This window comes from Triticum urartu, chromosome 2A, assembly GCF_056163025.1.
Source record: "Triticum urartu cultivar PI428250 chromosome 2A, HENAU_Tu73, whole genome shotgun sequence".
In the NCBI taxonomy this organism is placed as follows: Eukaryota; Viridiplantae; Streptophyta; class Magnoliopsida; order Poales; family Poaceae; genus Triticum; species Triticum urartu.
The window spans coordinates 323,284,119-323,356,207 of record NC_141874.1 but is presented as its reverse complement, the minus strand read 5'-3'; the positions used below and the strand labels follow the sequence as shown (position 1 = coordinate 323,356,207).

The 72,089-nt window shown below is 45.7% G+C and overlaps 1 protein-coding gene across 1 annotated transcript; it reads right to left on the bottom strand.

Moving 5' to 3' along the window:
• Nucleotides 1–45,575: 45,575 nt before the first annotated feature.
• Nucleotides 45,576–46,388, bottom strand: LOC147984979 (uncharacterized). Its single transcript, XM_087541348.1, has one exon. The coding sequence runs from the start codon at nucleotides 46,386–46,388 to the stop codon at nucleotides 45,576–45,578; it is 813 nt and encodes a 270-aa protein (XP_087397474.1).
• Between the last annotated feature and the right edge of the window lie 25,701 nt (nucleotides 46,389–72,089).

The following is a 72,089-nucleotide window of genomic DNA, read 5'->3' as shown; positions in this document are numbered from 1 at the left end:
GAGGCTTGTTATATACTGCAGTGCAAATGGCTCACTGGGATCCAGAGAACAGCTGTTCTATCAAGGTATAGGCCGCTTTAAGCTTCATCTCCATGTCAGCGCCTAGGTGAGCAATGCGGGTCCCTGTCATGGTTAAACATCAGTAAACCGATCATTGATAAGATATTATGAGTTAGACAAACTGCATGAGAGGGTACTTACCAAACACAGCAGAAGTCATGGCGTCAATCTGCCGCTTTAAGCCAGTCAGTTCTTCAACCACCGGCTTCAGGTCTGCCTCTGCGTTCTCGGCCTTTTTTGTCAAACCGCCCTTTTCTGTCTCCCAGTCTGTACGCTCTTTGTTGAAGGTCTCTTTCAGCCTTTCCATGGCTGCTAGGGCATTTGTTAACTCCTCCTTGGCCTTGGAAGCCTCTGTTTGCTGAAATTTGACATTCTCTTGAAGGTCCACGGTTTGAGCATCCTTTTTACTCAGCTCAGCCTACAAAGTTGAGGTATATCATCAAAACAGGTTATGAAGTACCAAGCATATAATGAGTTATGCACTTTGTACTTGGGGGCTAATGCCTATTTGCTCTATCATCAACATATTTTTCAGAAGTCTCAAGTACAATGCAAGCATTATCCTTAACACTTGGGGGCTAATGTACATCTGTGCAAAGTTGGCGCATTGATTCAAGACCCGGTTTACCTGGCAAAGATAAACCGGCCCTTGAACGATGACTTGACATATGGAGGATCGGCATGCAAGGATTAAGATATTACAAAGTCCCGGATTATGATTAACATCATAAACCAGTCATTGGGGGCTACTTGGGATGATACTTGTACTTTGGATTTAAGAAAGGAAAAGTGATGACAATACCTCATAGTGTTCCTTCATCAAGTTCACCAAACCGGCTTCATAATCACGGTTTGAGTGTAGACGGTTTAGAAAACCGAAGTGGAGTTCTTGAGCACTGAGATGGGCGTAGCTTGACAAGTTAGTGCTCCATTTGCCTTTTTCCATGGCAGCACGCTCTTCCTTGGCACTATGTTTCGCCAATATAACAGGATGGCCAGGAGAGCTGTGGCTCATACCGGTAATGATAACATCACCTTCTATGTCTCTAGCAGTCTTTGCTGGAGTTGATGGAGTGTCAGTAGCTCTCATCGGACTAGAAGACCTATCATCAGCCCGGATTGGATCTACCGGTTCATCATCAGGCACAGCAGTGTCAACTTCTGGTTGGTCATCAATATTGTGATCTTGAGGGGGTGGTTGATCAAAAGTAGCTTCAGGATTCGGACCCTCCGGTTCAACCGTTTGTTTCGGTTCAACTGTTTGCTCTGGTTCAAGAACCACCTGGTCTTCGGGCGGATTGTTCACCCAAGCCTTTTTGCTGGGTCTGGCTTTAGCTCTAAAACAGAAAAAGATGTGAAAGTTAAGTATAGTATATAAAGTATGGAAACATCGATAGAAGGGGTTGAAGTACTTACCCAGCTATAGTTTTGAGAGGAGGAACTTTGGTCGCTGTTGACTCGCTAGAGGATGAGGGAGGTGTCACTTGATAATTTGAATCGGACGGATTAAGAGGTTGTCGGAAATAACCTGCCTTGGGATAAGAATTGTCAGAAGTGGGTGAGACCTCAGATCGGCGCTTTCAAACCGGGGTGTCAGGTAAAGCGGTCGAAGTGACCTTTTGGCCGCTGTGCCGGGTGGTGCGGCGAGCATCGTGCTGCTGCGTCTTCAAAATAAATGTTGGATCCAAGTGAGCAAGAGGATGAGAAAAGCTTACTTTTCGGACCGCTTGACGAATTTTTTGTGTTGGCATAGTGTCTGAACCGGAGGAAAGGATAATTACCTCTACATCGTCAGCTTGTCTGCCCTCGACGCCCTCGTGGTAAGTATCATTGTCAATGAGATGCATGGAAAGGGAACCAAGTGAATCAAGTTCTACCTCAACTTCCGATTCATCTGGGTCGTCATCCAGTTCCATACTGATGCGTTCAGGTGCTTTCCGCTTTGTGGTTTTCTTGACAGCTTTGGTTTTAGGGCGGGCAGTTTTTGCCGCTTTCTCTTGAGGTTTCTTCTTCCAAAACGGATCATCACCCTGTTAAAGGTGAAAAGAAGGATATTTAAGGATTGTACACTATAAGGATATTAAGTGTAAAGCGGAGGAACAATACTCACAGCAGGCGGTTTCTTTTGCGTATAAAAAGGGGCTAGCCCGGTTTGGCGACAAACAACTTCCGATTCGTTCAAAATCTTCTTGACGGCATCAGTGACTTCTTCATTTGTTAGCTAAATATTGATATGACGTTGGGAGTCTTCTAATTCACCAGTATACTCAAACATTAAGCAGGAGCGGTGACTTAGTGGCAAGATACTCCAAGATATCCAACAACGGACAAAGTCTACACCTGTTAAACCGTTGGCCAAGAAGGCTCTTAGCTTGGCGAGTTGAGGTGCATACGGGGCAAGCCGGTGGGCACGGTAACCCGGCAGAGGGTTCTCCTCTTCAGGGGAGGTGTCTTTACGATAGAACCAAGTTTGATTCCACTCCTTGGGGTGACTTTGCAGCTTGGCGTGAGGGAATTCAACATCTTTTCTTTTTTGAATGGAGACGCCACCAAGTTCAGTGTTGGGTCCGTCTACAAATTCAGTACGCCGATTCAGATGGAAGAAATCCTGGAACAGCTCAACAGTTGGTTTTTCTTGTAAGTACACTTCACAGAAGACTTGAAAGTTGCATATATTGGATACCGAGTTGGGTCCAATATCTTGAGGGTGGAGCTGAAAACTGGCAAGCACGTCCCGGAAAAACTTCGATCTGGGTGGTTTGAAGCCACGGCCTATGTGATCAACAAACACCACTGCTTCACCCTGTTTGGGAGTAGGAGGATTCTCCGGTCCAGGAACTCGCCACCGGATCTCATTCTTTTTTGGTAAGGTACCAATTTTGACCATTCCATTAAGTTCCTCCTCGGTAACCTAGGAGGGAGCCCAGTTGTAGGAATAAAACTGCTTGGCCATTGCAAGTGAAAAGCTGAAAAGAAATACCGGTTTACAATTCATTCATGGTGGTGTATAAGGTGCAACGGGATGAAGAAATCCAAGTATGTAAATTTCGTAAACCGGAGACTGACACAATGATGAATGACAAAGCGATAAACGAAACAAAGGTATACGCATACTGTTATACCAGAGTATGACAACGGAGATAAAGGGATTGCCGGTTTACAAGGGGACTAATGGTATGTGATAGATTGCTCTCTACAAAGGTAAACCACCTATTTGATACAGAAGATGCATATCTAAAGCAAGGACGACTAAATAATGTAAAGCAAGTTTCACAAGATTACATGGTAATTTTGGATCTATCGTAAGACAGGAAAAGTAAAAAGATTTAGACCTAAAAAGGTTAGTCCTGAAGCGGTTCACAAAAGTGCAGATCAGTTTTTATGCGTATAAGGGTTTGTTGTGATAACAGAAGATAAGGAATGCTATAAATATTACACAAAATGCATCAAACTTGAGGTGTTTATCCATGGACTAAGGAGGAACAGGGAAGAACAGTGCTGAAGCTTCGATGAACAATCAAACCCTAGGTAGATCTACAAAGGAGGAAAGGGGAGGACTTACAGCGGCTGTTGAAGGAGCGGAGGTACGCCGCGGCTCTCTGGTGCAACCAGGTCGATGCAGTGGCCAACATAGAGGCGGAAGTGAAGCTCGGCGACCGTGGCGGCGCTCGGGTGCAGAGGCGTCGCGAGGTGGAAGAAGAAGTGAAGGGACGAAGGGGAAAAAAGGAAATGACCCGTGGCCCTATTTATAAGGTAAGGGGGGAGGTAACAGGCGCGAGAATCAAGGGGCCAGAATATTGGATACCTAACAGGAGCGGTCGCCTCGATTGTCGGAGGCTCATTAACTTTAGGTGAGATGTATCATTTTTAAATAACAAGATAACATCATGGCGATTAAACATGATCCTGGAGTATGACGTCATGGCGGATTACAAGATCAAGGTGAAGAGGCAAGGGAAGAATTTTTCTAAGTGTTGAAGATTGGCATGAACAAGTTCAAATCAATCTGGGGCCTAATGTGGGGGATATTACTACTGGACGTAAACCGGCTAGGAGTAGCCGGATTAACTCCAAGAAGATCATAAGCCCATGAAGATGTGAGGATGGTGGCGCTTTACGAAGGCCCAAGGCCCAAAGGTGAGTTAAGGCCTATAGATGTAAACCGACTTTCTCATGTAACTTGTATTGTAAGATAGGAAGGAAAGAGACCGAGCCAGACACGTTTATGATCCGGCCTCGGGACTCTGTAAACTCACGGGCGTCAACCTATGTATATAAAGGGATGACCCGGCAGCGGTTTAGGGACAACACACAACAACTCAAGAGCCAGGCAAAGCGGATTCACTCTCTGGTCATCGAAACCCCAGCAATACCAAGCACAACTAGACGTAGGCTTTTACCTTCATTGTAGGGGCTGAACTAGTATAAAACCCCTCGTGTCCCTTGTAAGGTTTAACCCCTTTAAGCTAACCCGTAGCGATGGCTCCACAACTAAGTCCTTTCCCGAGGACATCTGCCGTGACAAACCCACGACATACACTGAGGCCGGCAAAACCCGCGAAGCCCCACACCCTCCTCCATCCGCCACCTAGCCGGTGCCTCTTCCCCGACAACATCGTCGACAGCAAGACCTCGACGTCCCTCATCCACCATACCGGATGAGCATGCGTCGTCGATCTGGTCGTCCCGCCGGTTCAGCCACCCCGTCCTCCACCTCCAAGGAGCTGCCCCCATGTTCCCCTCGTCTTTCGCGCCACCTCCATTCCCACACCGCCGTCTTCACCTGCACCACTGGAAGAGCACCATCATCACCGTTTCCTCGGATGAAGCTGTGGCCCAATCGGCGCCACCAAAGAGGTTGTACACTAATCGCCACATTTTCTTCTTGATTCGATATCACGGTGCTGTCGGCGCTCGGTCCCGAGCCGACACGACGTGGCTCCATCCACGCCGGCATCGCTGGCCACTTCCTCCACGGTCTCGCTCTCTCGGTGGCGACATCCACATCAGTAGGAGCTGCTGCTGCTTTAGCTCTCGCTCACACTGCTGTTGTGCTCTTGCTCTCGGTCCCCTGCCTGGTCTGCTCTTGCTCTTGCTCTTGCTCGCGCTGCTGCTCTTGCTCTTGCTCTTGCTCGCGTTGCTGCTCTTCCTCTTGCTTGCGATGCTGCTCCGATTTAGCTACACTTCAGTCGGCTGAATCTACTTTTGGGTCAGTCGATTTTCAGGGCGGGGGGGCTCGTCGGAGTTAAAGAAGAACCAGCCGCAGCGGGGAGGAGGGCTCGCTGGAGAGGTACCCCACTAGCTATCTTATGGTTCAGGATGGGGGCGGTGGTGGGGCGGTGGCGTGGGGATCGCCGGAGAAAAACCTCCGCACGGGGGGGGGGGGGGGTCTACAGGGATGGCTGGGGGGCGGCGGTCCGGTGGTGGGGAGTGTTTTTGGGGCGGGCGGGGCGGCGCACCACCGGCCGCGGGCGGCGGGGGGCAGTTGTTTGGCCGGTGGTGGCTGGCGGCTCAGGGGGTGGAGGTTGAAGATGAACTGCAGGCCCTTGATTTCGTATCCAATGGCTGCAAAATCGACTGACCAGAGATGAAAAGTCAGTTGACTGACTTGTAGCCTCACCTCTAGTGCATTCAGTTTCGACGGTAAAATTCAGTTTCGACAGCAAAATTCACTTTCGACAGTTAAGTTCAGTTACGATAGTTGAATTTAGTTTCAACTGTTAAGTTCAGAGATGAGCGGCTAATGTATACATCTAGCACTTTGTGGTTATGTATTTTACGTCATCTATTGGAGATGCTATTAGAATTCCACTCAGGTTAACGCTGTCTCTCTTGTCCTGCTTCAGCCTCAGCGCCGTACAACTCCCCGGAGCTGCTCCAACGATGAAACCCTCCATCAGAGTGGAGCAGTACCTCGGGCTCCATCTCCAGACGCGTAAGATCTTCTTCCCTCCTCCGACAGCCAAGTCAGCCAGAGAATCCTCACCGGCAAACCCAATCACGCTGAGATCGACATGGCTTCACCAAAGAGGTTGTACACTTCTTGTGGTTTGACTTAATCTCAACATGCTTCTTTGCATCCTGTGATCTTCCAATTCTTGTGAACCAAACATCCAGATTGGCCGAAATCCTGTGTTTTTAAATTCTCTGTTTTGCACGTGCATTCCTATCCTATTCCTGTCTATTTCCTATCCCTGCATTGTTAGAATCCTCAAATTCAAACAAGCCCTTACACAATTACTTATGTTACAGATATGTGTCAAAGAAAACCTTGTGTGGTTTGTCCTGCTCCTGCGGTGCTGTGTTCCAACCCAGCTCAGCTGCTCCAACGATGGAAGGGTTCACCACAGAAGGGGTCCACTCTCCAGACTGTCTTTCGCCGCCTCAGATCCTCTTCCCCGCCGCCGGCAGCCATGACAACTGCATTACCATTATCAACTGAGCAGATGACCTTGAGGACTACACGGGTCCGCAAGAGAGGTCACACTCTTCCATTTCTGCTTACGTTATGCATCGCCTAATATGATGACCTGCTACTTTATCATCGTGTTCACCTATTAGACTGCGACTCCGGTCCAAACTTATGCTGAAACTTGAGTTTTGAAATGGTTGTGGGGTACATATTGGGGCAGCAATCAGTACTATCTGTCTACTATCTGGTTAATCTTGGGTGTCTACTATGAGTTTCATGTTGGGTGCAAACAAACATTGAAGGAGCCACTATCTGTATTTTTTAACTAAAGCTATTATCTGCCTGCTATCATTTGTTTTGGGTCTATCCACAGTTTGCTACCATCACTCTGGATTTGTGCATGCACTCCTTACATAATCTCACTATGTTTTATTCCTATGCATGTCAGTTATTGTACACAATGGAACTGAACATGTAGAGCAAAAGAGACGAGCCTTGCATGGCAATAAAATTTCATGTAGACGTCGCTCCATGGTGGGCGCAAAGGCAGCCCCCCTCCACCCATTTCGGATCGTAATCAAGAGGAAGATAACTGTTCTAAGGGGGATTCAGAAGGAGAAGACCACTCCTTTTTACCCCATGAGGACTTTGCTCTAACTTGGCATGCTGATGTTGGTAATATCATGCATATGGCGCATTGCATTGCTTACTGTATACATCAAAGATGCCATCTGCTTTGTTTAGAAAAGCTTTGTGTCAATGCCATCTGTTTAGTTTCTTTATCGTATTGTGAATCATGCAATGCCATCTTGTTTAGCCAGGCATCATATATGTGAATTTTGGAATGCCACCCTAGTTAGCCAGTCATCTTATCTGTGAATTATAGCATGACATCATTTTTATTACGTGTTAAATTTGTCAACAATTTTAGTACATTCAATTACTCTTCCTGTGCATCAGCCATTCGGCAGGGTCATGGAAAAATCTAGAGTGGAAACAAGGTCTTCAGAGCAGACAATGCTATCTGACGAAGCGCATGTCTTGCTGGTTACAGATAGCTCCTCAGAGGAGGATTCAGAGACAGATGACCAGTCCTATTCCCCCCCCCCGAGGTGCATGCTCTAACTTGGCAGGGTTATGATGCTCATATCGTGCATATGGTATCTTGCATTGTTATATCATTTGTGAACGCCACCTGTTTAGTGTCTAATTACCATATATGTGAATTATGCAATGCCATGTTGTTGCAAGACATTATATATGTGAATTATGCAATGCTATCTTGTTGCAAGGCATTATATATGTGAATTATGCAATGCCATGCTGTTTAGCTAAGCGTCATATATGTGAGTTATATCACGCCGTCCTTTTTTTGTATTTCTCATTGCTTTTATCGACAATGTTTGTATATTCAAATGCTCTTCCTGTGCATCAGCCATTTGAATTGGTGATGGATAAATCTGGAGTGAAAACAAGGTTTTCAGAGTAGACAATGTTACCTGGTGAAGCAGATATCTTGTTTGTTACAGATAGCTCTGCAGAGGAGGATTCAGATGCAGATGACCAGTCCTATTATCCCCCTGAGGTGTATGCTCAAACTTGGCAGGGTTATATTACTCATATCATGCATATGTTGTATTGAAATGCTAAGTTTTTACATCATATACACGATATTGAATGCCATCTCCTTTGTTGACACATCATATATGCGACTGCCCTCTGCTCACTTCCTTGGTATATTAATCATGCCTTGATGTTTACATAGACAGCATGTATCTAAATTATGGCATGCCAACCCATTTTCTAAAGACATAATATAGTTATATCATCTCATCCTATTCACATAGTCATCATATTTTGAATTATGTCATTCTATCCGTGAATTATATCATGCCATCATGTTTCCATCGACGACATGTTTGTGATTTATGGCATGCCAACCACTTTAGTAGACACATCGTATAGTTATATCATGTCATCCTGTTTACATAGTCATCATATTTTGAACTATGCCATTCTATCATGTTTAGTTAGCCATCATACATGTGAAATTGTATCATGCTATCCTGTTTAATTAGCCATCATATATGTGAAATTATGTCCTACTATTTTGTTTGCTTAGACAACATAAATGTGAATTATTTCATGCCCTATTTTCTTCCCTACTATCCATTGCACATGTTCAATTACTTTTCTTGTTTATCATCCATTTCAATTGGAGGGGGTGATGGCAGTATTTGTGGGAGTAAAAACACGGTCTTCAGAAAGATCATGCTACCTGTCAATGGAAATAGAACCACGGTTGTACTTGGCCAACCACACATAACCCAGACTCACGCAGATTGTACCCCTACCCAGTTGGACAGAGAACCAACTACACCCCTTCTAACCCAACCCCAGCTGGTAGTAACCCAGTTCCCGTTGACACAGCATTGTCTCCACCACAGAGCACCCAAACACGAGTAGTTAGTAAGGCAACTGCAGTGCCCAAAGCACGAGGACCACCACTCCGAACTTCAAGTCAACGCTTAAAGCAGAAGAAGAATTATTCTCAGGTCAGGTTCCATAGCTATGGTTCATACTACTTTACTCTTGCATCACTATATTTACTCATACTAGCTAATTTCATATTTGAAGGATGCAATTGAAACTCCAGTGGCGCAACATGTATGTTTTAAACCTGTTTATTTAACGTGTTTGCTGTTGTAACTTGCTCTATGTTGATTTCAGTTTCAATTGAATAAAAAGTTATATTCTCATGCCATGCACCTTACAAGTGTTGTTATTGCTGTGTAGTTTCCCACACTTATATTATGTCTAAGCTACTTTGTCTTAAATAGATATGATTCGAACTGTATCTATCTTGATTTGGCAACATAAACAATAATGATATAGACCATACAGTGACCATACTACATAGATATATGTTTGTCTCATGATGTTATCCTGTCCACCTTACTACTGAACTGGTTTACCAAAACGAGTTTCATATACTACATTGTAAACTTGTGATGTGTTTGTTTGTTTCTATTTTAGAATGCGGATAAAATATTGGAGAAGAGTACCCCATTATGCAATGGTACAGGAAGTAATGCAGATAAGGTTCAAGATAGTGAGACATCCCAGTTCGTCTCCAAGAAAGCTGATAAAAACTATATTGAAGACATTGAGACAACCCCAAAGTCCTGTCCTGATGTAGTGTTCGAGTTACTGGCTACTATTGCTGGCACCAGCTCTTCGAACTCGCTGCCTGAATCAATTCGGCTTCTTGAGTCTCAACTTCAAGTTGGAAGACATCAATCATATGTTATGCGACAGGAAGTCGAAGGACTGAGGAAGTCCCTGCAGAATTCAGATGCATACTTTCTGGTGCAACAACAAGTGCTGGAGGATTTAAGCGCCAAACAAGAGAAAGTTAATAAGCTTGCTAAGCATCTTGCCATCATTATGGGTACCCAGGATATTGTTTCTTGAGCTCTTCTAAAGTATTTTTAGTTCTGGACTTTATATGCTGCTTTGTTCCCTATATTTGCACTGGTGGCGAACTTTGATGCCCAATAGATGTAATATGTGTAATAGTCGTGATAGCCTACCGTAAATTGCTTGCCTATTTATTTCCTTATTGTCTTGTTTATTTGTTTTCTTGTAGTCAGTGCAGTTCTTTTTCCGCGGTTTGCTAGTGGCCACAATAACCTATTTTTTAAAACTGGGCCACATTAACCATGGGCTACATATTACTGTAGTTAACATGGGCCTCCTACGGGCCGTAGAAACAACGAGCCTTCTAAGGGCCGTAGAAACAATGGGCCTTCTACGGGGCGTAGAAACAATGGGCCTTATACGGGTCGTAGACGCAATGGGCCTTCTATGGGCCATAACATCAATGGGCCTTCTATGGGCCGTATGATCGGTTAGCCAAACATGGGCCCATAACAGACCACATTATGGCCGTAAATGGGCTAGAGTTGAAACATCCGTTCATGGGCCGACCATAACGGTCCGTTGTTAATCGGCCGTATTTGATGACGCTATGAAAACGGCCCAACGTATTAACGGGCCACAAATAGGCCGACTGTAACCACGGGCTGAATTTGGCCCACAAGCAGAAAATGACAATAACGGGCCGAAAGTAAACGAATGCTGGAAATGAGCCCAAGAATAAATGGTCCCGAAGAAGGACGAAAGATAACATTGGCTGGAAATGGCCCAAAGATATAATGGGTCGTTAATGGGTATAAAGTGATACACTGTTCATTACGGGTCAGTTTTACCACAGGCCGTTAATGGGCGAGGGTTACTAAGGGCCTCATATGGCCCGAAAGACGTCATGGGCCATACATGGGCCGGAAGTTAAAACGGACTAGAATTATATTGGACGGCCCAGATGACGCTACTGGGCCTAATTCGGACAGGCCCTAAACGGGCCCTGGGTTAACGGGCTGTAAATGGGCTATATGCGAACATGTCGTTAACAGGCTTGCCGTGGGCCAGCCCACCACCTTTTAACCAAGTCAAACGGGCTGGCCTTTTCATAGGAATGGGCCTCTGTTCGGCCGTGCCACGTGTCCATATATTATAGGCGCTTTGGGTCCAATGAGTGGATGACATCTGTCCCAGCCAGTGATGATTTTACACGTGGAAAATCCCCATTGGTCGGGGCTGTTAACGGGTTATCGGATCCAAAACCGGACCCGATAGCTTAACGGCGTTCCGTTACAGTGGATGCTACGTGTCGGTCACCCTTGACAAAAACACTTATGTGTCGCGCGATTTATTGTCATGGAAGTGGACACTTTCGTCATGATAATTTTGGTAATGTCATGGAACTCTTCTACGAAAGCACACGTATGACTATCTTGATTCTGTCATAAATTTGTCATGGATGTACATGCATGACAGAATATGTGACCTACTATGACAAACACGTATCATCACGGAAGTGTATTTTTTTGTAGTGATGGCTAGTGGAGGCTCTACGGTTATCATGTTTTTGCGAAAAGACAATTTTTCCCTACAACAAAGGAATATATTTTGTCTAACTATCATGGTAGTTGATAAACATTGAGAAGGTTTCTCCAACTCAATCCTAGTTAAAAGTAATTAACAGCCCAACAAAATTAATTAAGAGTGACGAGATCAAATCAATAATTCAAGTACCACATACTCAAGATGCCCATAACCGGGGACATGGCTAATCATGATTAGTTTATACACTCTGCCGAGGTTTGTACACCTATAATCCCCTACATCTACTAGCCCATCTTGGAAAGGATTCCCACAACTTACTCAACTATGCCAGAGCCCATAATGGCTTGTGGCTTCACACGGAAGTTTCCAGCATCAATAATATTATGATCCCTTTGAGCCTGGGTGGCAAACTATAGGATGATCACACGGGTACTTCGGGATATTCCAGGACAACTCTGGATTGCTCCAGGTGCCCAGACAACCACTGGGTGATCCAGGGTCCCTCAACCAATCCACCCAGATGTGTATTAAAGTAGCCACCTTAAGTTAACCATTATTTAACAACTCTCACATCTGTCATGGATACACTCAACCAAACCACATCTACAAGCGTGGCATAGCGGTATAAGCATAACATAGAAGTAACTCCCAAGGTTTGATATAAAAGGGACAATAGGTTCTACCTCATCATCTACTTCCCAAAACCCACAAGTTATCAAACCTACTCATGCAATGTTTGAGGACTAGACTAATGCATAAAAACTGGGTATTAAAGGGATATGTTCAATGTGTTACTTGCCTTGCTGACGATGTGCAAACCCTAGAGACTCGTAGTAGCACGCTTCACATTCCGGAAATTTTATCGCAAACAAATAGTAGCATACATAAGCACTCAAGCATAGATGCACGGGTAAAACTCAGATAAGAAAGTCCAAACTGAAAGTTCAAATGTAGAGCTTCGATTTGCAAAACGCATCCTTCAAATCGGAGCTACGAAACTTAAACTATGATCAAAAGAAGTTCAAAATCAAATCTGCTTGACATCAAAATTTTATTTGTCCGAACCATGTTCAAGTTGGTTAACTGGAAAGAGGGGTTCGAGACGAAGAATTTGGTGTTGTTTCACTGGATTTGGACAAACTTTTAAAAAGTTGCGGGCGTTCGAAGATCAGGGGCTAATCTGCGATAGAAATAATCACGGATAGGTCCCTCGCAGGAAAGAAAATAAAAAGAAAATACTAACAAACAAACGTTCGCTAGCAGAGACTAACGAACGGACGCGTCCATGAACCGGGACGTTCGAACGAACATTCGCTAATTAGCAAAACTGAAGAAAAACCGCGAAAACCGATCTATAAAAAAACTAGTGAGATCTAGGGTTTACTGAAATAAACCGACGAAAAACCAGGCAAAACCGATCGACGACGGCGGATCTGAACGACGGCGGGTGGCGGGTCCGACGTGGCAACTGCGGTTCGGGGCTTGGGCGACGGCGGCGTCGGCGGTGCAGCGGCAGGCGGCGGCGTGCGGCGCGAGTGGAGGTGGAGGCGGCAGCAGGCGGTAGCGCGAGCGCGGGTGGCAGCGGCTAGCTACGGCGGGGCTTGCGGTGGCGGGGCTTTGCTGCGGGGGGGCGATGTGAGGAGGCGAGAGGGGCTCCGGCACGTCTTATAAAGGGGCGGGGCAAGATGGCTTGGGGAAGGGGGCAAGGAGGCGGGCCACGTGGCCGAGCCGGACTCGGCGTCCATGCGGCGGCGCGCGGGAATGGGCCGGCTGGGCTTCGGCCCAGTCTGTCCCGAAATTATTATTTTTTAAAAATAAATTACGCCGAATAAAATCCTAAATAAATAAAAAATTCGAAAAATGCCAGAAACAATTTTCACCATCTAAATAAAATATTAGAACGTGGTGAACATTTTTCTGGCCTGAAAATGCAATTTTGAAAAATGCATATTTTTCTAATTCAAATAAAATCTTGAAAAAAATCCAAATAAAATATTTATTTGATTTTAAAATCTTTCCTCCAATATCCCCTGATTTGGAGAAGTTATTTTATCTCCTCTCATTATTTTAATATTGGAAATATTTCGGAGGGAAAAATATTAAAATCAATATGATCCTGTTTTCAAATTTGAGAAAATTGAAATATGAAAATAAATGAAAAATCCCCAACTCTCTCCTTGGGTCCTTGAGTTGCTTACGATTTGTAGGATCAAAAGCAGAATGCAAATAAAATATGATATGCATATGATGAACTATGTATAACATCCAAATTTAAAATTTGGGATGTTACAGAAGCCCTCCAAAAGTAGCGGCCAAGTTTCTAGACAAAAACTAGCCAATAAGCTTGAGTCACGTCTGGTCGGCCTGGCAGTGAGTTCTCAGCCTCCCTAGACCTAACACTGCACGGACTACAGCCTAGACAAGGTTTGGCTGAGCGTGGGCGTTGTTTTGACCATGCCAGGGCGGTGACCACATGTGGACACTGGTTCTAGCATATGTTTGACGCGCTCTACGTCGCGCCAATGCTTCTATTTGGCGCGTGCTCGAGCCAGAGCTCGCCGACGACTACCGCGCCGCGCCACCAGTCTCGACTCTTCACCCTTGTCCTCTCCCCAGCGCTCGCCGATGCGAGAGATGCCGCCGCAAGCATGGGCACGTCACGGCCAAAAGCCACAGTTTGCTCGTGCCCTTGTCTTCTTCTTCCTTGCTTCCTGTGCTCGTCCGCGAGCGTGGACAGCTCCCGCGTGAGCACTGAGCTCTTTCCCACTCTCACTAGCACCCTTCGTCATCGCTCGCCGGCTTCCAGAGAACTCCGGCGGCGCCACGTACCCCCCCTCCTACTACGGCTATATATAGCGCCCCTCCCTCCTTCCCAAAGCCTCACACCGCACTTCTCAACCACCACGACCACGTAGCACAGCCGTAGCCCGGTCGAGAAGACTTCTGGCCGTTGACCACGACCAGAGTTCGCCGGCGATCCCCGCAGCCCAGCCACCCTGCTCCAGAGCCCCTCGAGCTCAACCAACTCCTCAGGCGCATCATTGGAGGTCCACTAGTGTCGCCTAGAAGCAGCAGAGCCCTTGGAGTCGCCCCTCACCGTCGCCTTCTTCCTCTCCGGCAAGTCCCGACCGCCACCGCCGCTTGCGAGCTCGGTTGCGAGCAGCTCCAGCCATCCCCCGACAAGAAACGGGTACAGGCAGGTGTGCCGTGACCCGCTCTCCACTTCTATCCCTCTGGCTTCACCCAGGAACCCCTCATCGCCGGCGTGAGCTCTGGCGGAGCAGCGTCGTGCTATGTTTCCTCTCTCCCCCTCTCTCTCCTGACTGGTGGGGCCCAGTGTCAGCCTCTCCACTCGCACCCGAAGCGGTACGAGTGGAGGCGTATTCCGCCTTTACGCCATCGACGTCACCCCCAGGTTTTTTGTTTCATTCAAATTAATTCAAAAATTTGACCACAACTTTGACCAGTGATAATTTTTAACCTATAAGTCCAAATGAGTTGTTTCTTTTTGCATTGTGTTTGTTTTAGAAAGCTCAAGCAGCACACCAAAGAGTGGAATTTTCCTTGTTGTCTAGAATTTCTGGTGATTTTCAGATTGGTTCTTGATATTTTGTTTTGTGGTTTTTAATTATTTTTAGATGGAGAGACTTGTCTTGAAGATAACCAGGAGGAGTGTGAACCTCCTCTACACTAAGGCAAGCCACACTAGCATTTGGATGGTGTCATTTCAATATCTATGATTTTTCTTACTTAAATATGAGTTCTTTTATGCATTTAAAATTTGTTAAATAAATATGGTTGAATGCTAGTTACACTGTCATTCTTGAAATGTTTGTTTAAGTTACTGGTTTAATGCATGGACTACTTAGGTCTAGTAGAATAGAGTTTGACTAGTTATATTGCTATGATAAATAATGATAGTTCTTTTTGCTTAATGAGAATTTCATATGTGAGTTAATCAAGATATTGCATGGTAATAAATAGTGAGGTAGAACCAGTAAAGGTTAATGATGAGTTAGTGCAAGAATGTCATATTGATAAGGTTGATCTGTTCTTGTGAGTTGCATGTTTTGCATATCTATTAGTTGCATGCTCATGGCATTGTATGACTTGGAATAGTTTTTATTTTCAAGTTAAAAATGATAATAATCCAACTTGAATATAACGTTGATCAAGTCATGGTGCCACTGAATCGGGTTTTTCCTCAGTGCGACCACATTTACCTTTATGGGGGGTCTTGATTCGGTCCTTTGTCGTGCCTCTCGCCGGTGCCTCCAACGAGCAAAGGTTATGGGCGTGCGGTACCATGGCCCGGTAAGCAGACATAACCTTGTGTGCCTGTTTGTTTTTATGGTACCTTGTCCCTGTTTGCGACCATTTTTGCCCACGACGGTGGCCGTTGATGCCTTTGGTAGGCACGGGGCCACCCATGACTTAGCCCGGGGAGGGAATTGGTTGGAGTGGCCGGGAGAGTGTCATGGCAAGGGGAGGGTTTCGTCAGAACGTCGGTCGTCCACCGGAATGGGAGTGCGAGGCCATGGGTTCAGTGGTGTGGGTAAAGTGCGCTACCTCTGCAGAGTGTATTCAATCTATCGATAGCCGCGTCCTTGGTTATGGACACAACTCGGAGTAGGTCACACCATGGATCTACATTTCTAATTAATATTGCACACTAAATAATTATTGTTGACATTGGTTTTGTGATGATTCGTGAGATCATGTGTTGATCATGTGTGATTGGTCGCAGTTGTGATCCGGGTATGATCACCGTTTGGTTACGAGGTAACCCATCTGGTAAGCTAGTCCGAGGGACTCGGTGCACATGTTGGTTTCACCGCATTAGTATACTTGCATTGCTTTAACCTGAATAATTGTCAAGATATTGTTTGTCATCATGCTTATGTTTGTTGTGAGCTTGCAAGTACATTCAATGTACTGACCAGGCGTGTCATGCCAGATTTTAGGCAAGTCGTATCGCATCGGAGAGCTTCCCGCGTCTAGGCCGTGTCCACGTTGGTGTCCCTGTGCTATGGAGTTCCACTTCGTCGTCATTCCTCTGCCGCATAGTTTAGGTGATCGAGCCCCCTTCATGTTCATTAGATAATGTACATAATGTTCAGCTGCACCGTGTGTGCCGCTCGGCCTCTTACCTTGAGGTAATATCAGACTTATGTATCCGCTAGCTTCAATAAAGCGGTTGTTTCTGTACCATGTTGTTGTGTGTTGCCAGAAGACTTGATCTCTGGGCCGGCAATGCAAGGTAAACCGGTTGCTTTGAGCCGGGGTGACACACACGTCACTGGTTGCCCGACAAGGCTTGCCGGGCTATCTTGCCAGCTCCGCGCCTGTCCTCTTGACACGTCGCAGGACGGATGTCATCTGTGGATTTCTTCTGTAGGAAACGGCTGCCATGTGGCGAATGGCTGCCACTTAATCGCCTTGCGGCTTGACACCGCACTGATGGACTACGTGGGTCATGCTGGAGTGGTGGGTGAGGTGGTCTTTGCCTCTGTGAGCCTCGGAAGGGCCCTGTCGGGGTGTCTTGGTCTTCTTCTTCAGGGTGTGACCTTGCCCCTTGCCAGGCTCGCCTGTCCGGCAAGGGAGGCCCTTCTCTTGGCGATATCTTGCTTCTTTGGCTTGGCCTTATTCTCTCCGAGCTGCATGTTGGTTCTTCCGAATCTCTTGGTTTCTTGTATCCTAGCTTGGCTTGGTGCATCAATTAATCTTGCTCTTGTGCCCGTGCACAGTCTGGGCAACAGACACAGGGTTTGTTGCACCGACAATAGCTTATTTTAGGTGTTGCGCCACCTTATTTTTGGGAAAAGCCAATGTAATTTCGAAATACAACTTGCTAGGCTGTTTTTAGAGTCTGTATGTGTGGGGAAATAGAGTTAGGGTCGGTTTCGGACCCTCCTCCAAGGGGTCACGAAATCCCCCCCCCTCTTCCTCCATATATACAGCCATGTGGGTGTCGTTTAGAGTTTGGGTTTTGTTTCGATTAAAGGTCGCCATAGCTGCAACTTCGATACTTCGTTTGTGTGCAATGAACAGACCAAGACATCACAGAACCCCATTTTTATCAATAAAGCTTTCTGCTTATATTCACAATATCCAGATTGCAGTCTCAGTTTCTTGCTTGTTCTTTGTTTGCACGAAGGAAATACACCCTCGTGGTCAGGTTGATCGTGCTCCAGCATGGCCAATAAACCCTTGGAAGTTGGTTTAGCGATTGCTAAGGCACGGCGTCTTCGCATGTTCGTAGTCGGATTGTCAAGGTCGACTCCCATAGAAAACAATAGCTATCTCACCGAAACATCAGAACACCTTCGCCTCTATCAAGTGCTATTAGATTTACAGGTTGCTCGGTGAGATTTTTCAATTTTTCGTAGTTTAGATCGAGTGCGTTCTTCATACCTGCAGTCCACGAAAAAGCCAAAAAATAGGGTTAGTTCATCATATCCGAACGAATCTGAGCCTTTGCATAATCTTTTTAGGGTTTTGCTTTGTTGAATTTGTGGTTGCATCGTAGTGTCGAGTTGCAGGTCTTAGCGTCTAGTCCTTTAGAGTTTTGAGTTTTTTCATAGGTTTTCATGCCGCCGCTGCGCCATCTTCATCGCTGATGCCATGTACCACCAGCACTGCCATATCCTACCACCGCTGCCATATACCACCATCGCTACCATATCATACCACCGCTGCCATATACCACCACCGCTGCCATATACCATCATCGCTACCATATCCTACCACTGCTGACATATCCTACCACCGCCGCCATATACCACCATCGCTGCCATATCGTACCACTGCTGCCATATACCACCACCGCTGCTATATCTTACCACCGCATATCCACCACCAATCCGAGTCCATCCCATATTCGGTTTGCTTTCGAGATCCATCTAGTTTCAGATTCGTGTTTCCTTGCCTGCGTAGGTTTCAAAAAAGAAGAGTCTGGAGACCCCTGGGTAGTTTTTAGGCCAAAATTTCGATGACTGAAAATATTTTTCCCAATCATGTTTTTAGGTCCCACGGAGCGTTTTGAGACACTCACCATCATAGTGATTTTTTATCGCACTTTTTGGTCGTCGCTGCCCTGATTAGCGAAAAATAGTCAATTTTTTTTTCCTATCCTGTTATTTTGATTTGGAGAGTTTTGAGACACTTGCCATTGTAGTGATTTTCCACAGAAAAGGTGCAAAAAAGAGCACAAAACAATTAAGAGTGTGCTTTTCCCTTGTGTGCATGCAGCACCATGATTTTGTTAGTGTTCTAGGCTCGCGTCTCTAGCACGGTCTATCCTAGGACCAACACAGTACCGTTGTTGAGCGTTTATTCGTCTTGGCATCTCTAAACTAATTATTGCTTACATTTTTCTACCACATCAGTAGCCTTCCCAGCTCCACATTCATCTACATCGTGCATTTGACACCACCTGGGAATCGCTTTGTCCAAGCTTTGGGAGTTTTGAATACAACGGTTGCCGATCACCACCTGCTGTTGGGTAAGAACTGGTAAGAATTTGAGATTTGCTTGACAGATTTGTGATACCCCACCACCACCACTTTGTAGTAGTCTGTAGGATCATATTCTTGTGTGTTTATATTGCTGCTAACCAAGGCAGGACCTCAACATTTGTGTTCAATACGTGCCACTAGTGCATGTGTTCAACTATGGTAACTACCATGGAGATACCCTGGCAAGATTTTTTACTATTACCACATCCGTGCATTTTTTTGCATACTTCTAAAACTAGTACATCATTGCTAACTATGAAGTTATTACTATGTTTTTCAACAGATAATCCCGGAGAATTGTGTGCCTCATTTGATGTATGAGAAAGGTAGCCTTAATGTTTTGAACGTATAGCCAGGTCATCCTACGAATCTCAACTGTCCATAGCAGATTTCTAAAAGAAGTGGAGACATGCAAATCAAAGGATGGAAAAAATGTATGGACAGTCGTAAGGAGGTTCTTGGAGCAAAAGGATGCGAAGCGCAAGAATTGGAGACATGATGATCTCCATTCTCCATAATGGAGAGTCAGGGTCTATATTGTTTTATGCTATTTTACCTTAAACAGGGTATTTAGGTCCTACCTAATACTGATGATCATGTCCTAAGAACAATTAAGTAGGGTTGGTTCGATGACTATCAAGATGATGATCGTATGACTAGTTATTAATAACGAGTAGAAGTTGTATGATGATGATTAGTAGGACTTGTTAGGATTAGTATTACTTTTGACAAACTCGCTACTCGCGGTCTCGAGACTTGTAATGTTCTATCTTTGTTCGGCCTTTTGAATTTGGAGACTAATATGATGAATTGTATTTGGAGACTAATCTTCTATTGTATTCGATGAATCTGCTATTGCTGTGTGGTGCTGTCTATTTTCTGTCGAGTAATATATTTTGTAACATGTGCAAATATCAGAAAAAATCCCTAATATTCATACTAGTGGCGCACTACCAACTAGTGCGCCATTAGTAAGCCAGAGACACTAGTGGCACATCATCAACTAGTGCGCCATTAGTAAGCCAGAGCACATGGGTAAATATGGCCCCTGGGAGGCATATTAATGGCGCACCGTGGGTATACTAATGGCGCACTGCGTGGTGCGCCATTAGTATACCAGATACTAATGGCGCACCCGGTGCGCCATTAGTATAAATTTCTAATGGCGTGATGCTAGTGGCGCACTTGTGGTGCGCCATTAGTAGGCAAAACAGGTGCGCCACTAGCATGCTTTTTCCTAGTAGTGCAATATCCTGAGGATAAACCTGTTGCTGCTGCTGTTTGTGCTTTCACTAGTTTTGCATGTGTTTGGTGGTCTGAACATTGTTCATTATATCCTATTCCAACTACTTGGGCTCCTTTGAAAACTGCTATGCGTACTCGTTGGGTTCCACCATATTATCAATGTGAATTACTTCAAAAATTGCAGTGCTTAAGACAAGGAAAAATTATGTAGAAGAATATTACCAGGAATTACAAACTGGCATGATTAGATGTGGTATTGTTGAGGATAATGAAGCTATGCTCGCATGTTTTATGGGTGGATTAAATAGAGAGATTCAAACCATTCTAGAGTATAAGGAGTAAAATAATATCACTCGTTTATTCCATCTTGCTTGCAAAGCTGAACGTGAAGTGCAGGATTGACAGGCATTGGCGTGAACAACTTTTTTTGCAGGTCGATCTTCATCATGGACACCACATACATCCTCTACTTCCACACATCCTACTGCAGCACCCCCGACTTCAGCCGCCAATTCTAACCGAGATACAAGAAAACAGGCACCACCACCACCATCTGCCAGGAGCACACCTTCTGGTCCCGCACAGAGCTCTTGTTCATCCATGGCATCAAGAGGATAACGCATGAGGTTATATGTCGTCGTTGCAAGGGTGGTGGGCACTATGCGAGCAAATGTCCATCTCCGTGTGTGATAATTGTTACTAAGGATGGTGGATATCAGTCCGCAGTGCGAAGTCGCCGAATACAAAGATGGTGGTGGTGGAAATCTTTGTATCTGTCCGGGAGGAAAACCTCACCCTGGACCGCATCGCTACCGATGATCGAAGGAGCTATCAAGCCTTATGGTGATGACATAGTGGAACTCTCAATGAAAGCACCAATGTCGGTGTCAAAACCGGCAGATCTCGAGTAGGGGGTCCCGAACTGTGCATCTAAGGCGGATGGTAACAGGAAGTCGGGGACACGATGTTTACCCAGGTTCGGGCCCTCTTGATGGAGGTAATACCCTACGTCCTGCTTGATTGTTCTTGATGATATGAGTATTACAAGAGTTGATCCACCACGAGATCATAGAGGCTAAACCCTAGAAGTTAGCCTATGGTATGATTGTATATGTTGACCTACGGACTAAACCCTCCGGTTTATATAGACAACGGAGGGGGCTACGGTTACACAGAGTCGGTTACAAGGGAGGAGATCTTCATATCCGTATTGCCTAGCTTGCCTTCCGCACCAAGGAGAGTCCCATCCGGACACGGGACGAAGTCTTCAATCTTGTATCTTCATAGTCCAATAGTCCGGCCAAAGCATATAGTCTGGCTGTCCGGAGACCCCCTAATCCAGGACTCCCTCAATGACCCCCCCTTGCTGAACCACAAAGGGTCTCATGGCCCCATAGGTGATCATGCTCACCCACGAAACCTTCGTGGTTAGGTTGACCGTGCTCCGTCGTGGTCAATAACCTCTCGAAGTTGGTCTAGCAATTGCTAAGGCGCGATGTCCTCGCATGTTCGTAGTCAGATCATCAAAGTCTACTCCTCTAAAAGGATAATCACCTTCTCATTGAAACATCAGGACACCTTCGCCTCTATCAATACTGATTGTTTCTACCATGGTGTATAGAATTTTTATCGAATTTCCATGGTCTACCAAGTAATAAGGAACATGCTTGCAGGGGTACCACATCACAATCAACATAATCAGCAAATGTAGTGATACTAAAATGCACATGAACAATATGTGTTACCTTAACCATGCCGTTGTTGTTGAACCATTGGATGTAGTAAGGATGCAGATGGGGTCTTGTGGTGAGAGACAGCTTCTCCACCATCTTGATGCTAGCCAAGTTGTTGCAACTACCTCCATCAATGATGACACAGATAGAACATTCCTTCACACCTCCCTTGTATGGAATAAATTATGCCTCTGATTTTGCTCAGCTTGTGTTACCTGCACACTTAAAACACGTTGAGCAACTAAACTCTCATACCTGTCAGCATCTTCTGCAGCCATTTATTGTGTCTCATGTTTAGAATCATTTCCACCATGCTCTTCACTTGGAATAAGTGCCAACATCTCCTCATCATAGTCACTAGCGGACTGATATCCACCATCCTTAGTAACAATGATCACACACGGAGATGGACATTTGCTCGCATAGTGCACTCCACCCTTGCAACGACGACATATAACCTCATCCGTTTGCCCTCTTGATGCCATGGATGAACAAGAGCTCTGTGCGGGACCAGAAGGTGTGCTCCTCGCAGATGGTGGTGGTGGTGCCTGTTTTCTTGTATCTCGGTTAGAATTGGCGTCTTTGGTGAACTAGCATGACCCGCATCACCGTGACCAGGTTGACGTCTCTCTCAATGAGATCTCGGATGCGACTTTCCAATATCGGCACATCCTTTACCGGACCCTAGTTTAGCTCCTCGCTGATCCTTGACGTCAGTTGTGGTGGGGGCCCGAGCGAAAGGCAGGGATGGCTACCCACTTGGCACTTCGGGGAGCTGTGATATAAAACCACTCCCGCTACCACAAACCGGATACCTCTAGGAAGGAACCCTCTGGCCATGGAGCGTTAGTGCTTTTGCTTATTACGGCACCTCCGCACTCTACGTGCCGCCCCTCGATCATCTTCGGCTTGACATTGAAGGTCTTGAGCCACAGGCCAAAGTGAGGGGTAGTGCGGAGGAAGGCCTCACATACGATGATGAACGACGAGATGTGAAGGAGGGAATCCGGGGCCAGATCGTGGAAATCCAGCCCGTAATAAAACATTAGTCCCCTAACAAAGGGATCCAGAGGGAGGCCTGGTCCTCGGAGGAAATTAGAGACAAACACAACACTCTCGTTGGGTTCGGGAGTGGGGATGACCTGCCCCTGGGCGGGCAGCCTGTGCGAAATTTCGGCGGGCAGATATCTGGCCTCTCTCAGCTTCTTGATGTGTAACACCCCGGATATGATTTACCCAATATGTAATCCAACTCTTGCCGTTTCCGGCGTTAAGTTATTTTATTTTCTCAGGTTTGGGTTTTTGTCTCCCTGTGTTGTTGTTGTTGTTGTCATGCATCTCATATCATGTCATCATGTGCATTGCATCTGCATACGTGTTCATCTCATGCATCCGAGCATTTTCCCCGTTGTCCGTTTTGCATTCCGGCACTCTGTTCTCCTCCGGTGGTCATTTCTACCTTTCTTTCATGTGTGGGGGTTAAACATTTCTGGATTGGACCGAGACTTGCCAAGCGGCCTTGGTTTACTACCGGTAGACCGCCTGTCAAGTTTCGTACCATTTGGACTTCGTTTGATACTCCAACGGTTAACCGAGGGACCGAAAAGGCCTCGTGTGTGTTGCAGCCCAACACCCCTCCAATTTGGCCCAAAACCCACCAAAACCCTCTCCATCATCTAGAGGGTTCGATCACGATCGCGTGGCCGAAAACCGCACCTCATTTGGACTCTCCTAGCTCCCTCTATGCCTATTTAAAAAACCCCTCCGAGATCCACGTTTCTTCTTCCCCCCGAAACCCTAAAATTTCGCATCACGCCGCGCCGGACATGTCCGTTCCGGCCGGACATTCCGCCGCGGCCGCCCTCGTCCAATAAGGGCGCGCCACGCGTCCCGGGCCGGTCCCCACTTCCCCGCGCCGCCGCCCGGCCCGCTCGGCCCGCGGGAGGCCCCCGCGGCCCGCTTCCTCCCGCCGCCGCACGACCGCGCCCCGCCGTCGTCTTCTTCGAGTCCGGCCGCCCGACGCGCCGGAGTTCCGCGCCGCCCCGCCTCTCGGCTCCGGCCGCCGGAGCTCCAAGTCCGACGACCGCGCCACTAAGCGCACCAACGACCGCGCCACGGTGCCGCCCCCGCCCTCCTCCGGTGACTTCGGCCTCCTCCTTCCACTCGTGCCGGCGAACTCTTCCACTCCGGCGCCGAATCCTGACAAACCTCGTAAACCGCGCCCGGCTGGATCTGGATCTGAGATAGATCGGGTTGACTTTTTGCCCGAAACCCTAGCTTTTTGTCTATGTTCATCGCATCATAACTTTGCATCCGTAGCTCCGTTTTGGGCATATAGCATATCGAATTTTTCGTCTCAGAGAGCACATCATTTCATCTCATTGCATCATTTTAATTTGAGTTCATCTTGATGCTCGAAATGCTGTTAGAAGAATGCTATTTGAGATAATTGTCAGATCTGCTGCTCCAATTAGATTTTTGTCATTTTGGCCATGATTATTGTGTGCATGATATGCCCAGGAGCTCTACATGTGTTTCGTTATATGTTTTGTCATCTTTCCAGTGGTGCAACCCATGTATTTTTGTGATGTGTGTGGTGACTAGCACAAGCTTGCAAAGTGGTGCATGTGTTAATCCTGATTTCAGGGACTTAGCAATTCCACTAAGTCCTTGATCTGTTTATTTCATTATGCCATATGGTCATGTTGTTTCCTAGTGATCCGTGCCTCTTTAGAGGATGATGAGTAAGGATGTTTTGTTAATCTTGTTGTGCTCTATCCATCCATGTCTTTGTTTGCAATTATGGAGCACCCTAGCTTGAGTCAATCGAGCTCTACTTTTGTCATTTCGTGAATCTGGGCAGATTGTCTACTTGTTAGCGATTTTGCCGATGATGTTGTAGTTGATCCGTGCATGCTATGTTATTGTTCTTGCCATGACTAGCTTGTTTAATGTGTATTCTTGATGGGTGTATGCTTAGATTGTCATGACATGTTCTGTAGTGAGTGCATCGAGCTCGTAAACATGCCAACTTGATATCTGTTTCAGCATGCTCCAGTTTTCACAAATTCTGAGAACTGTTTATGTTTTTGCCATGTTCACATGCCTGCAAATGTATTTTCTGATCCCTTTTGGCTCAAGGTCACTAAGGGAATTTTTGTTAAGCTCTTGGAGTAGCTCCATGCCATGCTTTACTTTGCCATGTTCAGGTCCGGTAGCATATGGTTTTCATGCTCCAAAGAGTGCTATCTGATCTGAAATTCCAGACAAGTGTTAATTTCACTAAGTCTGAAATCTGTTTACCAAATGCATTTTTGTCATGCTTGTTTGAACCTGTTAATGGATGAATTGGCCGTAGCTCAGTATTCCTATTTTGTTAAGCATCATGAATGGATCCCTGCCATGTATTTTGTTGCCATGTTTGAGTGATGTAGCATGTTCATCTTGTTGCATTTAGTTGGCTACTTGCTGTAAATCGCGGACCGGTGCCATATTTGAATTGCTCGCCATTTCCAAACGTGACTCCGATTCCGGCGTTCTTTATATCGTTTTCAAGCGATTTCATCTCACCTTTCCAGTGGCACACTTGGATTTCCATGTTGAGGCCAGGTTCATGCATCTCTTGTCAAATCTTGCATATGCATCCCCTATCGCATCCCGCATAGCATACCATGTTTGCATCATGTGGTTTGAGTTGTGCACGTGGTTGATTGCGTTCCTTTTGCTTGTTTGTCTTGTTTGGGTTGAACCGGGAGGCGAGTTCGCTAACTAGGAGCCCGTTGAGTTTGCTTTCGAGGATCCAGTCAACTCTGACAATGTTGCAGGCAAGATGATCATACCCTCGAAATCACTTCTATCTTTGCTTTGCTAGATGCTCGCTCTTTTGCTATGCCTATGCTACGATTCCTACCACTTGCTTATCATGCCCCCCAAATTGCCATGTCAAACCTCTAACCCACCATGTCCTAGCAAACTGTTGATTGGCTATGTTACCGCTTTGCTCAGCCCCTCTTATAGCGTTGCTAGTTGCAGGTGAAGATTGGAGACCGTTCCTTGTTGGAACATTATTTACTTGTTGGGTTATCACTATAATATCTTGTTATTTTAATGCACCTATATACTTGGTGAAGGGTGGAAGGCTCAGCCTTTTGCCTAGTGTTTTGTTCCACTCTTGCCGCCTAGTTTCCGTCATATCGGTGTTATGTTCCCGGATTTTGCGTTCCTTACGTGGTTGGGTGATAATTGGAACCCCTTGATAGTTCGCGTTGAATAAAGCTTTTCCAGCAATGCCCAACCTTGGTTTTACCATTTGCCACCTAGCCTCTTTTTTCCCTTGGGTTTCCGGAGCCCGAGGGTCATCTTATTTAAACCCCCCGGGGCCAGTGCTCCTCCGAGTGTTGGTCCACCTCGTCAGCCGCCGGTGGCCACCAGGGGCAACTCTGGGCTGGCCTACCAGAAGTTTAGACAATCTGAGTGTGCCCTGAGAATGAGATATGTGCAGCTCCTATCGGAATTTGTCAGCACATTCGGGCAGTTTTGCTGGATTGGTTTTAACTTGTCGAAGTGTCTTGTCGAACCGGGATACCGAGCCTGATCAGAATGTCTCGGGAGAAGGTCTATTCCTTCGTTGACCGTGAGAGCTTGTTATGGGCTAAGTTGGGACCCCCCCTGCAGGGATTGAACTATCGAAAGCCGTGCCCGTGGTTATGGGCAGATGGGAATTTGTTAATATCCGGTTGTAGATAACTTGAACCTTAACTTAATTAAAATGAATCAACTGTGTGAGTTACCGTGATGGTCTCTTCTCGGCGGAGTCTGGGAAGTGAACACGGTGTTGGAGTAATGCTTGCCGCAGGTTGTTCTCTAGTTGCTCGTTCGCGCTTTGCCTTCTCTTCTCGCTCTGTTTTGCGAATAGGTTAGCCACCATATATGCTAGTCGCTTGCCGCAGCTCCACATATTTTACCTTGCCTTACCTTTTAAGCTTAAATAGTCTTGATCGCGAGGGTGCGAGATTGCTGAGTCCCTGTGGCTCACAGTTTACTTCCAAACCAGATGCAGGGCCAGACGACTCTGTTCCAGATGACGCGTTAGAGCTCAAGTGGGAGTTCGACGAGGACTCACGCCGTTACTATGTTTCTTTCCCTGATGATCAGTAGTGGTGCCCAGTCGGGGTGATCGGGACCGTGTCGCATGTTGGGTTTATCTTTTATTTTGGCGCCGTAGTCGGGCCATGAGTGTTTGAATGATGTAATATTATTTATGTACTTTGTGTGACGTGGTGAATGTAAGCCAACTATGTTACTCATCCCATTATTATGTACTACATTGGATGTTGTGATGATTGCCTAACTTGTGACATTGCTTTCAATGCGGTTATGCCTCTAAGTCGTGCCTCGACACGTGGGAGATATAGCCGCATCGAGAGCGTGACATGATGTCCTCCTCTGTGACAGAGGAAGGCATCCACCGACCTTGCAGGTTGGATCCGGACAAGGTTGAAGGTCCAAAGTGCCTGACCTGAGCCTGGGGTGTTGGAACTCGAGGCGAGGGAAGGATTCGATTGAGCGCGAGAGGAAAAGGGGACAGGTCTTGGCCACTTTATAAAGAGGGTGAATGTCAAGTGTACTCCTCGTAGCCGTTTTGGACTTGCCCAAAATCGAGGAGTCATACAAACGGGCACGAGTGGGTTACCCACGTCCGTATTGATGAGAATCTCGTAATAAGGGGGACACGATCTCTGCTTCGACAGGACGTGTCAAGAAAACTGCCTCGCGATATGAGCAGTGCTGGTTGAGAAAAATGGTTCGAATAATAACCGGGCCATGACGTAACGTCGTACTGTCAAAACACGTTAGCAGATTAGACTTTTGGAAATATTATTCTCTCTACGGTGGAATTGGAACTTGATTTGCAGAGCTGGACACTATCCTTGTGTTCAAAATCTTCCATGGAGTATTCGGAGGAGGAACCCGCCTTGCAATGCCGAAGACAATACTGCGCGCCGGACTCATTGTCATTGAAGCCTGGTTTAGGGGCTACTGAGGGAGTCCTGGATTAGGGGGTCTCCGGACAGCCGGACTATATCCTTTGGCCGGACTATTGGACTATGAAGATACAAGATTGAAGACTGTGTCCCATGTCTGGACGGGACTCTCCTTGGCGTGGAAGGCAAGCTAGGCAATACGGATATGAAGATCTCCTCCCTTGTAACTGACTCCCTGTAACCCTAGCCCCCTCCGGTGTCTATATAAACCGGAGGGTTTAGTCCATAGGACAACATATACAATCATACCATAGGCTAGCTTCTAGGGTTTAGCCTCTACGATCTCGTGGTAGATCAACTCTTGTAATACTCATATCATCAAGAACAATCAAGCAGGACGTAGGGTATTACCTCCATCAAGAGGGCCCGAACCTGGGTAAACATCGTGTCCCCTGCTTCATGTTACCATCCGCCTTAGACGCAAAGTTTGGGACCCCCTACCCGAGATCCGCTGGTTTTGACACCGACAGTCATGTTGCACAAAGAGCGGAGGCCATGGGACAACACAACGACGATGACACTGGTGGTTTTTACCCAGGTTCGGTCTGCTGGGAGGCGTAAAAGCCTACTCCTCATTTGGTAGATTGCATTGGATGAAACACAACAACACGCAACGCTCAAGCCCTGCAAGGCTGCCTTGGGAGATCTGCAGCGCGCGCTCAAGTGTGAGGGGGTCCGAATCCCTCTCTAGGTTGCCTTGGGCCTCCTTTTATAGCTCAAGTGGTCACCATAGTGGCAAAATAGACATTATCTTCTGATTAGATAACCAATAGTGCTATCGTACCTAACTCTGTCTGTTAGGACAAAATGCCATAAATGCCATCTTAGGTGGCGTGCGGGGGCGCATCCCCGGCAAAGCTTATGCCATCACCTAGCCAGCTTTGCTTACCATCTTGACACACCCTTAGACGGGTGTCATGTGATCATGATCTGCCTTCCATCATAATGCCACGTGCTTATTCAGAACCACTTAGCTGCTTGGGGGCTCGACACCGCATCGACAAGTGATCGGCGTTGCGATGCGGTGGAGCGGTGGCAATTGTCATGTGCCTGTCAGGGACAGGGGTTGCCGGGCCTTTTTGGAGGGGTGCATTATGCGGTTTCCTGTCGCCCCGGAGCCACGGCTGGCGCGGTTTGGCTCTGCTGTTGCTTACCGCATTGACCTCACTGGCCTCGCCTAGCCACCAAGGGACACTTCTCTTGGAGTCCTTGGACTGTACGACTGCTTGGTCTTCTTGATGCGCTCTTTGATTTCATGAACAGCGGTTTCTCTAGCTTGGCCTTTGTGTTGCACATCGATGCTGACTGCATGGTTACCAGCACGCTTGTGCATGAGCTAGGTCAATCAAACATGCCGACGGGATCCCCCGGGCCTGGCCCATACGCGGCACTAGGCATCATTGGGGTAGGCTGTGGCACCCCGGCTCAGAGCAACTGGTTACCATGCATTGCCAGCCCAGAGACCATGTCTTCTTGCAACACACAACATCTTGGTACAGAAAGCAACCGCTTTATTGATGCTAGCGGATCAAAGTTTAGATTACAACAGGTAGCGAGGCCAAGCAACACACACGGTGTGGCTGAACAATATGTACATTATTTAGTGAACATAAAGGCCTCAATCATAACAACTACGTGGCAGCAGAACAATGTCGTAGCGGAAGCTCCGTAGCACAGGGACACCGATGTGGACACAATCTATACTCGGACAGCATTCCTCTCCAACTAGGCTTTTCTTGAAAGCTGACATGACACGCCTGGTCGGTACATTGAATGTACTTGCAAGATCACAATAGACATAAACATAACGACAAACAATATCATCATATTTAAAAAATTATTAATAATGCAACAATATATTCAACATGCTGTGATCATATCCTTGTGAGGAAAAATTCCTCTTACCAACGGTGATCACTTCTTGGATCACCACCGTACCAACCTCAAAATCTTAACCAAGAATATCTCGTGATCCTTCCGGTGATCACAACCTTGACCCATACTAGGTCTAAAACAATGATCCTTCCCGTGATCATAACCACGACCAACACTTGGTCCCGCCCAACCCGATGGCCTTCCCGCCATCATCAACAGTGCAAAGTCCATAACTTAGTGTGCAAGTTTTATTAAATGTTGACCCATGGTGTGACCTAGTTTTCAAGCGTGTCTGTAACCGTGGACTCGGCTATCGATAGATTAATACACTCTGCAGAGGTAGCACACTATACCCACACCACGGAACCCATGGCCTCGTACTCCCATTCGGGTGGACCAACGGCATTCCGACGAAACCACTCCATTGCCATGGCACTCTCTCGACCACTCCGACCCACTCCCAACTGGGCTAGTCCTGGGTGGCCCCGTGTCTACCAAAGACACAATGACCAGCATCGTGGCCAAAACGTCCCTCACGGGGACCGGTACCAAAAATCTCAACAAGGGGCACACAAGGTTATGTTTGCTTACCGGGGCAGGGTACCGCACGCCCAGAACCATCCCTAGTTGGAGGCACCAACCAGAGGCATGACAATGGACCGAATAAAGGCCTTCCCATACAGGCAAATGTGGTTGCACTGGAAAAACTCGATTCAGTGGCACCATGACCCGGTCAACCATATATTCAAGTTGTATTATTATCAGGTTCAACTTAAATTGAAACTAACCGGTGTCATAGTATGCCATGAAGTGCAACAATAACATATGCATCACATATTAACGGAAAAGACTGAGTCAACTATATCCACACTAAGGATAACCATCAACAACTCTTGGCACTCCTCTGGTCAAGATTAAACCTCACATTAAATAGAATCTTTTCTAACAAGTTTTATCATTTTTCTCATGCAAGAAAAATAACTTCAATTAATTACTTATATCCATAACCATATTAATTCTACCATAGCAAAAATTAATTCTAATCTCTTTATCAACTTAGTTAGCTCTAAACTTTCTGTAACATAAGCATATTAACTTCAACAAGCACTTAACAGAATATGAATAACACAACAATGTTCTATATGCATGGATTAAATCATTCATTCAAGTAGGAAAAACACAAATATTGCAGTGGCACCATGAAAATGTTGATGTGGCTTGCCTTAGTGTAGATGAGGTTCACAAACCTCCTGGTGATCCTCAAGACAAGCTTCACTACTCTGAAAACAATTACATACCAAAAAGAAATCATCAAGAACCCTTCTGAAAATCACCATAAAATCTAGATAGTAGGGTAAAATCCCATTTTTTGTGAGTTGCTAGATTTCTTTGCAAAGACCACAATGCAAAAAGAATCAATTCATTTGGTCTTATGGTCGAAAAGTTATAGATGTTTGAAGCTCCATGGATAAATATGAATTTGAATTTAAAAAACAGACTGGAGGGGGGGTGACGTCGAAGGCATAAGGCCTCGGGGTCCCACCACTCGTACCGCTTCGCGCGCGTAGTGAGTGGCTGACTAGTGGGCCCTGCTAGTCAGGTGAGGGGGAGAGGGGGAATGAGACAGGGGGCGACGCGACTTCGCCAGAGAAAACGCCGGCGACGAGGGCTCCTTGGCCAAAACGAGAGGGAGGGATTGAGAGAGGAGACTGAGGCGCACCTGCCCATACCCGTAGAGTAATTCGGGGTGGTCGGACAGCATCGGAATCTTCCTCTCTAGCGGAGACAGGAAGCAGAGCTCGCTGGAGATGAAGACGATGGCAAGCAGAGGCGAGTCCAGTGGCTCCAACCGGGCGGAACGGCACCACCGTAGAGTGGTGGAGGCCCAGGAAGGGTTGCCTTGGCCTGGGAGGGGCCAAAGCTACGGGGACGACCCGAGGGGATCACCGGCGAGCTTGAGCACGGGGACGGCGGCCCGCGGCCTGCCCGGCCGGGCTACGGTCCTCTACTAGGTTGTTGAGTGTGTGTGAGTGGTGGATGATGCTCGAGGAGGCTGGGGAGGGCTCTATTCATAGCCGAGCGTCGTGGGGGGTTCGGGCTCCGCCAGTGGACACCTGGACACGGTGCCCGGCGATGAGCCGTGTCTATGAGAGAGGGAGAAGGAGATGGAGCTCATGCGGGGACTGTGGGTGAACGGGGACGAGCATGGGGCCACTGGGGTGACGACGAGCACAGTGCGCACCGCAATGTTTCGTTGGCCGGACCATGCCCATGCTCGCTGGGGCGAGCTCCGGCGTCGGCGAGTTCCAGGGGAGAGTTAATGGGGCTAAGACGAACATGGTGGCGAGGTTTGGCACGCTGAGGCGGGCAGGGAAGCGAGCACGCGATCAACAGAGTCTCGGGCGCATCGTAGAGCGCGTCGGTCGCATGCCAGCATGCCTGGACGAACGCGGTCACCGTGTGAACTCTGACCTCATGCCGACCTAAGCCCAAACATCATGTTTGGCATGTTGTTCGTGGTAGTTTTGAATGTTACCATGCTTTGGTTTGGATCCAGACGCAGTAGAAAAGATTTCACAAGCCTAGTAAGCTTCTGATAAATAATTTTGAGAGCTTACTGTGGTGAAATGGCTAGGAGTAGGGAGCTGAGTTTTGGAGGGTACCAATCATCTACTAAGGTGATGATGCACAAGAAAAATCAGCCCCATAGGAGCAAGTAAAATGGTAGTTGATGTAGAAACTACCATTTCTATCCAGAACAGAAAATATTTTCTGTAGCAAAAATATTCCAAAAAGTCATGCAATATTTTTGCTCAGGAAGGTGCCCTAGGGATTCAAGAATTTTTGTGAATTTTCTCAGATTTTTGTGGGCAAGAAAAATTGGGGTTGCTTTAGAGCACATTGATCTAGCTAGGGTTTAAGAGAGGGAAATGAATATTTTTCATTAAGGAAAAATATTCCAAATATTATTTTGAGATGAACCAGAGGGGAATGATGGTTAGAGAGGGAAATGGGATACTTGGGTGAAAGCCAAGGGGTACCCAAGTGTTTAAGTCCATATGAAAGGATTCAAAAACACCAAATTTCAAAATCAATCCACTGAAAATCAGGTAAATAAAGGAGGGCAAAAACCAGGCTAACACAAACCTCCCCCACTTAGAATGAATCTCGTCCTCGAGATTCGGTTGCTTGGGAAAACCATTCTGGATAATGTGTCTTGAGAAACTCTTCCCGTTCTCACGTAGATTCTGACTCTGTGTGATGCTCCCACTGAACCTTGTAGAACTTTCTTACTTTGCTGCGAATGAACCTTTCCATCTGATCCAAAATTTTAACTGTACTATCTTCGTATGTTAAGTCCTTTGCCAACTCTACCTCAGTCATAGCAGTCTTTTTCTCAGGCGGCGATATGCATCGCCTCAACTGTGAAACATGAAACACGCTGTGCACGTCTGACAATTCAGGGGGTAGTTCCAACTGATATGCAACAGTACCCACTCATGACATAACTAGAAATGGACCAATAAATCTGGGTGCCAACTTTCCACGAGTCTGAAATCTCTTGACTCCGTTAGTAGGAGTGACTCGGAGGTATACATGTTCTCCGGGTTCAAAACTGATCTGTAGGTGCTTTGCATCATAGTAACTCTTCTGTCGGGATTTGGCCAATTGCCATCTGTCTCGGATTTCCTTAACTTGTTTCACAGCATCCATCATGAGATTTGTTCCGAAGATACGGCTATATCCGGTCTGAGACCAATTTAATGGAGTGCGGCACTTACAGCCATACAAAGCCTCATATGGTGACATTTTTAGGCTGGTCTAGAACCTATTGTTATAAGAGAACTCGACATACGGCAGACAGTCTTCCCATTTAGATCCTTGGGCCAAAGCACAGGCTCGCAGCATATCTTCGAGTATTTGGTTCACCCGCTCTGTTTGTCCATCGGTCCGGGGATGATAAGCGGTACTGTATTTCAGTGCTATCCCCAAGGCTTGATGGAGACATGGCCAAAAAACGGAGGTAAAAAGTGAACCTCGATCAGAAGTGAAGGTTCGGGGTACTCCATGCAGACTGACTATCCTAGATACATACAGCTGTCCAAGTTGATCTGCTCGATATGTGGTTCTGATCGGGATAAAGTGAGCAACCTTGGTTAAGGTGTCCACTATGAGTTAGATTGCATCATTGCCTCACGGGATCTTGGGCAGTCCTGTGATGAAATCCATGCAGACATCATCCCATTTCCATTGTGAGACTGGAAGGGGTTGGAGAAGTCCGGCTGACTTCTGATGGTCAGCCTTTACCTTGTTGCGTATGTCGCAACAGGCTACAAAATAAGTAACGTCTTTCTTCATTCCATCCCACCAAAATACTTGTCACAGATCTTCATACATTTTCATACCTCCAGGGTGAATAGAATACAACAATTCATGTGCTTCCAACAGGATTTTATGCTTTATATCCGCCTGATTTGGTACACAAATTCTTCCATGGAATCGGAGAGTACCGAATTGATCCTTTGAGTAATCTGAAGTCTGTCCTGCTACCACATTTTTGGCATGTTTCTGCAGAATGGTGTCATCTAGCTGTGCCTTGCGAATCTCTTCCTCAAGGGTGGGGGCGACTTCCAAAATATTAGCAAGGCCAGCATCAACTATGACCAGGTTGAGCTGAGCAATCTCCTATTGAAGTTCAGGAGGCAAGGATTCCAATATGATATTCAGGCTGACATGCTTTCAACTGAGTGCATCGTCCACCACGTTGGCCTTACCATGGTGGTAATTTATTCCAAGATCATAATCCTTGAATATCTCAAGCCACCTTCGTTGACGGAGATTTAAATCTGGCTTAGTAAATATATACTTGAGACTTTTGTGATCGGTAAAAATTTGGGACCTCTTCCCTATGAGATAGTGTCTCCAAATTTTTAGAGCATGAACCACCGCTACTAATTCCAGATCATGAGGGAATAATTTCCCTCGTGGGGTCATAGTTGTCGTGATGCATAGGCTACTACCTTGCCGTCTTGCATAAGTACGCATCCAAGTCCTTGTCTGGAGGCGTCATAGTACACATCAAAAGTGCGGTAGATATCTGGAAGGGTTAACACTGGTGTGGTCGTCAGCCTTATCTTTAGCTCATTAAAACTTTTCTCATAGTCCTTAGTCCATTCAAACTTCTTATCCTTTTTGAGTAGCTCTGTCATGGGTTTAGCAATCTTGGAAAACCCTTCAATGAAACGTCAGTAATACCCGGCTAATCCAAGAAAACTCCGGTTCTGTGATACGGTTGTGGGTGGCAACAAGTCGAGCACATCCTTTACTTTTCTTGGGTCCACAGCTATGCCTTCGGCGGATAGCACATGTCCAAGGAATCCAAACTGTTTGAGCCAAAATTCGCATTTACTGAATTTGGCGTATAGCTGATGGTCGCAAAGTCGTTGTAACACTTCTCAGAGTTGTTCCTTGTGATCTTCTTCACTCCTCGAGTAAATAAGTATGTCATCGATGAAGACTACCACAAACTTATCCAGGAAGTCCATGAATACCTTGTTCATCATATGCATGAAGAAAGCAGGGGCATTGGTGAGACCAAAGGACATAACTATATATTCATAAAGACTGTACGGAGTGGTAAAGGCAGTCTTAAGAATATCCTCCTTTTTAATCTTGAGCTGATGATATACAGTCCGTAAATCAACCTTGGAGAATACTTTGGCCCCACTGAGTTGATAAAACAAGTCATTTGTCCTTGGCAGCGGATATTTATTTTTGATGGTGACATCGTTCAACTGACGGCAATCCACACACATGCGGAGGCAGCCATCCTTTTTGTCCATGAAGATAGCAGGTGATCCCCATGGTGAAGAGCTGGGACAGATATATCCTTTCTAGAGCATTTCATCAAGCTGTTTCTTTAGCTCCACTAATTCTGATGAGGGCATCCGGTACTACTTGTTGTATAACAGTGCGGTTCCGGGCACAAGATCTATTCCAAACTCAAGCTCTTGATCTGGTGGCATGCCTGGCAGCTCTTCTGGAAATACATCAGGAAACTCATTGACCACAGGAATTAATTCCAATTCAGCCATAGTGGTGAAGGCCATTTCTTTCTTGGGTATGCTTCTGCTAGCATAGAATTTGGTAGTCTGCCCCTTTTGACTGGTCAAAGTGACTTCTCGAGTCATTCAATTTATGCATACTTGGTATTGAGTCAGCCAATTCATACCCAAGATAACGTCTAGTTTAGTAGACTCAATAATTATCAAAGAAGTTGAAAAGCAGATGCCGTTGACATTGATTTCGATGTTACGGCAGACTAGATTGCTCTTGATTAAGGATCCCGGGTTTATACCAGCATATTCTTGCCCAAAAGCGAACAAGGAAATTTGTTTTGGGCAACAAAACTCCGAGAGATAAAAGAGTGGGAAGCCCAGAGTCAAATAAAATTATTGCATGCATGTTGTTAACAGGAAACATACCAATGAAGACTTCGGGGTTTTCTTGGGCTTCATCTGCGGAGAGGTGATGAACGTGCCCAGTGATGTGGTGCTGGTCCAGGCATGATTCCATAAAGTTGACTTGTGGCTTGAATAGAGCATTCGCCTTGCTGTTCTTGGGACACTGTCTGGCATAATGTCCGGTTTGCCCACAACTAAAGCAAGCATTGATGCGCTGGCACTCCTCGTGCACGAGGTTGGGCACGACATTCTTGACTTGGGTGGTGGTCTTGTTAACATTTTGTTGCTAATTGGGCTTGTATTCCACCTGAGTCTGCTGCCAGGTACGAGCGCTTTGCACGGGTTGCCCATCCTTCTTTGGCTCAAACTTGCGCTTGTGGTCGTTATTGACAGGCCTGTTGTCTAACACGAGCTTGTGCTCCCTTTCCGCAATGAAAGCTTTGTTCACCAGAGTTTGAAAATCTGGGAAATCAAACATGCTGAGAGTACACCAGAGTTGCGGGTTTAATCCACCAAGAAATCTTTCAATCTTTCTTTATTCAGTGGCCACGTCATGAAGGGAGTAACGTGACAAATTATTGAATTTTTGCAAATATTCACCCACTGATTGATTTCCTTGGATGAGCGCGAGAAATCCTTGCTGCCTAGTCTTCATAATTCCAATAGGGATATGATATTTCCGGAACTGATTCGTGAATTTTGACCAGGTGATTTCCTAATCAGCAGGCCACATGGCTTTTCTATTTTCCCACCATATGGCAGCAGCGCCTTCAAGATAATGAGTTGCAAATGGAACTTTATCACCTTCTTCAGTATGAGCAATCTCATGTTTCCTCTCAATGGTTCGCAACCAATCGTCTGCTTCCAAGGGGTCAATAACCTGACTGAAACTGGGAGGCTTGGTCCTTTGAAAATCTGACAGCTTTTTGTGATGACCGTTCTGATTCCCATTCTGCCCAACCATAGCTTGCACACTTTTCAAAATTTCAATCAGATCATTATTCCGTCTTTCATCAAACATACGTAGCAGTTGCTCGGTGGAGGGTGGATTTGGCGGTGGAGGCGGTGGTGGAACGTACGGTTCGGGGGAGTGTCCTGCATGACGTGCGGAACGACGAACAGGAGTACCCTCGCGAACGTTTCTACTGCTTCCTCCCCGCGGCATCCTATTGTGATTTTTTCCAAGACAACACAATCGAGATCAGAAGCATTCAAAATAAATTGGGGAAAGGCCAGCAACAAAAGCCCGAGAAAAACCAAAATGACGAATAAAACACGGCGAAAGATATAGAGTTCCAACATAATTATACATAGATTCATACATGAAAGATACATAACATGCCAGGTTCAACTACCCTCATACATGAAACGAAACCTCATGACTCGTACAACTACACTCGTACATCATCCAGACGACTGCAAATACTCAGAAGCTCTACAGCTCTGCTGGGGCTGCGGGGTCCTCTCCTGACTCGGATCCTGAACTGACGTGGTTAACTGAGACCTCCGGGTTAAAGGTAACACGGCGACGTTGCCTCGAGGGCTCTCCCTCAGGGGCAGGTGCAGGGTGAAGCTTCGGGGCTAAAGGAGTAGTGAGAAGTGAAACCCACTGAGCAGGAGCACTGAGAGGATTCATGGTCAAGGCGCCCGATCTACTAGGAGGAGTAACCGATGAAACAGGGGAATTAGAACTGACTAGAATATAAGGAGTAAATCCCAGGGAGGATGGAGTAGTGGCAGATCTAGTAGAGACTAGAGCAGATGCTAAAGTAGTACGGGCACGAGTCAGCTCTCGAGCCAGCTCTTGGATCATAAGATAGCTAGCGGTGATGTAACGAGCAAGATGGCTAGCAACACTATCGGACTCCGGATCAACGATAGGGAAGCGGACACGACCATTGTCGTGTAGAGAAGGATAGTAGTAGAAACCTGCGTGATACTCATACACTGAGTCAGCTAGACACTCCCGGTACACACGATAAACTAGATTGTCACCGAGGGGGTACAACCAACGCCACACATTACGAAGAAGATGCGGCGACGTGTACGACATCAGCTTCAACTGGCACGGATATGGCACCAGAGCCATCTACACTCACAACCATTAGTAGGTTAGCATAAAAATAAGACAAGTATATGCAATACAACAACCAACTACCAATGCTACCGGCACTCAACATAAACTCGTATCTCCCATCAAATCAACATGTCGTAGTCTAGCGTGGCCTATAGTCCGCGCGGCTCAGATACCAAGTGTTGTGGGAGCCCGGCTCAGAGCAACCAGTTTACCATGCATTGCCAGCCCAGAGACCATGTCTTCTGGCAACACACAACATCTTGGTAAAGAAAACAACCGCTTTATTGATGCTAGCGGATCAAAGGTTACATTACAACAGGTAGCGAGGTCAAGCGGCACACACGGTGCAGCTGAACAATATGTACATTATTTAGTGAACATAAAGGCCTCGATCATAACAACTATGCGGCAGCGGAACAACGTCGTAGCGGAAGCTCCATAGCACAGGGACACCGATGTGGACGCAATCTAGACTCGGAGAGAATTCCTCTCCAACAAGGCTTTTCCTAAAAGCTGGCATGACACGCCAGGTCAGTACATTGAATGTACTTGCAAGCTCGCAACAGACACAAACATAATGACAAACAATATCATGATATTTAACCAATTATTAATAATACAACAATATATTCAACATGCTGTGATCATATCCTTGTGATGGAAAATTCCTCTTACCAATGGTGATCCCTTCTTGGATCACCACCGTACCAACCTCAAAATCTTAACCAAGAATATCTCGTGATCCTTCCTGCGATCACAACCTCGACCCATACTAGGTCTAAAACAATGATCCTTCCGGCGATCACAACCACGACCAACACTTAGTCCTGTCCAACCCGATGGCCTTCCCGCCATCATCAATAGTGCAGAGTTCATAACTTAGTGTGCAAGTTTTATTAAATGTTGACCGATGGTGTGACCTACTTCCGAGCGTGTCCGTAACCGTGGACTCGGCTATCGATAGATTAATACACTCTGCAGAGGTAGCGCACTATACCGACACCATGAATCCCATGGCCTCGTACTCCCATTCGGGTGGACCAACGACATTCCAACAAAACCACTCCATTGCCATGGCACTCTCTCGGCCACTCCGACCAACTCCCAACTGGGCTAGTCCTGGGTGGCCCCGTGTCTACCAAAGGCACAATGACCACCGTCGTGGCCAAAACGTCCCTCACGAGGACCGGTACCAAAAATCTCAACAACGAGCACACAAGGTTAAGTCTGCTTACCGGGCTAGGGTACCGCACGCCCATAACCTTCCCTAGCTGGAGGCACTGACCAGAGCCATGACAACGGACCGAATAAAGGCCTTCCCATACAGGAAAATGTGGTTGCACTCGGAAAAACTCGATTCAGTGGCACCATGACCCGGTCAACTATATTTTCAAGTTGTATTATTACCAGGTTCAACTTAAATTGAAACTAACCGGTGTCATAGTATGCCATGAAGTGCAACTATAACGTATGCATCACATATTAATGGAAAAGACTGAGTCAACTATATCCACACCCATTATAACCAATAACAATTCTTGACACTCCTTTGGTCAAGATTAAACCTCACATTAAACAGAATATTTTCTAACAAGTTTTATAATTGTTCTCATGCAAGAAAAATAACTTCAATTAATTACTTATATCCATAACCATATTACTTCTACCATAGCAAAAATTAATTCAAGTCTCTTTATCAACTTAGTTAGCTCTAAACTTTCTTTAACACAAGCATGTTAACTTGAACAAGCACTTAACAGAATATGAATAACACAACAATGATCAATATGCATGGATTAAATCATTCATTCAAGTTGGAAAATCACAAATATTGCAGTGGCACCATGAAAATGTTGATGTGGCTTGCCTTAGTGCAGATGAGGTTCACAAACCTCATGGTGATCCTCGAGACAAGCTTCACTGCTCTGAAAACAATTACAAACACAAAAGGAAATCATCAAGAACCCTTCTGAAAATCACCATAAAATCTAGACAGCATGGGAAAATCCCATTTTTGGTAAGCTGCTAGATTCCTTTGCAAAGAACAAAATGCAAAAAGAATCTATTCATTTGGACTTATGGTTGAAAAGTTATAGTTGTTTGAAGCTCTCTGGATATATATAAATTTGAATTTAAATAAACAGACTGGAGGGGGGGTGACGTCGAAGGCGTAAAGCCTCGGGGTGCCACCACTCATACCGCTTCACGCGTGTACTCAGTGCCTGACTAGCGGGCCCTGCTAGTCAGATGAGGGGAGAGGGGAAATGAGACAGGGGGTGGCGCGGCTTCGCCGGAGCAAACGTCGGCAACGGGGGCTCGTTGGCCAAAATGAGAGGGAGGGATCGAGCGAGGAGACTGAGGCGCACCTACACGTGCCCGTAGAGTAGCTAGGGGTGGTCGGACAGCGTCGAAATCTTCCTCTCTAGCGGAGACAGGAAGCCGAGCTCGCCGAAGATGAAGACGACGGCGAGCAGAGGCGACTCAAGGGGCTCCGACCGGGCGGAACGGCACCACCGCAGAGTGGCGGAGGCCCTGGAAGGGTTGCCCAGGCTTAGGAGGGGCCAGAGCTACGGGGACGACCCGAGGGGATCGCCGGCGAGCTTGAGCTCGGGGACGACAGCCCGCGCCCTGCCCGGCCGGTCTACGGTCTTCTACTAGGTTGTGGAGTGTGTCGGAGTGGTGGATGATGCTCGAGGAGGCCAGGGGAGGGCTCTATTCATAGCCAAGCGTCGAGTGGGGTTCGGGCTCCACCGGTGGACACCTGGACATGGCGCCCGGCAATGAGCAGCGTTAGTGAGAGAGGGAGAAGGAGACGGAGCTCACGCGGGGACTGTGGGGGAAGGGGGATGAGCACAGGGGCACTGGGGTGATGACGAGCATAGTGCGCACCGCACTGTTTCGTTGGCCGGACCGTGCCAGTGCTCGCTGCGGCGAGCTCCGGCATCAGTGAGTGCCAGGGGAGAGTTAATGGGGCTAAGACGAAGATGGTGGCGAGGTTTGGCACTCTAAGGCAGGCGGGGAAGCGAGCACGCGATCAATAGAGGCTCGGGCGCGTCGCAGAGCACGTCGGCCGCATGCCAGCTTGCCTGCACGAACGCGGCCACCGCGTGAACTCTGACCTCATGCCGACCTAAGCCCAAACATCATGTCTGGCATGTTGTTCGTGGTAGTTTTGAATGTTACCATGCTTTGCTTTGTATCCAGACGCAGTAGAAAAGATTTCACAAGCCTAGTAAGTTTCTGATCTGTAACTTTGAGAGCTTACTATGGTCAAATGGTTGGGAGTTGGGAGCTGAGTTTTTGAGGGTAGCAATCATCTACTAAGGTGATGATGCACAAGAAAAATCAGCCCCAAAGGAGCAAGTGAAATGGTAGTTGATGTAGAAACTACCATTTCTGTCCAGAACAAAAAATAGTTTCTGTAGAAAAAATATTCCAAAAATTCATGCAATATTTTTGCTCAGGAAGGTTCCCTAGGGTTCCAAGAATATTTGTGAATTTTCTCAGATTTTTTTGGGCAAGAAAAATTGGGGTTGCTTTGGAGCACATTGAGCTAGCTAGGGTTTAAGAGAGGGAAATGAATATTTTTCATTAAGGAAAAATATTCCAAATATTATTTTGAGATGAACCAGAGGGGAATGATGGTTAGAGAGGGAAATGGGACACTTGGGTGAAAGCCAAGGGGTACCCAAGTGTTTAAGTCCATATTAAAGGATTCAAAAACTCCAAATTTCAAAATCAATCCACTGAAAATCAGGCAAATAATGGAGGGAAAAAACCAGGCTGTCACAAACCTCCCCCACTTAGAATGAATATCGTCCTTGAGATTCGGTTGCTTGGGAAAACCATTCTGGATAATGTGTCTTGAGAAACTATTCATGTTCCCACGTGGATTCTGACTCTGTGTGATGCTCCCACTGAACCTTGTAGAACTTTCTTACTTTGCTGCGAGTGACCCTTTCCATCTGATCCAAAATTTTAACCGGCCTCTCTTCGTATGTTAAGTCCTTTGCCAACTCTACCTCAGTCATAGCAGTCTTTTTCTCAGGCGGAGATATGCATCGCCTCAACTGTGAAACGTGAAACACGCTGTGCATGTCCGACAATTCAGGGGGTAGTTCCAACTGATATGCAACAATACCCACTCGTGACATAACTGGAAATGGACCAATAAATCTGGGTGCCAACTTTCCACGAGTCTGAAATCTCTTGACTCCTTTCATAGGAGTGACTCGGAGGTATACATGTTCTCTGGGTTCAAAACTGATCTGTCGGTGCTTTGCATCATAGTAACTCTTCTGTCAGGATTTGGCCAATTGTAATCTGTCTCAGATTTCCTTAACTTGTTTCTCAGCTTCCATCATGAGATCTGTTCCGAAGATACTGCTATATCCGATTTGAGACCAATTTAATGGAGTGCGGCACTTACAGCCATACAAAGCCTCATATGGTGACATTTTTAGGCTCGTCTAGAAGCTGTTGTTATAAGAGAACTCGGTATATGGCAGACAATCTTCCCATTTAGATCCTTGGGCCAAAGCACAGGCTCACAACATATCTTCGAGTATTTGGTTCACCCGCTCTGTTTGTCCATCGGTCTGGGGATGATAAGCGGTATTGTATTTCAGTGCTGTCCCCAAGGCTTGATGGAGACATGACCAAAAAACGGAGGTAAAAAGTGAACCTCGGTCAGAAGTGATGGTTCGGGGTACTCCATGCAGACTGACTATCCTGGATACATACAGCTGTGCAAGTTGATCTGCTGGATATGTGGTTCTAATCGGGATAAAGTGAGCAACCTTGGTTAAGGTGTCCACTATGACCCAGATTGCATCATTGCCTCGCGGGGGCTTGGGCAGTCGTGTGATAAAGTCCATGCAAACATCATCCTATTTCCATTGTGAGACTGGCAGGGGTTGGAGAAGTCTGGCTGGCTTCTGATCGTCTGCCTTTACCTTCTTGCATATGTCGCAACAGGCTACAAAATAAGCAATGTCTTTCTTCATCCCATCCCACCAAAATACTTGTCGCAGACCTTCATTCGTTTTCGTACCTCTAGGGTGAATAGAATACGAAGATTCATGTGCTTCTGACAGGATTTTCTGCTTTATATCCGCCTGATTTGGTACACAAATTCTTCCCTGAAATCGGAGAGTACCGAATTGATCCTTTGAGAAATTTGAAGTCTATCCTGCTACCATATTTTTGGCACGTTTCTGCAGAATGGTGTCATCTGGCTGTGCCTTGCGGATCTCTTTCTCAAGGGTGGGGGCGACTTCCAAAATATTAGCAAGGCCAGCATCAACTATGACCAGGTTGAGCTGAGCAATCTCCTGTTGAAGTTCAGGAGGCAAGGATTCCAATATGACATTCAGGCTAACAGGCTTTCGACTGAGTGCATCGACGACCACGTTGGCCTTACCCGGGTGGTAATTTATTCCAAGATCATAATCCTTGACTAACTCAAGCCACCTTCGTCGACTGAGATTTAAATCTGGCTGAGTAAATATATACTTGAGACTTTTGTGATCGGTAAAAATTTGGCATCTCTTCCCGATGAGATAGTGTCTCCAAACTTTTAGAGCATGAACCACCGCTGCTAATTCCAGATCATGAGTGTGATAATTTCCCTCATGGGGCCGTAGCTGTCGCGATGCATAGGCTACTACCTTGCTGTCTTGCATAAGTACGCATCCAAGTCCTTGTCTGGAGGCGTCGCAGTACACATCAAAACTGCGGTAGATATCTGGAAGGGTTAACACTGGTGCGATCATCAGCCGTATCTTTAGCTCATTAAAACTTTTCTCACAATCCTCAGTCCATTCAAACTTCTTATCCTTTTTGAGCAGCTCCGTCATGGGTTTAGCAATCTTGGAAAACCCTTAAATGAAATGACGGTAATACCCGGCTAATCCAAGAAAACTACGGATATGTGATACGGTTGTGGGTGGCAACACATCAAGCACATCCTTTACTTTGCTTGGGTCCACAGCTATACCTTCGGTGGATAGCACATGTCAACGAATCCAACCTGCTTGAGCCAAAATTCGCATTTACTGAATTTGGCGTATAGCTGATGGTCGCAGAGTCATTGTAACACTGCTCGGCGGTGTTCCTTTTGATCTTCTTCACTCCTCGAGTAAATAAGTATGTCATCGATGAATACTACCACGAACTTATCGAGGAAGTCCGTGAATACCTTGTTCATCATATGCATGAAGAAAGCAGGGGCGTTGGTGAGACCAAAGGACATAATTGTATATTCATAAAGACCGTATCGAGTGGTAAAGGCGGTCTTAGGAATATCCTCATTTTTAATCTTGAGCTGATAATATACAGTCCGTAAATCAACCTTGGAGAATACTTTGGCCCCACTGAGTTGATAAAACAAGTCATCAGTCCTTGGCTACACATGCGGAGGCTGCCATCCTTTTTGTCCACGAAGATAGCAGGTGATCCCCATGGTGAAGAGCTGGGACGGAGATATCCTTTCTGGAGCATTTCATCAAGCTGTTTCCTTAGCTCCACTAATTTTGATGAGGGCATCCGGTAATACTTTTTGTATAACGGTGCGGTTCCGGGCACAAGATCTATTTCGAACTCAAGCTCTTGATCTGGTGGCATGCTTGGCAGCTCTACTGGAAATACATCAGGAAACTCACTGACCACAGGAATTAATTCCAATTCAGCCACAGCGGTGAAGGCCATTTCTTTCTTGGGTAAGCTTCTGCGAGCATAGAATTTGGTAGTCTGCCCCTTTTGACTGGTCAAGGTGACTTCCCGAGTCGTGCAATTTATGCATACTTGGTATTGAGTCAGCCAATTCATACCCAAGATAACGTCCAGTTTAGTAGACTCAATAATTATCAAAGAAGTTGAAAAGCATACTTCATTGACATTGATTTCCAGATTATGGCAGACCAGATTGCTCTTGATTAAGGATCCCGGGGTTTGTACCAGCATATTCTTGCCCAAAAGCGAACAAGGAAGTTTGTTTTGGGCAACAAAACTCCGAGAGATAAAAGAGTGGGAAGCTCTAGAGTCAAATAAAATTTTTGCAGGTATGTTGTTAACAGGAAACATACCAATGACGACTTCGGGGTTTTCTTAGGCTTCATTTGCGGAGAGGTGATGAACGTGCCTAGTGATGTGGTGCTGGTCCGGGCATGATTCCATAAAGTTAACTTGTGGCCTGAATGGCATAATGTCCGGTTTGCCCACAACTGAAGCAAGCATTGACGCGTTGGCGCTCCTCATGCACGGGGTTGGGCACAACATTCTTGACTTGGGTGGTGGTCTTGTTAACATCTTGTTGCCAATTGGGCTTGTATTCCACCTGAGTCTGCTCCCAGGTACGCGCCTTTTGCATGGGTTTCCCATCCGTCTTTGTCTCAAACTTGGGCTTGTGGTCGTTATTGACGTGCCTATTGTCTGACACGAGCTTGTGCTCCCTTTCCACAATGTAAGCTTTGTTCACCAGAGTTTGAAAATCTGGGAAATCAAACATGCTGAGAGTACACCGGAGTTGCGGGTTTAATCCACCAAGAAATCTGTCAATCTTTCTTTCTTTAGTGGCCACGTCATGAAGGGAGTAACGTGACAAATTATTGAGTTTTTGCAAATATTCACCCACAGACTGATTTCCTTGGATGAGGGCGAGAAATTCTTGCTGCCTAGTGTTTATAATTCCAGTAGGGATATGATATTTCCGGAACTGATCCGTGAATTTCGACCAGGTGATTTCCTCATCAGCAGGCAACATGGCTTTTATATTTCCCCACCATATGGCAGCAGCGCCTTCAAGATAATGAGTTGCAAATGGAACTTTATCACCTTCTTCAGTACGAGCAATCTCATGTTTCCTCTCAATGGTTCGCAACCAATCGTCTGCTTCCAAGGGGTCAATAACCTGACTGAAACTGGGAGGCTTGGTCCTTCGAAAATCTGACAGCTTTTTGTGATGACCGTTCTGATTCCCATTCTGCCCAACCATAGCTTGCACACTTTTTAAAATTTCATTCAGATCATTACTCCGCCTTTCCTCAAACATATGTAGCAGTTGCTCGGTGGAGGGCGGATTTGGCGGTGGAGGCGGTGATGGAACGTACGACTCGGGGGAGTGTCCTGGCTGTCGTGCGGAACGACGAATAGGAGTAACCTAGCGAACGTTTCTACTGCTTCCTCCCCGCGGCATCCTATTGTGATTTTTTCCAAGACAACACAACCGAGATCAGAAGCATTCAAAATAAATTGGGGAAAGGCCAGCAACAAAAGCCCGAGAAAAACCGAAATGATGAATAAAACACGGTGAAAGAAATAGAGTTCCAACATAATTATACATAGACTCATACATGAAAGATACATAACATGCTAGGTTCAACTACCCTCATACATGAAACGAAACATCATGACTCGTAAGACTACACTTGTACATCATCCAGACGACTGCAAATACTTAGAAGCTCTACTGCTCTGCTGGGGCTGCGGGGTCCTCTCCTGACTCGGATCCTGAACTGACTTGGTTAACTAAGACCTCCGAGTTAAAGGTAACACAGCGACGTTGCCTCGAGGGCTCTCCCTCAGGGGCAGGTGCAGGGTGAAGCATCGGGGCTACAGGAGTAGTGAGAAGTGAAACCCACTCAGTAGGAGCACTGAGAGGATTCACGGTCGAGGTGCCTGAGCTACTCGGAGGAGTAACCGGTGAAGCAGGGGAACTAGAACTGAATGGAATATAATGAGTAAATCCCAGGGAGGATGGAGTAGTGGCAGATCTAGTAGAGACTAGAGTAGATGCTAAAGCAGTACAGGCATGAGTCAGCTCTCGAGCTAGCTCGTGGATAATAAGATAGCTAGCGGTGATGTAATGAGCAAGATGGCTAGCAACACTATCGGACTCCGGATCAATGATAGGGAAGCAGACACAACCATTGTCGTGCAGAGAAGGATAGTAGTAGAAACCTGCATGATACTCACACACTGAGCTAGCTAGACGCTCCCAGTACACATGATAAATTGGATCGTCACCGAGTGGGTACAGCCGACGCCACACGTTACGAAGAAGATGCAGCGACGTTTACGGCATCAGCTGCAACTGGCACGAATACAACACCGGAGCCATCTACACTCACAACAATTAGTAGGTTAGCATAAAAATAAGACAAGTATATGCAATGCAACAACCAGCTACCAATGCTACCGGCACTCAAAGTAAACTCGTATCTACCGTCAAGTAAACACGTCGTAGTCTAGCATGGCCTACAGTCAGCGCAGCTCTGATACCAATCGATGTGGCAGCCCGGCTTAGAACAACCGGTTTACCATGCATTGCCAGCCCAGAGACCATGTATTCTGGCAACACACAACATCTTGGTACAGAACACAACCGCTTTATTGATGCTAGCGGATCAAAGTTTACATTACAACATGTAGCGAGGCCAAGCGGCACACACGGTACGGCTGAACAATATGTACATTATTTAGTGAACATAAAGGCCTCGATCATAACAACTACGCAACAGCGGAACAACATCGTAGCAGAAGCTCCATAGCACAGGGACACCGATGTGGACACAATCTAGACTCCGACAGCATTCCTCTCCAATAAGGCTTTTCCTGAAAGCTAGCATGAGACGCCAGGTCAGTACATTGAATGTACTTGCAATCTCACAATAGACATAGACATAATGACAAACAATATCATGATATTTAACCAATTATTAATAATGCAACAATATATTCAACATGCTGTGATCATATCCTTGTGAGGAAAAATTCCTCTTACCAACGGTGATCACTTCTTCAATCACCACCGTACCAACCTCAAAATCTTAACCAAGAATATCTTGTGATCCTTCCGGCGATCACAACCTTGACCCATACTAGGTCTAAAACAATGATCCTTCCGGCGATCACAACCACGACCAACACTTGGTCCTGTCCAACCTGATGGCCTTCCCACCATCATCAACAGTGCAGAGTTCATAACTTAGTGCGCATGTTTTATTAAATGTTGACCCATGGTGTGACCTACTTTCGAGCGTGTCTATAACCGTGGACTCGGCTATCGATAGACTAATACACTCAGAGGTAGCGCAATATAGCCACACCACGGAACCCATGGCCTCGTACTCCCATTCAGGTGGACCAACTGCATTCCGATGAAATAACTCCATTGCCATGGCACTCTCTCGGCCACTCCGACCCACTCCCAACTGGGCTAGTCCCGGGTGGCCCCGTGTCTACCAAAGACACAACGACCACCGTCGTGGCCAAAACGTCCCTCACGGGGACCGGTACCAAAAATCTCAACAACGGGCACACAAGGTTATGTCTGCTTATCGGGCCAGGGAACTGCACGCCCATAACCTTCCCTTGTTGGGTCACCGACCAGAGGCATGACAACAGACCGAATAAAGGCCTTCCCATACAGGCAAATGTGGTTGCACTCGGAAAAACTCGATTCAGTGGCACCATGACCCGGTCAACGATATATTCAAGTTGTATTATTATCAGGTTCAACTTAAATTGAAACTAACCGGTGTCATAGTATGCCATGAAGTGCAACAATAACATATGCATCACATATTAACGGAAAAGACTGAGTCAACTATATCCACACTAAGCATAACCATCAACAACTGTTGACACTCCTCTTGTCATGATTAAACCTCACATTAAACAGAATCTTTTCTAATAAGTTTTATCATTTTTCTCATGGAAGAAAAATAAATTCAATTAATTACTTATATCCATAACCATATTACTTCTACCATAGCAAAAATTAATTCTAGTCTCTTTATGAACGTAGTTAGCTCTAAACTTTCTGTAACACAAGCATATTAACTTGAACAAGCACTTAACAGAATAAGAATAACACAACAATGATCTATATGCATGGATTAAATCATTCATTCAAGTAGGAAAATCACAAATATTGCAGTGGCACCATGAAAATGTTGATGTGGTTTGCCTTAGTGCAGATGAGGTTCACAAACCTCCTAGTGATCCTCAAGACAAGCTTCACTGCTTTGAAAACAATTACAAACACAAAAAGAAATCATCAAGAACCCTTCTGAAAATCACCATAATTTCTAGACAGTAGGGAAAAATCCCATTTTTGGTGAGCTGCTAGATTTCTTTGCAAAGAACACAATGCAAAAAGAATCAATTCATTTGAACTTTTGGTTGAAAAGTTATAGCTGTTTGAAGCTCTCTGGATAAATATGAATTTGAATTTAAATAAACAGACTGGAGGGGGGTGACGTCGAAGGCGTAAAGCCTCTGGGCGCCACGTCGCGTGCCGCTTCGCGCGCATACTGAGTGGCTGACGCACGCTAGTCAGATGAGGGAGAGAGGGGAAATGACACAGGGGGTGGCGCGGCTTTGTCGGAGCAAACGCCAGCGACGAGGGCTCCTTGGCCAAAACGAGAGGGAGGGATCGAGAGAGGAGACTAAGGTGCACCTCCTCGTACCCGTAGAGTAGCTAGGGGTGGTCAGACGGTGTCGGAATCTTCCTCTCTAGCAGAGACAGGAAGTAGAGCTCACCTGAGACGAAGACGACGGTGAGCAGAGGCGACTCCAGGGGCTCCAACCGGGCGGAACGGCACCACCGCAGAGTGGCGGAGGCCCTGGAAGGGTTGCCCAGGCCTAGGAGGGGCTGGAGCTACGGGGACGACCCGAGGAGATCGCCAGCGAGCTCAATCTCGAGGACGGCGGCCCGAGGCCTGCCTGGCCGGGTTACGTTCCTCTACTAGGTTGTGGAGTGTGTGGGAGTGGTGGATGATGCTCTAGGAGGCTGGGGGAGGGCTCTATTTATAGGCTAGCGTCAAGGGGGGTTTGGGCTCCGCTGATGGACACCTGGACACGGTGCCCGGCGTCGAGCGGCGTCAGTGAGAGAGGGAGAAGGAGACGGAGCTCACGCGGGGACTGTGGGCGTACGGGGACGAGCATAGGGGCATTGGGGTGACGACGAGCACAATGCGCACTGCACTGTTTTGTTGGCCGGACCGCACCCGTGCTCGCTGCGGCGAGCTCCGGCGTCGGCGAGTGCCGGGGGAGAGTTAATGGGGCTAAGATGAAGATGGTGGCGTGGTTTGGCATGCTTAGGCAGGCGGGGAAGCGAGCACGTGATCAACGGAGGCTCGGGCGCATCGCAGTGCGCGTCGGCCGCATGCCAGCACGCCTGGACGAATGCGGTCACCGCATGAACTCCGACCTCATGCCGACCTAAGCCCAAACTTCATGTCTGGCATGTTGTTTATGGTAGTTTTGAATGTTACCACGCTTTGGTTTGGATCCAGACGTAGTAGAAAAGATTTCACAAGCCAAGTAAGTTTCTGATCTATAACTTTGAGAGCTTACTCTGGTCAAATGGTTGGGAGTTCGGAGCTGAGATTTGGAGGGTAGCAATCATCTACTAAGGTGATGACGCACAAGAAAAATCAGTCCCAAAGGAGCAAGTAAAATGGTAGTTGCTGTAGAAACTACCTTTTCTGTCCAGAACAGAAAATATTTTCTATAGCAAACATATTCCAAAAAGTCATGCAATATTTTTGCTCAGGAAGGTGCCCTAGGGTTCCAAGAATATTTGTGAATTTTCTCAGATTTTTGTGGGCAAGAAAAATTGGGGTTGCTTTGGAGCACATTGATCTAGCTAGGGTTTAAGAGAGGGAAATGAATATTTTTCATCAAGGAAAAATATTCCAAATATTATTTTGAGATGAACCAGAGGGGAATGATGGTTAGAGAGGGAAATGGGACACTTGGGTGAAAGCCAAGGGGTACCCAAGTGTTTAAGTCCATATGAAAGGATTCAAAAACTCCAAATTTCAAAATCAATCCACTGAAAATCAGGCAAATAAAGGAGGGCAAAAACCAGGTTGTCACGCATATGGGGGAATCTAGACGCATATGGTGGGATCGACGTGTACTCTGGTATCTTCCCTGCTTCTTCATTAAACTAGGATTGAATCGGTTTCTGGTTTTCCCGTGAGTCGGGCTGAACGATGTGGGTTATCCACGTAATGATCTGTGTGCTGCCGTTCACGGGGAGGTAACTGCCATTTTACTCACCCCACTACCGCTGTCGTTTCTTCCATGTATGCCGCATGCATTGCATAGGGTTGGTGGCGGAGGCACGGGGCGCGGGAATGTGTGCATGACAAAAAGCTCGACACCGTTGATAGGAGAAGGAGGGCGGTCGGCGATTCCGGATGTTTCCAAAGATGCGGACAGACCGGATTGGTCAATCATGGCGGTTGCCACGGGGTAGTGGGGAGCCAACCCCCTACCATGCTTCGCTATAAAAGGGAGTGGAGAGTCAGGGGAAAGGACTCACCCACGCATCTCCTTCTTCTTGTGCACACCATCACCGTCAGCCAGGCACTGGTGGCACCATCATCTGCACCTGGTCTTCTCCTCGGTAGAGCGATTTGTCAGGGGGTTGGGTGAGGATGCCGCCGCCTTCTCCAGCTAGACTCCGCCAGGCTTCTGCGTGGACTCCGGCTTCGTCTTCCCTGCCGGTGTCTCTCCTTCCGCTGGTCCTAGCGGTGGTGACTAGGGCATTGCCTGGCCGCTCCTTCTGCCCTTCCGCTTCATCCTCGCCCTCCCGATTTTGTCAGGCTGCGTCCCGCGGGCCCTGACGGTGTCAGGCTGGGTTTCTGCCCAGGAACTCATTTTTCCCTCTTCATCTCCCACTCCAGCTCCTACGAGGAGAGGGACAAGAAACGCATCACGGCACACTTATCTTTTTTAGTTTAAAAGATGTAGGCATCTACCAAACTTTAGTCCAAATTATGTAATCTTCCATCCATATTTGTACCAAGTACGGTCTGTACCTATTTATCTGCGTATTAATGAAAAAAGATGTGCTTGCCAGGCGTTGTGCATGTATCACTGTAAGTGCATCTAGTGCCCCTTAGTGATTTTGGTGTATTGAAGACTTATAGGTTAAGGGACTAGTGTTTTTTTAGTGTACACAAATTCCATAAGTCTATGAGGAGTTTGATAATTAAAGTCAAAGTCGACCCTAAAAATGAATGTCCTCAGTTGAAGACTTTGGTTTTCTTGAAGACTTTGAAAGTGAGGAAATTGGTGTAACCTTGAAGACTTTGATATTGATGCGAGGATTATGAAGTGTGAAGACTTTTGTTTTCGTAGTTTCATTTTCTTTTTCTTGAGTCATAGGAATCACTGTACTGTTAAAGGGGGTCGAGGTAAAACTAAGGAAAACTTTCAAAGTGATGCTCGTCTCAAAATCCTACACCTACTACAAAAAAATACACTTCCGTGATGATACGTGTTTGTCACAGTAGGTCGCGTTTTTTGTCATGCATGTACATCCATGACAAATTTATGATAGAATCAAGATAGTCATAAATGTGCTGTTGTAGAAGTGTACCATGACATTACCAAAATTATCATCACGGAAGTGTCCACTTCCATGCCGTTAAATCGCGCGTCACAGAAGTGCTTCCATCAAGGGTGACCGACACGTGGCATCCACCGTAACGGAATGCCGTTAAGCTATCGGGTCGGGTTTTGGACCCAATAACCCGTTAATAGCCCCGACCAATGGGGATTTTCCACGTGTAAAATCATAATTGGCTGGAGGAAACACGTGTCGGCTCATCGTCGAGACAGATGTCATCCACTCATTGGACAGAAGGCGCCTATGATACGTTGACATGTGGCACGGCCCAACAAAGGCCCATTCCTGTGAAAAGGCCAGCCCGTTTGACTTGGTCAAAAGGTGGCGGGTCGGCCCATGGAAAGCCTGTTAACGACATGTTCGCATATAGCCCATTTACAGCCCGCTAACCCAAGGCCCATTACGCCCTATCCGAATTAGGCCCAGTAGCGTCATCTGGGCCATCCAATATGATTCCAGCCCGTTTTCACTTCCGGCCCATGTATGGCCCATGACGTCTTTTGGCCCATATGAGGTCCTATGTAACTCATGGCCTATTAACGGCCCGTGGTGAAACTGGCCCGTAATGAACAGTGTATCACTTTACACCCATTAACGGCTCGTGGTGAAACTGGCCCGTAATGAACAGCGTATCACTTTATACCCATTAACGGCCCGTTATTCCATTGGGCCGTCTCCAGCCCATGTTATGTTTCGGCCTTCTCAGAGCCCATTTATTCTTGGGCTCATTTCCCGCATTTGTTTACTTACGGCCCGTTACTGTCACTTTCTGCTTGTGGGCCAAATTCAGCCCATGGTTACAGTCGGCCCGTTTGTGGTCCGTTAATACGTTGGGCCATTTTCATAGCGTCATCAAATACGGCCTATTGACGATGGCCCATTATGGTCGGCCCATGAATGGACGATTCCAACTCTAGACTGCTTACGTCCAGAATGCGGTCTGTTTGGCCCATGTTTGGCCAATCGATCATACGGCCCATATAAGGCCCATTGATGATACGTCCCGTAGAAGGCCCATTGATGATACGACCCGTAGAAGGCCCATTGTTTCTACGGCCCATAGAAGGCCCACTGTTTCTACGGCTTGTAGAAGGCCCATTGTTTCTACGGCCCATAAAAGGCCCACTGTTTCTACGGCCCGTAGGAGGCCCAGTGTCACTACAGTAAATATTAGCCCATGGTTATTGTGGCCTAGTTTTAATACATAGGTTATTGCAGCCACTAGCAAACTGCAGAAAAAGAACTGCACTGACTACAAGCAAACAAATAAACAAGACAACAAGGAAATAAATAAGGAAGCAACTTACACTAGGCTATCATGGCTATTACACATATTACATCCACTTGGCATCAAAGTTCGCCACCAGTGCAAATATAGGGAACACAGCAGCATATAAACACCACAGCAAAACAAGTCCAGAACTAAAACCACTTCAGAAGAGCTCAAGAAACAATATCCTGGGTACCCATAATGCTGGCAAGATGCTTAGCAAGCTTATTAAGTTTCTCTTGTTTGGCGTTTAAGTCCTCCAGCGCTTGCTGTTGCACTAGAAAGTGTGCATCTGAATTCTGCAGGGACTTCCTCAGTCCTTCGGCTTCCTGTCGCATAACATATGATCGATGTCTTTCAACTTGAAATTGAGACTCAAGAAGCCGAACTGATTCATGCAATGAGTTCGAAGAGCTGGTGCCAGGAGTGGTAGCCAGTAACTCGAACACTACATCAAGACAGGACTTTGGGGTTGTCTCAGTGTCTTCAATATAGTTTTTATCAGCTTTCTTGGAGACCAACAGGGATGTCTCACTATCTTGAACCTTATATTTATTACTTCCTTTACCATTGCATAACAGGGTACTCTTCTCCAATATTTTATCTGCGTTGTAAAAGAGAAACAAACACATCTCAGGTATACAATGTAGTATATGAAACTCATTTTGGTAAACCAGTTCAGTAGTAAGGTGGACAGGATAACAGCATGAAACAAACATATATCTATGTAGTATGGTCACCGTATGGTCTATATCATTCTAGTTTATGTTTCCAAATCAAGATAGATATAGTTCGAATCATATCTATTTAAGACAAATCAGCACAGAAAGAATATAAGTGTGGGAAACTACACAGCAATAACAACACTTGTAATGTGCATGGCATGAGAACATAACTGTTTATTCAATTGAAACTGAAATCAACGTAGAGCAAGTTACAATAGCAAACAGCCAAACACGTTGAAGAAACAGGTTTAAAACATACCTGTTGCGCCATTGGAGTTTCAATTGCATCCTTCAAATTTGAAATTAGTTGGTATCAGTAAATACAGTGATGCAAGAGCAAAGTAGTATGAACCATAGCTACGGAACCTGACCTGAGAACAATTCTTCTTCTACTTTAAGCGTTGACTTCGGGTTCAGAGTGGTGGTCCTCGTGATTTGGGCAATGCTGTTGCCTTACTAACTACTCGTGTTTGGGTGCTTTGTGGTGGAGACGGTGATGTGTCAACGGGAACTGGTTGTCTATCTGTTGGGGTTGGGGTTAGAAGGGGTGTAGCTGGTTGTCTGTCCAACTGGGTAGGGGTACAATATGCATGAGTGTGGGTTCTGTGTGGTGGGGCTGGTTCTTGGGCAAGTACAACCGTGGTTCTATCTGCATCGACAGGTAGCACGATCTTTTCTGAAGACCGTGTTTTTACTCCCACAGATACTGCCATCACTCCCTCCAATTGAAATGGTTGATAAACAAGAAAAGTAATTGAATGTACAGACATTGTAAGATAGACAGATGCAATGGATAGTAGGGAAGAAAACATGGCATGAAATAATTCACATTTATGTTGTCTAAGCAAACAGAATAGCAGGACATAATTTCATATATATGATGGCTAATTAAACAGGTAGCATGACACAATTTCACATGTATGATGGCTAACTAAACAGGATAGAATGACATACTTCAAAATATGATGACTATGTAAACAGGATGACATAATATAACTATACGATGTGTCTATTAAAGTGGTTGGCATGCCATAAATCACAAACATGTCGTCGATGGAAACATGATGGCATGATATAATTCACGGATAGAATGGCATAATTTAAATATGATGACTATGTAAACAGGATGAGATGATATAACTATATTATGTCTTTATAAAATGGGTTGGCATGCCATAATTCAGATACATGTTGTCTATGTAAACATCATGGCATGACATAATTCAAATATATGATTTATATAATAAGGAAGTGAGCAGAGGGAAATCGCATATATGATGTGTCAACTAAGGAGATGGCATTCAATATTGTGTATATGATGTAAAAACTAAGCATTGCAATACAACATATGCATTATATGAGTAATATAACCCTGCCAAGTTTGAGCATACACCTCAGGGGGATAATAGGACTGGTCATCTACCTCTGAATCCTCCTCTGAAGAGCTATCTGTAACCAGCAAGATATCTGCTTCAGCAGGTAGCATTGTCTGCTCTGAAGACCTTGTTTTCACTCCAGATTTCTCCATCACCAATTCAAATGGCTGATGCACAGGAAGAACAGCATGGCATGATATAATTCACATATATGACGCTTGCCTAAACAGCATGGCATTGCATAATTCACATACATAATGCCTTGCAACAAGATAACATTGCATAATTCACATATATAATGTCTTGCAACAAGATGGCATTGCATAATTCACATATATGGTAATTAGACACTAAATAGGTGGCATTCACACAAAGCATGTCTAAAATAAGCAAATGACATAGCAATGCAAGATACCATACGCACGATATGAGCAACATAACCCTGCCAAGTTAGGGCATGCACCTCGGGGGGGGGGGGAATATGGCTGGTCATCTGTCTCTGAATCCTCCTCTGAGGAGCTATTTGTAACCAGCAAGACATGCACTTCGTCAGATAGCATTATCTGCTCTGAAGACCTTGTTTCCACTCCAGATTTTTCCATGACCGTGACAAATGGCTGATGCACATGAAGAGTAATTGAATGTACTAAAATTGTTGACAAATTTAACACGTAATAAAAAAATGATGGCATGATATAATTCACATATAAGATGATTGGCTAACTAGGGTGGCATTGCAAAATTCACATATATGATGCCCGGCTAGACAAGATGGCATTGCATGATTCAGATATACGATAAAGAAACTAAACAGATGGCATTGACACAAAGCATGTCTAAACTAAGCAGATGCCATCTTTAATGTATACAGTAAGCAAAAGGCACCATATGCATGATATTACCAACATCAGCATGCCAAGTTAGAGCGAAGACCTCATGGGGTAAATAGGAGTGGTCTTGTCCTTCTGAATCCCCCTCATAACAGTTATCTTCCTCTTGATTACGATCCGAAATGGGTGGAGGGGGGCTGCCTTTGCGCCCACCATGGAACGACGTCTGCATGAAATTTTATTGCCATGCAAGGCTCATCTCTTTTGCTCTACATGATCAGTTCCATTGTGTATAATAACTGGCATGCATAGGAATAAAACATAGTGAGATTATGTAAGGAGTGCATGCACAAATACAGAGTGATGGTAGCAAACTGTGGATAGACCCAAAACCAATGATAGCAGGCAGATAATAGCTTTAGTTAAAAAATACAGATAATGGCTCCTTTAATGTTTGTTTGCACCCAACATGAAACTCATAGTAGACACCGGAGATTAACTAGACAGTAGACATATAGTACTGATTGCTGCCCTAATATGTACCCCACAACCATTTAAAAACTCACGTTTCAGCATTAGTTTCGACCTGACTCGGAGTCTAATAGGTGAACACGACGATAATGTAGCATGTCATCATATTAAGCGACGCATAACGTAAGCAGACACGGAAGAGTGCGACCTCTCTTGCGGATCCGTGTAGTCCTCAAGGTCATCTGCTCAGTTGATGATGGTAATGCAGTTGCCGTGTCTGCCGGCGGCGGGGAAGAAGATCCGAGGCGGCGAAAGACAGTCTGGAGAGCGGATCCCTGCTGTGGTGAACCCTTCCGTCGTTGGAGCAGCTGAGTTGGGGTGGAACGCAGCGCCGCAGGAGCAGGACAAACCACACAAGGTTTTCTTTGACACATATCTGTAACAGAAGTAATTGAGTAAGGGCTTATTTGAATTTGAGGATTCTAACAATGCAGGGATAGGAAATAGAAAGGAATAGGATAGGAATGCACGTGCAAAACAGAGAATTTAAAAACACAGGATTTCTGCCAATCTGGGTGTTTGATTCACAACAATGGGAAGATCATAGGATGCAAAAAAGCATGGTGAGATTAAGTCAAACCACAAGAAAATGTACGGTTATAATGCTATTATGCTACTATCTCTTAGTCTTGTGCTTGATGAATAGGAATATGAAAAGGAGGAGAAGTGGAAATTAGAATTCCTATGATTTTTCTTTCAAGGAGACACTAAAGGAACAAATCCTACAGTTTTCCTTTGCTCCATTCCTTTGCACCAAATTCATGAAAAGTAGTACCATAGGAAACTTTCCAATTCTGATGTTTTTCATTCACTTTTCCTTTCAAGCACTGGTGATTCTAGTAGGCAGGCTTGAGCAAGGAAAATCCAACACTAAAAAAATGTTTTTGTGCTACTTCTATTACTTTGGACCCAGGCCACAGCCATACTAGCTCAACTCCCAGGCCCATCGACAAATGCACAGCTCAAACGCACAGAGGTAAATAATGATGGCGTTTAAGAGAGTCCATCACGGATAGCTAAGTTGCCTGGTACCTCACTACTTGTCATATAGTAGGATAAAATAATCATATTTCCCATTACTATGAGTGCTAAGTGGAGAATATACATAACATGTAGAGTAAAAAAGAGATGCAACAAGTGTACAACCTCTTTGGCGAAGCCATGTCGATCTCAGCGTGATTGGGTTGGCCGGTGAGGATGCTCCGGCTGACTTGGCTGTCGGAGGAGGGGAAGAAGATCTTAGGCGTCTGGAGATGGAGCCCGAGGTACTGCTCCACTGTGATGGAGGGTTTCATCGTTGGAGCAGCTCCGGTGAGTTGTACGACGCCGAGGCTGAAGCAGGACAAGAGAGACAACGAACAATGTTAACCTGAGTGGAATTCTAATAGCATCTCCAATACATGACGTAAAATACATAAACACAAAGTGCTAGATGTAAAATACATCAGCCGCTCATCTCTGAACTTAACTATCGAAACTGAATTTAACTGTCAAAAGTGAACTTAACTGTCGAAACTGAACTTAACTATCGAAATTGAATTTAACTGTCGAAACTGAATTTGATGTCAAAACTGAATTTTGCTATCGAAATTGAACGCACTAGCAAGGTGAGGCTACACGTCGGTTGACTGACTTTTTCATCTCTGGTCAGTCGATTTTGCAGCCGTTGGATACGAAATCAAGGGCCTGCGGTTCATCTTCAACCTCCACCCCCCTGAGCCGGCCAAACAGCAGCCCCCGCCGCCCGTGGCCGGCGGTGCGCCGCCCCGCCCGCCCCGAAAACACTCCCCACCGCCTGTCCGCCGCCGCCCCGGCCATCCCTCTAGGCCCCCCGCCCCGTGCCGAGATTTTTCTCCGGCGATCCCCACGCCACCACCCCGCCAACGCCCCGCCACCGCCGGCGACCACCACCCCATCCTGAACCCTAAGATAGATAGTGGGGTATCTCTCCGGTGAGCCCCCTCCCCGCTGCGGCTGGTTCTTCCTTCACCCCGGCGGCATCGGAGTGAAGTGTAGCTAAATCGGAGCAGCATCGCAAGCAAGAGCAAGAGCGAGAGCAGAAGCGCGAGCAAGAGCAATAGCAAGAGCAGACCAGGCAGGGGACTGAGAGCAAGAGCAGAGCAGCAGCGCGAGCGAGAGCTAAAGCAGCAGCAGGTCCTACTAATGTGGACGTCGCCGCCGAGGGAGCGACGCCATGGAGGAAGTGGCCGGCGACGCCGCCGTGGATGGAGCCGCGCCGTGTCGGCTCGGGACCGAGTGCCGGCAGCACCGTGAGATCAAATCAAGAAGAAAATGCGGCGATTAGTGTACAACCTCTTTGGTGGCGCCGATTAGGCTGCAGCTTCATTCGAGGAAACGGTGATGATGATGCTCTTCCGATGGTGCAGGTGAAGACGGTAGTGTGGGAATGGAGGTGGCGCGAAAGACGAGGGGAACGTCGGGGCAGCCCCTTGGAGGTGGAGGACGGGGTGGCTGAACCAGCGGGACGATGAGATCGACGACGGATCCTCATCCGGTACGGTGGATGAGGGACGTCAAGGTGTTGTTGTGGACGACGTCGTCGGGGAAGAGGCTCCGGCTGGGTGGCGGACGAAGCAGGGTGTGGGGTTTCATCGCGGGTTTCCGCGGCCTCGGTGTACGAATGGGTGGGCGGATGGGATGGCAGTGGGGAACCATGGCTTAGAGACGCGCTTGTCCGAAATGTGGGGTAAGTTACGAAAGTAGCCCCACCGATTTGAGGCGGTTCTTTCGGTTCAGGGGTACCACGGGCATTTCGCGTGTCGGGATTTCACAGGAGGTGCGAGTTTTCGCGCGCGTTGTAATTTCGGAATAGCAAGGCACGGGTTGAGATGGAGAGAGTTGTCGGAGCACAACGAGACAAAGATATATCTTAAATATTTCGGGCTAACAAGGCACGGGTTGAAGAGGCGGGAGGTTCGTAGCACGATAGATAGAGACCCTAGCTTGAATTTTCGGCATAACAAGGCGCGGCTTGAAATTTCGGAAGAACAAGCTTAATGTGTACCCAAAAAAGACAATTTTCACCTCAACACGCACAACACACACACAAACACCATTTAGACTAGAGTAAGGTACACGTGCATTGCACGCATGAGATTTGGCAACCAAATTATGAATAAATACCACATTATAGCATGCAAGCTTTGAGTCATATATGCATGATGTAGATGTTCGTTTAATTCTTATAGTTCATTTCATTCAAAATCATCTAGTTTTTATAAGAACGCTAATCTATTTTAAGTTTCATGGAATTGTGCGTCGTAAGACATAAAGTAAAAACAAATAATGGCAAATCATGTAGAAAAACATTTGGGCAATTCTGATACGGAAGATTCTAGAACAAATAAGAAGTGCTTGTGTTTTCATGTTTGTGCATTATGCTTAAGTTCAACCATGTAGTCTTCTAGATTATACATGTGGCGAAATCTGGTGGAATCTAGATGATATCCAACTGCCAGTAGTGCTCAAATTTGCCATCTTTGGACCATCGGATTCGCCTCATCCAACGACCATCTTTCAAATTTAAAGTTACCCGCACACAATATAAAAAAATATAAAATATAATATATATAGGGGTATAGATATAGATATGTGATGCAAAAGCCTCCCATCGTCTCCAATTAGAATACTGTGTCCATGCACGGATACGACGTGGCGAAATGATGTCTGCCATTGGTATCTAAAATTCAAATCAGTCCGACCTTGTTCAATGTGTATACATTACAACATGCTCGTTCCCAAACCACACCGCGCAGATCTCCGTTATATTCATGCATGCATGGGTTTCAAACATCAGGATCTCTTATTCAAATATTTAAATTCAACTTTACATTGATTGTGACCTCACCAATTCAGCCATTCTTTTACACCCACTGAGGGAGTATAGGCTATTTTTAGAGTCCGTATGTGTGGGGAAACAAGAGTTAGGGTTGGTTTCGCACCCCACCCTCAAGGACCACGAAATTCCCCCCCTCTTCCTCCATATATACAGCCCTTAGGGCGTCGTTTAGACTTTGGGTTTTGTTTAGATTAAAAGTTCGCCATAGCTGCAACTTCGCGTACTTCGTTTGTGTCCAACGACTAGACCAAGACGTCACAGAACCCCACCTTGATCAATAAAGCTTTCATCTTATATTCGTAATATCCCGATTGCAATCTCAGTTTCTTGCTTGTTCTTTGTTTGCTCGCAGGAAACAGACCCTCGTGGTCAGGTTGATCGTGCTCCGGCGTGGTCAATAACCCTCAGAAGTTGGTTTAGCGATTGCCAAGGCGCGACGTCTCGCACGTTCGTAGTCGGATCGTCAAGGTCGACTCCCACAGAAAACGATAGCCACCATCTCATCGAAACATCGGGACACCTTTGCCTCTATCAAGTGGTATCAGATTTCCAGGTTGCTCGGTGAGATTTTACAGTTTTTCGTAGATTAGATCGAGTCTGTTCTTCATACCTACAGTCCACGAAAAAGCCAGAAAAAAAATTAGGGTTAGTTCATCATATTCGAACCAATCTGAGCCTTTGCATAATCTTTTTAGGGTTTTTGCTTTGTTGAATTTGCGGTTGCATCGTCGTGTCAAGTTGCTGGTCTTAGAGTCTAGTCTTTTAGAGTTTCGAGTTCTGGTCATAAGTTGTCACGCCGCCGCCGCACCATCATCATCGCCCATCTACCACTTTTGCTTATCCGCCACCGCTCTGAATCCATATCCATATACCACCACCAATCCGTATCCATATAGCACCACCAATCTGTATCCATATACCACCACCGCTACCACATACCACCACCACTACCATATACCACAACCATATATCCACCACCAATCCGAGTTCTTCTCATATTAGGTTTGTTCTTGAGATCAATCTAAATTCCGATTCGTGTTTCCTTGCCTGCGTAGGTCTCGGAAAAAAAAAGTCTGGAGACCCCCGGGCAGTTTTCAGGCCAAAATTTTCACGGGCAAATTTTTTTCCCTATCCTATTTTTAGGCTTTTCTGAGTCTTTTGAGCCACGTGCCATCATAGTGATTTTTTGTCGCACTTTTTCGTCGTCGCTGCCCTGATTTCCGAAAAAAAAAGTGAAAAAAAAATTCGTGCCCATCCTATCAGTTTGACGAGGGAAGAGTTTTGAGACACTCGCCATTATAGTGATTTTTCGCAAAAAAAAGAGGAGCGCAAAAAAAAGGAGCGCAAAAAAAAGAGCGAAAAAAAAGAGTTCCAGAGCGTGCTTTTCCCTTATTTACGTGCAGCGCCGTGATTTTGTTAGTGTTCTAGGCTCGCGTCTCTAGCACGGTCTAGCCTAGGACTAGCACAGTACCGTCGTTGAGCGTTTATTCAACTTTGCATCTCTGAATTGATTATTGCTGACCCTTTTTGCTACCATACTATAAGCCTTCCCAGCTCCACATACATCTACTTCGTGCGTTTGACTCTCCCTGGCAATCGCTCTATCCAAGCTTTTGAGAGTTTTGACTACAACGGTTGCCGATCACCGCCTGCTGCTGGGTAAGAACTGGTAAGAATTTGAGATTTGCATGATGGATTTGTGACACCCGCCACCACCACCACTTGTTAGTAGTCTGTAGGATCATATTCTTGTGTGTTTCTATTTCTGCTAACCATGCCAGGATCACAAGTCGACGAGACTGACTGGGAGAACTTGACTAACAAGGAGCTTCATGATACGTTTCAGCAAATGATGAGTGAACAGGTGCAAGATGTGATAAACAGATTTGAAGAGGCCATGGAGAAGATAGATGGCATGGAGAAGACGTTTGAAACAAAGCTCGATAACAAGTTTGCTGAATTGCTTTCGCGTTTTCCACCACCACCACCGGCTGCTCCTGCCGCACCTCTGCAACAACAGCAGCAACATCGACTACCTCCACGTCGGGAAACAGCCCTCCGCCGAGCGAGCCGTGTCCCTCTTCAGTAGGGCCAAACTGCTGGTGCTGCTATTGATACTTCTGTGGCTCCTACTGCTGATGTGGAGGAGGATGATTATGTGGGAGATTATGAGGATGAGGTTGATCAAACTCAGAACTACGTGCCACCACCAGCACAGCAACCACCAGGTCGTCCACATGCAAATAATGGCAATGGTAGGGCTCACCCTCAGGTACGAGATCATGACCATCTCCCTAAACTAAAATTGAATATTCCACCATTTGAGGGTAGATATGTTCCTGATATATATCTTACTTGGGAGTTAGAAACTGAACAACGATTTACATGTTTACAATATCCCAAGGAGAGACGTGTTCCTGCTGCTGTTTGTGCATTCACTAGTTTTGCATGTGTTTGGTGGTCTGAGCATTGTAGATTATATCCTATTCCGGCTACTTGGGCTGCTTTGAAAACTGCTATGCGTATTCGTTGGGTTCCACCATATTATCAACGTGAATTACTTCAAAAATTGCAGCACTTAAGACAGGGAAAATTTTTTGTAGAAGAATATTATCAGGAATTACAAACTGGCATGATTAGATGTGGTATTGTTGAGGAGAATGTAGCTATGCTTGCACGTTTTATGGGTGGATTAAATAGAGAGATTTAGACGATTCTAGAGTATAAGGAGTATACTAATATCACTCGTTTATTCCATCTTGCTTGTAAAGCTGAACGTGAAGTGCAGGATCGACAGACATTGGCGCAGACTAACTTTTCTGCAGGTCGACCTTCATCATAGACACCACGTGCATCATCTACTTCCACACGTTCTGCTACACCGGCGCCTCCGTCGGCTGCCACCTCCAACCGTGATACAATAAAGCAGGCACAATCACCACTATCTGCCAAGAGCACAGCTTCTGGGCCTGCAAAGAGCTCTTCTTCATCCATGGCATCAACAGGGCAAGCACATGATATTATTTGTCGACGTTGCAAGGGTGGAGGTCATTATGCGAGAGAATGCCCATCTAAGCGTGTGATGATTGTTACTGAGGATGGTGGGTATGAGTCCGCTAGTGACTATGATGAGGAGACTTTGGCTCTTATTACACGTAAAGAACACGGTGGAGACGATTCTGATCATGAGACGCAATACATGGCTCCTGAAGATGCTGACAGGTATGAATGTTTAGTTGCTCAACGTGTTTTGAGTGTGCAGGTTACACAAGCTGAGCAAAATCAGAGGCATAATTTGTTCCATACAAAGGGAGTTGTGAAGGAACGTTTTGTTTGCGTGATCATAGATGGAGGGAGCTGCAATAACTTGGCTATCATGGAGATGGTGGAGAAGCTATCTCTCACCACAAGACCACATCCACATCCTTACTACATCCAATGGTTCAACAACAGTGGCAAGGTTAAGGTAACATGTACTATTCGTGTGCATTTTAGTATCTCTACATATGCTGATTATGTTGATTGTGATGTGGTACCTATGCAAGCATGTTCCTTATTACTTGGTAGACCATGGCAATTTGATAAAAATTCTGTACAACATGGTAGAAACAATCAGTATACTCTTGTTCATAACGATAAAAATATTACTTTGCTTCCTATGACTCCTGATTCCATTTTGAAAGATGATATTAATAGAGCTAATAAAGCAAAACAGGAGACAAATAAGAGTGAAAATCAGATTGGCAAAAGAATTTGAGCACCAAATGAAGCCTAATAATAAACCATCTACTGTTGTTTCTGAAATTAAATTGAAAAGTGCATGTTTACTTGCCACCAAATCTGATATTGATGAGCTAGATTTTAGCAAATCTATTTGCTATGCTTTTGTGTGCAAAGAGGCATTATTTTCATTCGAGGACGTGCCTTCCTCTTTGCCCCCTCCTGTCACTAACATTTTGCAGGAGTTCGCTGACATCTTTCCACAAGACGTGCCACCGGGATTACCACCTATTCGAGGGATTGAGCATCAAATTGACTTAATTCCCGGTGCTTCGCTACCCAACCGTGCACCATACCGTACCAATCCAGAGGAGACGAAGGAGATTATGCGTCAAGTACAAGAACTGCTCGACAAAGGTTATATACGCGAATCCCTTAGTCCTTGTGCTATTCCTATCATTTTAGTGCCGAAAAAGGATGGTACGTCACGTATGTGCATTGACTGTAGAGGCATTAATAATATTACTATTCGTTATCGTCATCCTATTCCTAGGCTAGATGATATGCTTGATGAATTGAGTGGCTCTACAATATTCTCCAAAGTTGATTTGCATAGTGGATACCATCAAATTCGTATGAAATTGGGTGATGAATGGAAAACAGCATTTAAAACTTAGTTTGGATTATATGAGTGGTTAGTCATGCCTTTTGGGTTAACTAATGCACCTAGTACTTTCATGAGGTTAATGAATGAAGTTTTACGTGCTTTCATTGGACGATTTGTGGTAGTTTACTTTGATGACATATTGATTTATAGCAAATCTTTGGAGGAACATTTGGAACATTTATGTGCTGTTTTTATTGCTCTACGGGATGCACGTTTGTTTGGAAACCTTGGAAAGTGCACCTTTTGCACCGACCGAGTATCTTTTCTTGGCTATGTTGTTACTCCACAGGGAATTGAAGTTGATAAAGCCAAGATTGAAGCTATTGAGAGTTGGCCGCAGCCCAAAACGGTCACACAAGTGAGGAGTTTCCTTGGCCTCGCTGGTTTCTATAGGCGTTTTGTGAGAGATTTCAGCACCATTGCTGCACCTCTCAACTAGCTTACAAAGAAGGATGTGCCTTTTGTTTGGGGTACCGCACAGGAAGAAGCCTTCACGGTATTGAAAGATAAGTTGACACATGCTCCTTTACTCCAACTTCCTAATTTCAATAAGACTTTTGAGCTTGAATGTGATGCTAGTGGAATTGGATTAGGAGGTGTGTTATTACAAGATGGAAAACATGTTGCATACTTTTCTGAAAAATTGAGTGGGCCTAGTCTGAACTATTCTACTTATGATAAAGAATTATATGCTCTTGTTCGGACCTTAGAAACATGGCAACATTATTTATGGCCCAAGGAATTTGTTATACATTCTGATCATGAATCTTTGAAACACATTAAAAGTCAAGCAAAACTGAACCGTAGACATGCTAAATGGGTTGAATTCATTGAGACTTTCCCTTATGTCATTAAACATAAGAAGGGTAAAGAAAATGTTATTGCTGATGCCTTGTCTCGTCGTTATACTATGCTTTCACAACTTGACTTTAAAATATTTGGTTTGGAGACCATCAAAGATTAATATGTTCATGATGCTGAATTTAAAGATGTATTGCAGAATTGTAAGGAAGGAAGAACTTGGAACAAGTTCGTTCTTAACGATGGATTTGTGTTTCGTGCTAAGAAGCTATGCATTCCAGCTAGCTCCGTTCGTCTTTTGTTGTTGCAGGAGGCGCATGGAGGAGGATTAATGGGACACTTTGGCGTCAATAAGACGGAGGATATACTTGCTACACATTTCTTTTGGCCAAAGATGAGACGGGATGTTGAGTGTTTTGTTGCTCGCTGCACTACATGTCAAAGAGCTAAGTCACGACTCAATCCTCATGGTTTATATATGCCTTTGCCTGTACCTAGTGTTCCTTGGGAGGATATATCTATGGACTTTGTTTTAGGTTTACCTCGAAGAAAGAAGGGGAGGGATAGCATATTTGTTGTCGTGGATAGGTTCTCGAAAATGGCACACTTTATACCATGTCATAAAAGCGATGATGCTGTTAATGTTGCTGATTTGTTCTTTCATGAAATTATTCGCTTACATGGTGTGCCAAATACTATTGTTTCAGATCGTGATACTAAATTTCTTAGCCACTTTTGGAGATGTTTATGGGCTAAGTTGGGGACTAAGCTGCTTTTTAGTACTACTTGTCACCCCCAAACTGATGGACAAACTGAAGTAGTCAATAGAACATTGTCTACTATGCTTAGGGCTGTTTTAAAGAATAACAAGAAAATGTGGGAAGAATGCTTGCCTCATATTGAATTTGCTTATAATCGTTCATTGCATTCTACTACTAAGATGTGCCCTTTTGAAATTGTGTATGGTTTCCTACCTCGTGCACCTATTGATTTGTTGCCTCTTCCATCTTCAGAGAAGGTTAATTTTGATGCTAAAGAACGTTCTGAATTGATTTTAAAAATGCATGAGTTAACTAAGGAAAACATTGAGCGTATGAATGCTAAATATAAACTTGCTGGAGATAAGGGTAGAAAACATGTTGTGTTTGCGCCTAGAGATCTTGTTTGGTTACATTTGCATAAAGATAGATTTCCTAATCTGCGCAAATCAAAGCTAATGCCACGTGCTGATGGTCCTTTTAAGGTGTCAGAGAAAATAAATGATAATGCATATAAACTTGAGCTACCTGTAGATTTTGGGGTTAGTCCCACTTTTAACATTGCAGATTTGAAGCCTTATTTGGGTGAGGAAGATGCGCTTCCGTCGAGGACGACTTCATTTCAAGAAGGGGAGGATGATGAGGACATCAATACCATTGTTACACCCACAGCCCCTACTGTTACATATACTGGACCAATTACTAGAGCTCGCGCACGCCAATTAAATTACCAGGTACTTCCGTTTCTTGGTAATGATTCTAATGTTCATGAGATTATGATGCTGCCTAAATTGGATACATTTGTTTTGCTTACAAATGAAGGGCCTAGCTTGGAGAAGGATGAACATTGGAGCAAGAACACGCATGGAGTTGATGGCATGCGCAAGGGGATTAAGAACGGAGTTACAAGTGATGATTTCAGGACTTTGAAGCCGCCATAAGGAGTGCATGAAGCCTTGGACGAAATATACAAGATGCCACTTCATAATATTCGTCCATAGGCTATTCTAGGTGGTGTGTCACCTTATTAATGGGCCAGGCCCATGTAATTTCGAAATACTTAAGTATAGGCTATTTTTAGAGTCCGTATGTGTGGGGAAACAAGAGTTAGGGTTGGTTTCGGACCCCACCCTCAAGGGCCACGAAATTTCCCCCTCTTCCTCCATATATACAGCCCTTAGGGCATCGTTTAGACTTTGGGTTTTGTTTAGATTAAAAGTTTGCCATAGCTGCAACTTCGCGTACTTCGTTTGTGTCCAACGACCAGACCAAGACGTCACAGAACCCCACCTTGATCAATAAAGCTTTCATCTTATATTCGCAATATCCCGATTGCAATCTCAGTTTCTTGCTTGTTCTTCATTTGCTCATAGGAAACAGACCCTCGTGGTCAGGTTGATCGTGCTCCGGCGTGGTCAATAACCCTTGGAAGTTGGTTTAGCGATTGCTAAGGCGCGACGTCTCGCACGTTCGTAGTCGGATCGTCAAGGTCGACTCCCACAGAAAACGATATCCACCATCTCATCGAAACATCGTGACACCTTAGCCTCTATCATAGTGTGATAGCGCACTGCGGAATACGTCAGCAGATTTGATTTGTGTCAATATTATTCTCTCTATGGCAATATGTGGAAACTTATTTTGCAGAACCGGACACTACTCTTGGTGTTTACAAATCTTCTATGAAGGACTTGGAGGAGGAACCCGCCTTGCAATGCCGAAGACAATTTGCGCGCCGGACTCGTAGTCATTGAAGCCTGGTTCAGGGGCTACTGAGGGAGTCTTGGATTAGGGGGTGTTCGGGTAGCCGGACTATACCTTCAGCCGGACTCCTGGACTATGAAGATACAAGATTGAAGACTTCGTCCCGTGTCCGGATGGGACTTCCCTTGGCGTGGAAGGCAAGCTTGGCGATGCGGATATTCAAGATCTCCTACCATTGTAACCGACTCTGTGTAACCCTAACCCTATCCGGTGTCTATATAAACCGGAGGGTTGTAGTCCGTAGGCAATCAACTCCATACACAACAATCATACCATAGGGTAGCTTCTAGGGTTTAGCCTCCCTGATCTCGTGGTAGATCTACTCTTGTACTACCCATATCATCAATATTAATCAAGCAGGAGTAGGGTATTACCTCCATCGAGAGGGCCCGAACCTGGGTAAAACAAAGTGTCCCCTGTCTCCTGTTACCATCCGGCCTAGACGCACAGTTCGGGACCCCCTACCCGAGATCCGCCGGTTTTGACACCGACACCCACAAAGTAGTCTTCTCTTTATAATTGTACCACTAACTTTCTCTCGTGCATGCATGCACACACATTACCAGTCGGCATTATCCATCGCACACATGCAATCTTTTTCTTCAGGTCAGTCTCCCATGAAGGCACACACCAACACACATCCCCCTCTCCATCATATAGGGCATTCTTTATCTCTCACGCGTGCATTCTTTATCGATGTTCCTCTATGTATGTGTGTATATAGCTAGGTCTTTCATAGTTTTCCACACAAACCGATCAATCGATATATCCAGTGAGGTCTCACCCTCTTTCCCACGTCCACATCGATCAATCTATACCTCTCTATATAGGATTAACATATATAGCTAATACACCCACATTAATTATGTATCCAACTTCCCCCTCTCATCATCCATGCCTTCCGCTTCATCTCTCATACGCGTGCACAATGGCGAAGACAGGGGCAGTAAGGGCCCTGCCCCCCTCCCCCCCCTAACATCACTATATATCAAGGCTAATATGAATGTGATCATTAGAAAATTCCTGCTAAAAATGGTTTAAGTTCATGAATCGACCCTCCTCGTAAAGGATTAGCAATGCTTGGCCCCCTAGCTCATTTATTTTTCATGGCTCCGCCACTACGCGCATCAGCGCACGTGTTCGCCCCCTCTCTCTAAATATCGATCTCGCACTTAAGCATAGTCTCCCTCCACTCGGCCCCTCGCACCATATTCTAGCCCCCACCGGATTTTGCCACATGTACAATCTAGCAGACTCCATGGTTGAACTTAAGCATAATGCACAAACCTCAAAACAATAGTGGTTCTCTTTTGTTCTAGAATCTTCCGTATCATAACTGCCCAAACTTTTTTCTAGTTGAGTTGCCATTATTTGTTTTTACTTTATGCTTTACAACGCACAATTCCATGAATCATAAAATAGATTAAGGGCTTCTTTGATTCAAAGGATTCTCACAGGAATTTTGGAGGATTCTAATCATTAGGAATTTTTCCTATCTTGGTTGTTTGATTCGTAGGATTGTAAACCATAGGAATTTTTACATATGATTCATTTGCACTAGATTTCATAGGAAACATCCCATCCACTCGAACCTCTTTGAAAGAATTCTGTGTTTTTCTATGCACAATCAAACACTCGTACAATCCTGTAGGATTCAAGACGACATTCCACTATAATCCCATGTTTTGCCTATTCCCGCGTTCTTAGCTTTTTTTATAAAAATAATTGATTTTGAATGAGATGAACTATAAGAATTAAATCAAGGGCTACACCAGGCATATATGACTCAGAGCTTACATGCTATAGTGTGGTATTTATTCATAATTTGGTTGCAAAATCTGATGCGTGCAATGCACGTGTACCATACTAGTACTTCGAGTATGTGCAAAACACGTAAATTAGAATACTAATGGCACGCTACACAGTGTCTCTCTTACAGTTCATGAAGCCACGTGGCACATGTGTAGGCGTTGTCGCGACCTCCTTGCGTGGATTGATCACAGTGATGTGCTGCTGGTTCCAGAAGAATGTACTCGTCCTCCCTGAGCCATACTGGCGGTACATGCACGAAGCGAAGATGTGCACGCATGCCATGCACGCACTCATTCCTCGCACGCACACGCAGGTACATGGGCGGACGCAATTTTGTACCAAGATCCACCCCATGTGATAATTTGACGCATGTAAAGTCGTTCACTTCATTGATGCTCAATTAATACAGCGCATGCAAATTGAGTGGACGTGAGGGCGGAAGAAAGACATTATTACTCCACTACGCGCATGCGAGTTGTTAAATCATGGGTTGCTAGTAGTACTACCATTGGTCTCCTTCGTATTTTGTGCCAATTTTTGACAGTAACATAATATTTATGCATTTGAGCAGTGTAGTACTTGAAATTTATGTTCCGCTAAACTCAGCGGGAGCCGTTTCGGGCCTTGAAACCAAAACCATCAATTAATCTTTACCTTGTTCCCATGACATTCGAAAGCCTGCTCACACCTACTAGTAGTACGTACCAAACCTGAACGTGTTCCCACTATGCAAGTATTAGTACTAGTGCTAGTACTTAGGTTATAAAAAGGGGAACTACCTAACCGAAACTCACTCTACCTTTCCTCCTCATAAGTGCTTCTTCTTCGTTCGTCGTTGCCATGGCCGGTGACCAGAGCTCCAGGTCGAGAACTACTAGTAACAAGGGAGCGGCAACCAAGGTTGCGGAAAAAAAGAGAGGGCTCGCCGCCACGCAGAGACCTCGAAAGATCTCTCACGGGCAGGCGATGGCTCCCGATCAGCTCAATAAGCAGAAGGAGTTCATCCAAGGCTTGATGGAGTTGTTGAAGGAGAGCCTCGACGACATGCCCGCTGAGCTCAATCAGCAGGGGAGCTGACTACCAGCTTGGTGATGCTGCTGAAGAAGAGCATTGCCTCGGAGAAGAAGGCGACCGGCGAAATCCTGCGAGTTCA

Coding starts and splice junctions, on each gene's coding strand:
- LOC147984979 (XM_087541348.1), bottom strand. CDS start 46,388: ATGGTTGGGCAGAATGGGAATCAGAACGGTCATCACAAAAAGCTGTCA.